At 43.3% G+C, this 72,089-nt stretch overlaps 1 protein-coding gene across 2 annotated transcripts; it reads left to right on the top strand.

The window, feature by feature from the left end:
• The first annotated feature begins 16,099 nt into the window (after window positions 1-16,099).
• TSEN2 (tRNA splicing endonuclease subunit 2) lies at window positions 16,100-63,931 on the top strand. Of its 2 annotated transcripts, none has more exons than XM_077452114.1 (12): window positions 16,100-16,207; window positions 32,526-32,721; window positions 35,697-35,787; window positions 38,773-38,809; window positions 42,974-43,439; window positions 46,138-46,209; window positions 48,436-48,486; window positions 50,892-51,030; window positions 51,171-51,207; window positions 56,952-57,063; window positions 58,413-58,502; window positions 63,816-63,931. In XM_077452114.1, the coding sequence occupies exons 2-12, from the start codon at window positions 32,536-32,538 to the stop codon at window positions 63,873-63,875; spliced, it is 1,341 nt and encodes a 446-aa protein (XP_077308240.1). In that variant the 5' UTR covers window positions 16,100-16,207; window positions 32,526-32,535; the 3' UTR covers window positions 63,876-63,931. The 2 variants fall into 2 exon arrangements, with proteins under 2 accessions (XP_077308240.1, XP_077308241.1); XM_077452115.1 differs by having other exon boundaries at window positions 58,413-58,506; window positions 63,820-63,931.
• Window positions 63,932-72,089: the final 8,158 nt, after the last annotated feature.

The following is a 72,089-nucleotide window of genomic DNA, read 5'->3' as shown; positions in this document are numbered from 1 at the left end:
TACACTATAATTCATTCATGTGGCTCCGTGTGGTAAACAATTTCCTCCCTAGACAAGCAACTTTGGTCTTCTGGTTCCCTCTAGTGGAGAAGATGGAGCTGTAAAAGAGAAAAAGGTCCATAACGCTGTTTTGAGCGCTGTGTGCTGCAGTCCTAGGCAGCTGAATGTGCGGTAAGTGTATGCTTTCACATTCAGAAGGAGACTCATGTTTAATATACAGAAGCTAAGTGGTAGAGGATTCAAAACACACATACTTGGATGCACTGTTGGAAATTTTTATTTATGTATGGATTTATTGCACTTTTAGATACAAGATTGGAACACGTGGATGCATTTCATCACCTATAAGATATGTTTGTGATTACTCCTATGAATATATATATTTACCTCTTTCTATTTATTTTTTGGGTGACAGATTTATGATTTTGCATTTATTTCCCGCCTTGACTACTGCAACTCTCTCCTTAATGTCCTACCCTTACGCAGGCTACCCCCCCTTCAGTCTATTATGAATGCTGCTGCTAGACTAATACACCTCACTAACCGATCTGTGACTGCTGCCCCTCTCTGCCAATCCCTTCACTGGCTTCCCCTACCCCACCATATAAAATTCATAATACTAACCACAACATACAAGGCCATTCACAACATCGCCCCCAGCTACATCACTAACCTCATCTGCAGATATCGCCCATATCGTTGCCTTCACTCCTCCCAGGACTCCCAGACCTCTTGCTCTCTAGCTCCCTTGTTACCTCCTCCCATGCTAGCCTTCAGGACTTCACCAGAGAATCTCCCATCCTCTGGAACTCCCTGCCCCGGTATGTGCTGTCAGTGCTCAGACCAAACGTTGCACACTGCATCAAATTGATCTGCATGGCTGTTGTCCCAGAAGGAAGCCTCTTCTAAAGATGATGCGCAAGAAAGCCCATAAGGTTTGTTGAAGACAAGCAGACTAAGGACATGGCTTACTGGAACCATGTCCTGTGGTCTAATGAGACCAAGATAAACTTATTTGGTTAAGATTGTGTCAAGCATGTGTGGTGGCAACCAGGTGAGGAGTACAAAGACAAGTGTGTCTTGCCTAAATCAAGCATTGTGATGGGAGTGTCATGATCTGGGGCTGCATGAGTGCTGCCGGTCTTCTGGCATATAACGTCCATCCATCGGATAGTGTCCGCCCCGTACTGCGCAGGCGCATCGCTTGCGCAGTACGGAGCAGAAGGAGATTCGGAAAATCTCCGAAGATGAACGGCGCCTGCGCCGTGAGTGGAGGTGTTAGCCCCACCATCCAAGTGGACATAGGGCTGCAAATATTAGAGAGCCCCTCACGGGCTTGCTTTGCTCGCCACGCTTCGGGGCTCGGCCTCGCTGCACTCGGCTCTTTTTATTCCAGCTCTATGTCCACTTGGATGGTCAGGCTAGAACCTGGACTCACAGCGCAGGCGCTGTTCATCTTCAGCTATTTTCGGAATCTGTGTGTCCTGTGTACTGCGCATGCATCCGATGGGGGACAGAATGTGACAGTTCACCGGCACTGGGGAGCTAAATTTCATTGAGGGAACCATGAATGCTATGTATTGTGATATACTGAAGCAGAGCATAATCCCCTCCCTTCGGAGACTGGGCCGCAGGGCAGTATTTCAACATGATAACGTCCCCAAACACCCCCAAGATGACAATTGCCTTGCTAAAGAAGCTGAGGGTAAATGTGATGGACTGACCAAACATGTCTGTAGACCTAAACCCTATTGAGCATCTGTGGGACATCCTCAAATGGAAGGTGTAGGAGCGCAAGGTCTCTAATGCCACGTACACACGTAGCCGACTATCCGACGGACTTAGTCTGGCTGACTTCCCGCCAGACTGTCCGTTGGACTTTCCAAACGGGCTACTTGCCCACACATCAGACCCTTGTCCAAGCACGCTACCCGACCGGCCAGGAAAGGGGGGGGGAAGAGCGAGCGCCCCCCCTCCTGAGCCGTACCAGGCCGCGTGCCCTCAACATGGGGGGTGCCTTGGGGAAGGGCACCCCCCATCCTCTGGGACTGTGACACCATAATGGGCGGGGACATCATCCGGGATGTCCCTATATAAGTCGCCGCGTGCCCGGTCCCCGTCATTGTGAGCTGAGGACTCGATAAGGAAGAGGAAGAAGAAGAGGAAGATGAAGAAGAAGAAGAGGAAGAAGAGGAAGAAGAGGAAGAAGAGGAAGAAGAGGAAGAAGAGGAAGAAGAGGAAGAAGAGGAAGAAGAGGAAGAAGAGGAAGAAGAGGAAGAAGACCGGGCCACTGCCTGTAAAAGAGCTAGAAGAAGGCGCGGTGGCCCGGCAGAAGAACCGAAGAGGGGGACAAGGCCCCCGAAGTCGGAAGAAGAGGGCGGCGGCGAGGAAGAAAGCCGGGCTCCTCCACTAGTAAAAAGAGCTACAAGAAGATAGCGGAGGAGTCCGGCGAGAAGACCCCCGAAGACGGAAGACCCCCGGAGCTGTGCAATAAACTATTTTATCTTGTGTGTTGTTTTTTTTGTACTTTATTTTACAGGTGAATGGGTAGGGGTACATTGTACCCCATAATCATTCACATAGGGTGGGGGGCCGGTATCCGGGGGCCCCCTTATTAAAGGGGGCTCCCGGATTCCGATAAGCCCCTCGCCCGCAGACCCCGACAACCAGCGGCCAGGGTTTTCGGGAAGAGGCCCTTGTCCTCATCAACATGGGGACAAGGTGCTTAGGGGTGGGGGGCCGCGCGGCCCCCCCCTTCCCAAGACACCCCTCATGTTGAGGGCACACAGCCTGGTACGGCTCAGGAGGGGGGGCGCTCACTCGTCCCCCCCTTTCCTGGCCGGCCGAGTAGCGTGCTCGGACAAGGGTCTGATGTGGACCTGGGGAGACCCCCACGACGATTTTTTTCGGCGTTGGGGTTACCCTTTAAATCCATACCAGGTGGCGGGGCCAGCGACGTCTCCTTCGCGGGCCCCGCCTACCTGGAGACCCGCTCGAAGTGAGCGGACTTTTCACCGGGAGGGAAAAGTCCGCTCATTTCAAAAGTACGGCGGACTGGCACACACACGGCCGGATTGTCTGCCGAAATGCGAGTCCGGCGGGACGATTGGAGTGCAAAACTACTTTCTAAGTCCGCCGTACTTTCGGGTCAAAAAAGTATGCCGGAGGCTACACACGGGGGGGATTGCCCGGTGGACTTCAGTTTGCCGGACTTTTCCACCCGCTTGTTTGATCGTGTGTACGCGGCATTACATCCACCAGCTCCGTGATGTCGATAGGGAGCAGTGGAAGATGACTCCAGTAACAACCTGTGAAGCTCTGGTGGGCCCAATTTGGAAATCGTCACTTAGGGGTGTACTCACTTTTGTTACCAGCAGTTTAGACATTAATGGCTGTGTGTTGAGTTATTTTGAGGGTACAGTAAATTTACACTGTTATACAAGCTGTACACTCACTACTTTACATTGTAGCAAAGTGTAATTTCTTCAGTGTCACATGAAAAGATATAATACAATACTTACAAAAATGTGAGGGGTGTACTCACTTTTGTGAGACACTGTATTTCTTGTCCTCATGCCATCCTGGGCTTACAGTACTACAGTAGTAAGTTAAACCCAAGTCAAAAAAAAAAATGTAACATTTCCCCTTACCAATCATTGGAAGTAGTAGCTGCATCAGTTTTGTTTTTTTTCAGTCTTTTTCCCCTCTGTTTTTACTTGGTGATCTGGATAGTAACACACCTCCTGTATAGAGTCCCCACTTTGGAGGAGTGCAAAGGGGGCACAGTGGACAGCAGAATGGTGGAAGGGGAGTGTTAGAATGACTGGCATGTAAAAAATACACTAACACGTTGAAGCTGAACTCTAGCTCACACTTTAAAGGAGGTACAACAGTTTTTTTTCTTTTAGGATAAAGGTTTTACATGACTAAATAAAATCTGATCATTGTAAGCACCCCTACAATGTTTGTCTCAAACTTGTAAACAAATGCATCTGCAGGCATCATCCCGGTACCATTGTTTAGAGCCGGCGATCGGCTTTCTGAGGATAACAGCCGATACGGCTAAAATTCCGATCAGTTGTTATCCCGGAGGAGCGGGAAGGGACATCCCACCCTCCCGCCGCTCTTCTCGGGCCTCCTGGTGGCACCAGAGAGCCAATCAACGATCCGGCTCTTCCGTCGCCTAATGACAGACTTGAACAAAGCCAGGAAGAGCTTTGTTCCAGTCTCCTTGATGTAAACACGGAAGCGACGTCATGACGTCACTTCCTGTTTACTCGGCTGCCAATGGTGTCTACAGTATTCAGATACACCGCTTTCGGTGATCTGAATACTTTGAATTGCAAAGGAGGGATGGGGGGGTCTTTTAGAACCCCGATCCCTCCATAAAGATTACCTGTCACCACCTATTACTGTCACAAGGGATGTTTACATTCCTTGTGACAGCAATAAAAGTGATGACCTTTTTTTTTTTAAATACAATTTAATCATATAAAAATAAATAAGAGAAAAAAAATTCAAACCGCCCCCGTCACCGCGAGCTCATGCAGCAAAGAAAACGCATATGAAAGTTGTGCCTGCATATGTAAACGGTGTTCAAATCACACGTGAGGTATCACAGCGATCATCAGAGCGAGAGCAATAATTCTAGCAGTAGACCTTCTCTGTAACTCTAACCTGGTAACCGTTAAAAAAATATTTAAGCGTCAGCTATGGAGATTTTTAAGTACCAAAGTTTGTCGCCATTCCACAATTGCGTGCAATTAATAAGCGTGACATGTTTGGTATCTATTTACTCTGCGTAACATCATCTTTCACATTATACAAAAAAATTGGGATAACTGTACTGTTTTTTTTTTTAAATTCATGAAAGTGTCTTTTTCCCCAAAAATTGCGTTTAAAACACCGCTGCACAAATACTGTGTGACATAAAATATTGCAACGATCGCCATTTTTTTTTCTAGATTCTCTGCTAAAAATATATATGTAATGTTTGGGGATTCTAAGTAATTTTCTAGCAAAAAATAGGGATTTTAACTTTTAAACACCAAGTGTCAGTAATAGGCTTAGTCATGAAAGGGTTAACACTACTTTAACAGAACAGCATTGGCTTATACACCATTATGTGAAGGCCTTTTTGTTCAGAAGCAAAGACTGCTAATGCTGGACATGAACAGGAAGGACCTGTGACCTCTTGTTAACTCTCAGAACATTATATTTACAAATATACAGTGCCTTGAAAAAGTATTCATACCCCTTGAAATTTTCCACATTTTGTCATGTTACAACCAAAAACGTAAATGTGTTTTATTGGGATTTTATGTGATAGATAAACACAAAGTGGCACATAATTGTGACGTGGAAAGGAAAATGATAAATGGTTTTAAAAAATGTTTACAAATAAATATCTGAAAAGTGTGGTGTACATTTGTATGAAGCCCCCCTGAGTCAATACTTTGTAGTACCACGTTTCGCTGCAAGTCTTTTTGGTGATGCCTCTACCAGCTTTGCACATCTAGAGAGTGACATTTTTGTCCATTCTTCTTTGCATAATAGCTCAAGCTCTGTCAGATTGGATGGAGGGCGTCTGTGAACAGCAATTTTTAAGCCTTTCCACAGATTCTCAATTGGATTTAGGTCTGGACTTTGTCTGGGCCATTCTAACACATGAATATGCTTTGAGCTAAACCATTCCATTGTAGCTCTGGCTGTATGTTTTGGGTTGTTGTCGTGCTGGAAGGTAAACCTCGGCCCCAGTCTCAAGTCTTTTTGCAGACTCTAATACCCCATACACACTGTCGGAAATTCAGACGGAAAAAGTCAGATCGGATTATGTTGTCGGATAATCCGATCATGTGTGGGCTCTATCAGACTTTTTCTGTCGGATTTTCAAACGCACAAAGTTTGAGAGCAGGATCTAAAATTTTCCGACAACAAAATCCGATCGTTTAAATTCTGATCGTGTGTAGACAATTCCGACGGACAAAGTGCCACACATGCTCAGAATAAACTAAGAGACGAAAGCTATGGGCTACTTGCCTGTTTATACTCCCGACGTACGTGTTTGACGTCACCTCATTCCGAACAATCAGATTTTCCGACAACTTTGTGCGACCGTGTGTATGCAAGACAAGTTTGGCCCAAAATCCATCAGAAAAAATCAGACGGATTTTGTGGTCGGACTGTCCAACCATGTGTATGGGGCATAACAGGTTTTCTAGCTCTGTATTTGGCTATATCCATCTTCCCATTAACTCTGACCAGCTTCCCTGTGCCTGCTGAAGAAAAGTAGTCAAAAAAGTTCAATTTTTGTCTCATCTGACCACAGAACCTTCTTCCACATGTTTGCTGTGTCCCCCACATGGTTTTTTACAAACTGCAAACGGGGCTTCTTATGGCTTTCTTTCAACAATTACTTTTGTAGCGCCGGCTCCTGAAGAGTACGCGATATGTTTTTGAAATTTAAGGTTACACCTGAACTGCAGTTTGGTTTGGGTATAATTATTCTAAATTTTGACCTCAGCATCAGTCTGACTGGACTATAGTGTGTTCAGCCTGGCCATTGAGGGCACTGTCTCTTCTGGCAGGCATACAACCACAGTCTGGTTGGGTGCTTTAAGGTTACTTTCTCTCAGAGCCCGCCCAGTGGGAGTGTCACTCTTGCTGTGCTTTCTGGGAGACAGTACTTAAAGCGGGAGTCCGCCGGGACTCCGCATTTTTTTTTTTTTTTAAAGTCAGCAGCTACAAATACTGCAGCTGCTGACTTTTAAAATAGTGACACTTACCTGTCCAGCGCGCCCGCGATGTCGGCACCCGAAGCCGATCTCTAGATCGACACTCGAGTGCTGCCGCCGCCATCTTGGGTATGGGAATCAGGAAATGGAGCCTTTCGGTTTCATTTCCCGGTTCCCTACTGTGCATGCGCGAGCCGCGCTGCGCAATGAGGACGGTCCCCGCTGCCTCTGGGATCTGTGTGTTTCCCAGCAGGCAGCGGGGCACTTGCGGAAGGGGGCGGGCACTTGCAGAAAGGGGCGTAATGTATGCCCCTTTCCGCAGAGAGCTAGCCCGGAAGTGGGTGCAGTTACCTGGATTATCCAGGTAACTGCACCCCCCTCCCCCCTGAAAGGTGCCAATCGTGGCGCCGGAGGGGGGGAGGAATCCGATGAGCGGAAGGTCCATTTTAGGGTGGACCTCCGCTTTAAGATGCGGATGTCACGTGGTTCGGGGTTCCAGTCCAGAAGTATGTTCTGACTCCATGGTCCTGGTCCTCCTGACCAGCCCCCAGGAAGGCTATGGCCTCCACCCGACTTTATGTCTCGGGGCTGGCTAGCCCGAGGCAAGGAAACTAAAGAAAGGATTCTGAGGTGGTCCGGTGCCATCTCCGGTCGTGGAGAGGCCCAGCAACTTTGTAGCTATCCAGTAGAGGACTCTTCAGAAGAAGGCCAGGTACGGGTTGGCTTCTTAGCAAGAGCGTGGTGAGGCTGAAGTACCTAAGTGAATCCAATCTTGTGGGTATCGCCAAACCGGCTGAAAGATCCAGGTACCACATGAGTGTTTTACAAGTTCTAGTTTCCTACATGTTCTACAACAACGTCTGTGGCAGAGACTTGTTCCTGATTTAAGCACCTTCTTGGTTGCTAGGCCTTGTGAGAGAGGGACTATCCAACTTGAGTGAACATCCAGCAATGAATGGCTATTCTCTGGATTTAGTCAAAGTAAGCAAGTTCTTTATTATTGACCTTTGACACTAATGCCGTGTACACACGACTGGACTTTTCGAGGGACTAGATCCAACGGTCTTTCCGATGGACTTTCCGAATGAACGGACTTGGCCACACACAATCACACCAAAGTCTGACGGATTCGAACGTGAGGACGTACGACCGGACTAGAATGAGGACGTTTATAGCCAGTAGCCAATAGCTGCCCTAGCGTCGTTTTTTGTCCGTCGGACCAGCATACAGACGAACGGATTTCTTGTTCCGGTGGAAACATTTAAAACATGTTCTATTTCTAAAGTCCGGCGGATTTTTGGCAAGCAAAGGTCCGAAGGAGCCCACACACGATCGAATTGTCCGACGGACTCATTCCGTCAGACCTTTGCTGTCAAAAAGTCAGATCGTGTGTACCTAAGGGTACCTAAACTTTCCTCCTAACCCTCTCATCCTACACTGAGAGACTGTTTATTAACTAAATTTTTTGCAAATAAAAATCCCTTTAAGCAGATCTGTCGTCTACCATGGGAACCCCTAGACGCAAATCGAGGTGAAGAAGGTAACGGTAAGCCCAATCAAACCAGCAGCTCCTTCAGGGGTTAATGCTACACTTTCTTATTGACACTCTTCCATAAAGGCCAGATTCGTGGAGAGGACAACTAATAGTTGTCCTGTGGACAGATTTTCCCAGCCGCTCCCCACCCCTCCACAGCTCAACGCTCCAGTGAGCGTGAAGGAACAGAGCAGGAGATATGCTGATTGACAGTCAGCAGCTCTCCTCTCGAGGGGGATCTGTGAGAATCGAGCCATCAGAGATGTTCGATGGCTCGGTTCTCAGTGTAGAGATGCCGGGGGACAGATGCAGCATCGGTCCCATGCTGCATCCACCTGGGTAAGTATAAAAGGGGGAAAAAAACAAACCCATACTTCTCTTTTAACTACTTCCTGTGGTTGTACTGGGATGATGCCTGCAACTGCAGGAATCACCCCGCTATCATTTTTTAGAGCCGGCGGTCGGCTCTCTTGTAATAGCAATCTAGCCACTCGATTGCTATTAGAAGCAGTGAGTGCAGACAGCCCCCTCCCACCTCTTTCTGTGGCTCTCCCGTCCCACCAGGAGGCCCGAGGGACCAGTCGGCGCATCCACTGGCTGGCCGGACAGCCAAGCAAAGGCAGGATCCAGGAACTTTGATCGGCTGTTCGTAACAGTAAACTGGAAGCAATGACATGACATCACTTCTGGTTTACTCTGAAATCATTGGTACCAGTTTTTAATAATTCTAAAGCATTCAAAAACACAGATCTTAAAGTTTTGAATGCTTTTAAGTGCAGAAGAGGGATTTGGACCCCAGATCTCTCTATAAGGAGTACCTGTCATAAGGAGGTTTACATTCCTTGTGACAGCAATAAACTTGGTATAAAAAATAAAAAATTAAAGCAACACTGTAAAAATAAATATATATTTTAAAGTGCCCCTGTCCCCCCCCCCCCCCCCCCCACACACACACACAAAGGTGAGCACATGTTGGTCCCGCATACATGCAAATAGCCATCATCCCACACATGTGAGATATCACCGCGAATGTCAGATCATGGCCAGTAATTCTATATTTGGCACTGGGATGAATCATGTCTCAGGGTCTAATGAGGAAGCCACAACTGTTCACTGTGACTGGCTGCAGCTTCCCCATCAGAACCCAAGACAAGAACGGTATACCGCCGCTGGGGTGGGACACGTTTAGATGGGGGGGGGGCGCCCGATTTTAGTCTTGCCTAGGGAACCAAAATACGCCGCTGTATTTAACCCTGCCCCCCACCTACCCACCCTTACTCCCCACTGACTCCCTTTCCCTCCCAGACTAACTGTAAATATGACAACTGTACAATAATCAGGTGGCTTTAGGCGATTGAAGGGTTAATTCCCCATCAGCTGTAGGTAGGGTTGCCATCTGTCCAGTTTTGACCTGGACAGTCCGGGCTTTGAATGATGTGCCTGGTTTTCCCTCTGCCTGAGACCTGGACACCAGTGCTGCTGACAGGCCTACTGTTGGGGCCCCAGCAATCAGGGGGACCTGGACAGCAGGGGGATCTGAGCGGCGGGCAGGGGTGCAATTACAGAGGAGGCAAAAAAGAAGGGAGAGAGAGGCACTAGGTAGCTGCTGGTGCTTGTTCTTCCTCCCCGTGAGGGGATTGCAGGTATCACCGCGGCGATCGAGTCCACGGGACCAGTGACCTGACTCAGGGAGCTTGCCAAGGGCGTGCGCTCCTGCTGGCCGCCTCTTAAAGGGCCACATACAGATACGTTAGTTTGCCTGTACGAGCCCTTCTGCCGACATATATCGGCGTGAGGCGGTCGGCAAGCGGTTAACCGCGCCTCCATCATCAGAGGCTGACAGTTCACTGGAGTTTGCTCACGGTGCTCTGTATCCTTATACTGGCTTCCTCCAGGGATGCAGTGATAGCAGCAGAGTAGCATGTATAGGGGGAATGCTGGCAGCGGACTTCACAGACTGACATGCCTACCGCTCTGACATGTGTGGATTTATTTTTAAACATTTAATTTATTAAAAACTACCACACCAGCGCTACCTAGTGCCTCTCTCCCTTCTCTTTTGTCTCCTCTGTAATTGCCCCCCCCCAGCTCCGACCCCTGCTGTCCGGGTCCCCCTTTGTGCTGGGGTCCTACAGGAGGCCCCATGGTACCCTCTGTCGGCGGTCATGGGGGTATTGGGGGGAGGAGGATTTGTGCTGGTAGGGGAAGATGATTTGTAATAGGAGGGGGTAGGGATAAGTGCTGGGATGGGGAAGAAGGGGGGATTGTGTTAGGACTGGGGATAGTGGAGGGGTACTTGGGCTGTGGAAAGGGGAAGATTTGTTTAGGTGGGGGTTGCTCGGGGGGGTGGGTTGATTTTAGCTGGTGGGGGGGAGAGAGTGAGAATAAAGACTAGTGCTGGATGTTTTTTTGCAGGAGAGGGAGTGGGGTTTTTGATGAAAGGGTAATATGGGGGAGAGTATTGCTTGGGGGTGGGGGGGAATTTTGCACTCTTAGCCCTTGTACACACAGTCGGACATTCCGACGGAAAACACATGGTCGGATAATCCGATCGTGTGTGGGCTCCATCGGACTTTTTCCATCGAAATGACCGACCAACAAAGTTTGAGAGCTGGATATAAAATTTTCTGACAACATGATCCAATCTGACTTTCCCCGATCGTTTGTAGAGAATTCTGATCGGACAAAGTGCCACGCATGCTCAGATCATATTACGAGACCAAAGTTATTGGCTACTAGCCGCAATGAAGTCCCGTTGCAACAAACGAACGCCATCATGTTCCGAACGATCGGATTTTCCGACAACTTTGTCCGACCGTGTGTATGCAACACCAGTTTCGGACAAAATCCGTCGGAAAAAATCCGATGGATTTTGTTGTCGGAATGTCCGACCGTGTGTACAAGGGCTTAGCCCCCACACTGTGCGTTACACACCACTGACTCTTGTGCTTTTTTTATTTTGTACTCATGACTCCCAATATGCATTACACTCCTGTCCCCTGCATTCAGGCTCTATTCACACCTACGCATTCCGGAAACGGAATTGACGCGATTCTGCCCATGATTCCCGAATTGCAGGACGTGCGCATGATCCCTTTATTTTCAATGGCACCCCCACTTCTTTTGGGTGAAAGGCGTGCCCCACAATACTGTTTGCGTGATTTGTCGGCCAACAATGTTGTGCCGCGGTTGGGGCGCCATGCCATGCGTCGCTAAAGTGTTTGGGTTTGGCTTGAAGAAAAGGTGGCAACCCTAGCTGTGGGGTTAAGACTGCGGCTGTTTGGTTGGCTCGTATGAGGGTGAGATCCTGTCGGATTCCGCCCAGAACACCCCCCCCCCCCGTGCTTTGCATGCTGCCTGCTACTTATAGCATACCTCCCAACATTTTGAGATGGGAATGAGGGACAGCTACTAGCAAACGTATTTATGCATAGGACACACCCCCTGCCACACCCCCTAAAAAGACAATTAACCCCCAAAAAAAGGTTAAATAAAACCACAAGGACTTTTTTTTACCACTACGTTTCATTTATATTGACTTTTAAAATTTATAAATGCAGCAATTTAGAATTTGGATGAAAGGTTTAGCATTGGGAAACACTTTTTGGAAGATAAAAAGAGCATTTTATATACAACTATATGGATCAGACCAAAATGAGGGCGAAAGAGGGACAGAGGGTCTTTGTTCCGAATGAGGACAAGTCCCTCGAAATCAGGGACAGTTGGGAGCTATGCTTATAGGGTTAACTGGTTTCCTGTGTCCTCATCCTGGAGCTTGGCGCTCGGCTATGTGCCCTTGTTTCATCAGATTTGGCGACCTGTCAGAATGTGTAATGGAAGTGATGTTCGTTGCCGCCATCTTGCTACACCCCGCACTCGCCCACAGTAAGGATAGAGTGGGAAGGGGGTGTTTCCTCACATATGGCGACCCATCACATTTGGCTACCAGCTGGACTGTGCATGCGCAACACCGCCATATGCGTTCCACCCCTGAGTCCAGGTTCAAGCCCCGCCATCCAAGTGGACATAGAGTTAGATTACAATTATGCCGAGTGAAGTGAGGCCGTGCCTGAAGCGTGTGAGTGAAGCGAGGGGCCCTGTGTTGGAACGCATATGGCGGTGTCACGCTTGCGCACTCCAGCGGGTAGCAAAATGTGATCGGTAGCCAAATGTGACATGATAGGGGAAAGCGGACATCTTGTTAAACCCACCGGAGATTTGCATTTTACACTTATTTTTAACTGTAAACTGAGGCTATATAGTGAGATATTGCACTTAGAACTCCGTCTGATTGTTTACATCAGTGATTCTCAATCAGGGTTCCTCCAGAGGTTGCTAGTAAACCCTGATGGGTTTACTTCCTCTTTCATTCCCTGCAAAGGCAAAGCATAATGGACTACTATGCATCGCATAGTAGTCCATTATGTGTCACTTACCTGACACAGGAGCCTCTGTCCCCTGTAGTCCGGCACCTCCATCTTCTCGGTGGGGTCTTGCAGCTCCGCCGCTGTCATTCGGCGAAGCCGCGATGACGTCACTCCCGCGCATGCGCAGGGAGCCGAGACGCGCGGCATTGCGCGGCATCTTCGTCATCGAGGATGCCACGCTCAGTGCGCCTGCGCACCGCTGACTACGGCGCATGCGCCGTAGACAGCGGTGCTCGTCTTCGGGCAAATATCTCCTAAACCGTATAAATTTAGGAGATATTTCTTGGACCTACAGGTAATCCTTAATCTAGGCTTACCTGTAGGTCAAAGTGGTTTGTAAGGGTTTACAACCACTTTAACCACTTGAGACCCGCGCTATAGCCGAATGACGGCTACAGCGCGGATCTCCTTTGCCGGGACTACGTCTATTGACGTTGTCCCGTGCACGAGCGGCCTGCGCACCCCCTGAGGGGCGCGCGCGGCGCGCTCTGTGATCGGCGAGTCTATGAGACTCGCCTGATCACCGATCCGAGCAAGGGGTCGATCCCAACCCCTTATCACGTGATCAGCTGTCAGCCAATGACAGCTGATCATGTGATATAACGGAGCCGGCAATCGGCTATTATTCCTCGTCGCGCTGACAGCGAGCCGATCACCGACGGCCAGCCCTGCCAGTGCCCACCTGCCCCCTGCCAGTGCCCACCTGCCCCCTCATCACTAAACATCATTAAAAAATAAGTGCCCCCCGTCAGTGCCACCCAGCAGTGCCCATAGTGCCACCCAGCAGTGCCCACAGTGCCACCCAGCAGTGCCCACAGTGCCATCCAGCAGTGCCCACAATCTGCCTCAACAAAGGTGCTGCACCCCAGTGCCACATATCCGTGCCCATCAGTGTCATCTACCAGTGACCATCAGTGCCCAGCAGTGCCGCCCATCAGTGCCCAGCAGTACCACCTATCAGTGCCCATCAGTCCCATCTATCAGTGGTACCTATCAGTGCCCCTTAGTGCCACCCATCCGTGCCACCCATCCGTGCCATCTTATCTGTGCCCATCAGTGCCGCCTTATCTGTGCCCATCGGTGCCGCCTTAACTATGCCTATCAGTGCCCACCAGTACAGCCTATCAGTGCCCACCAGTGCAGCCTATCAGTGCCGCCTCATCAGCGCACTTCAATGAAGGAGAAAAATGACCTGTTTGCAAAATTTTATAACAAACTATTAACCACCTCGCACCCGCCCTATAGCCGAATGACGGCCGTAGAGCAGGCGCGTTCGTTCGAGAGGCCGTCCCTGGACGTCCTAATGTTTACTTCCGCAATGCGCGCCGCGGCGGGCGCGCATCGCGGAAGTTCTGTGTTCGCTGTGTCCCCCGGGGACAGGCAAACACAGAACGCTGTAAACGGCCAATCACAGCGGCCGTTTACAGCGTGATCGGCGTGTCCAATGGGAGATGATCTCATATGTAAACATATGAGATCATCTCTCAGCGCCGCTCTCCCTCCTCACACAGACAGTGTGAGAGGGGAGAGATGAACGGCTGCAGCGGCAGCCGTTCTGCCTTGAGTTGAAAAAAAAAAAAATGCCATCCTCCCCCAGCAGTACCATCCGCCCCAGTGCCATCCACCCCAGTGCTACCTGCCCCCAGTGCCATCCACCCCAGTGCTACCTGCCCCCAGTGCTACCTACCCCCAGTGCCACCTGTTGTCAGTGCCATTTGTCCCCAGTGCCTTCTGTCATCAGTGCCATCTGTCATCAGTGCCACGTGTCATCAGTGCCACATAGTGCCATCTGTCATCAGTGCCACGTATTAGTGCCATCTGTCATCAGTGCCACGTATCAGTGCCATTTGTCATCAGTGCCCCCTGTCAGTGTCACGTGCCATCTGTTGTCAGTGTCACGTGTCATCAATTACATATTAGTGCCATCTGTCATCAGTGCCACATATTAGTGCCATCTGTCATCAGTGCCACGTGTCATCAGTGCCATGTATAAGTGTCATCATTGCCACGTATCAGTGCCATCTGTCATCAGTGTCACGTGTCATTGTCCTGGTGCTTCAAAAGTGTAATAAATAGTCAACAAGTTAGATGTGTAATTTATGTTCCTAGAACACATGATGGCGCTACCTGCATGTTGGGCCTCTCTATGTGGCCAGGCTGTGAAAAAGTCCCACACATGTGGTATTGTAATACGCAGGAGGAGTAGCAGAATTTTTTGGGGGGTGTCATTTGTGGTATACACATGCCACGTGAGAGAAATAACCTATTACAATGACAATTTTGTGGAGAAAAAAAAAAAGAAAAATCTTAATTTTTGCAAAGAATTGTGGGAAAAAAATGACAACATCAAAAACTCACTATGCCTCTTACTAAATACCTTGGAATGTCTACTTTCCAAAAAGGGGTCATTTGGGGGGTATTTGTACTTTCCTGACTTGTTCGGGTCACAAGAATAGAGATAGTCCACCGGTACATCAGATGTGATCAATTTTGTGCGATTCGCACCACAGCTTGTAGACTCTCTAACTTTCACAAAGACCAAATGATATCCACTAATTTGGGTTATTTTTACCAAAGATATGTAGCAGTATATATTGTGGCCAAAATTTATGAAGAAAAATTTATAATTTGCATAATTCTGTCACAGAAACAAAGAAATATGCGTTTTTTTTCAAAATTTTCGGTCTTTTTTCATTTATAGCGCAAACAAAAACCCCAGAAGTGATCAAATACCACCAAAAGAAAGCTCTATTTGTGGGGAAAAAAGGACAAAAAATTCATTTGGGTACAGTGTTGCATGACTGAGTAATTGTCATTCAAAGTGTGAGAGCACCGAAAGCTGAAAATTGGTCTGGGCAGGAATGGTGTTTAAGTGCCCAGTAAGCAAGTGGTTAAACATGATTTTTTTTTTTGCATCTTTTTTTGTTTGTTTCGCAAAAAATAAAACTCCGAACTGTAATTAAATACCACCAAAAGAAAGCTCTATTTGTGGGAAAAAAATGATAAAAATTTCATTTGGGTACAGTGTTGTATGCAATTGTCAAAGTGCATCAGCGCTGAAAGCTGAAAATTGGTCTGGGACTGAGGGGGGTTTAAGTGCCCAGTAAGTAAGTGGTTAAAAAGCAGCTGCAAGCCTGCTGACCTCACAGGTTTGCTAATCTGACAGAAATTCGCTGCTTTTAAAATTCGACACCTAAACCGTCAGACGGAGTTCTAAGTACTGTATTTCACTATATAACCTCAGTTTACATTTAAAAATAAGTGTAAAATGCAAAACTCCGGTGGGTGTAACAAGATGTGCGCTTTCCCCCTTCTCAGTGTCTTTACTGTGGGTGAGTGCGAGGTGTAGCAAGATGAAGATGACGAAACGTCACTTCCGTTACACACTCCGACGGGTCTCCAAATCTAACGAAACATCCTGATCACTTCCTGGTAAGAGGAGAAGTCAGCGCATGCTCAGGAGGAACAGGATTTCATGGGAAGCACGATCTGCTGATACACCGGCTGGTTGGGTGAGTGGTGTGTGGTTTAACCCGCGCTGTGCTGGGGAAGGGGAGTTCTCATGGCGGAGATAGGATGGATGGAGGAGTGTTATACCGAGCATTGTGTAGGATGTCACTGTGTACAATCTTATATTGTGTCTGCAACACAAAGAACAGGACTGTGGGGCTTGAGACACTACACGTCAGTATGTATTGTATGCAGGATGATAATGATTTGTGTCCCTCATGTATACAGAGCTCAGTGCCCTGTAGTCTTTACATCACACATATAAGGCTAGGAACACATATATGCACATTTAGTCGCTGTACCTGCAAGAAACGCAGGAATGGAACTTTTTTTGTTAATTTTATTTCTTTTTCTTTTTTCTGCATCACACCGCGCCGCATGCTGCAGCTCTGTGCAGTTTTGCGTATGTGAAAATACATAAGTGCGCCATGACGTCAGAGTGCGTGTGGATTCTGTACGGGTCAGGAATGCGACAATACACATGTGTGAACCCAGCATAACAAATCTACAGCTCTCTGCTATCCCTGATGTGGAGTCCCTCTAGTTCAGGGGTCTCATTTTTTTTGAACAAAAGGCCATTCAATGCCCATCACAGTGTTTGGGGGAGGGGGCAGTAGGACATCAGAGGAAGCTTTGTGTAAGTGGTCAGCGGGAGTACAAAATGACTCGATGTCAATCGGAGTAATATAAATTCCCACTTCATGGGTGCTCAGTACGCAGATCTTTGAACATTGAGCTTCGCATGATTTTTTTTTTTAAATGTGCGTATTGGCGCACAACATTCACAGCAAAATCCCACCATTTCTGTAATACCATTCAGAGTGACTAGCGCCCAAACTCACCTTGCACGTTTTGCAGAGGGGAATCGCAAGCAGAATTGCACCGATTCCAAATCGCCAAGTTTGAACAGGGCGTATTGGTGATGAGCCTGTGTGTTTGGATCCGTGCACCCACGCCAGACCACATGTTGAATTTTTACATGCAGCTGTACGTGTGCATCCGCTTCTATGGACTGCTTGTATGCAGCTCCAAGGCAGATTCACACTCAACAAAAAACAGCTCTACACAGAGGACAGGACTCTGTGCTCATCTGAATGAACCCTTGGGGTCCTTTCATAAGCATGTGCAGGGGGTGTGCCTGGGTACACCCTAATCACTGCATGTGGTGCTCCTCCCCTATGTTCTACCCCTTTGTAGTGCTGCTGGATTCCTTTCTCTCACCTCCCCCTGGCTCCTGTGGCGGATGTTTCAGAATGGACAGTGGGGGAAGTGGCTTGTAAATATGTCATTTACCGTCCCCTTCCCTTTGTAAAGTAACACAGTGAACACACTCGCTCTGCGTTCCTTCATACCTGAACTATGTTTACTATGCTTCAAGAGGGATTCCACCAAAAAAAAAAAAAAAAAAAAAAAAAAAAAAAAAATATATATATATATATATATATATATATATATATATATATATATATATATATATATATATATATATATATATATTAAAAGCCAGCAGCTATAAATACTACAGCTGCTGACTTTTTTAATAAATGGACACTCACCTGTCCCGGGTTCCAGCGAGGCCGATCGATCGCTCGGCTGCTGCAGTTACCATTCTAGGTGAGGGAATCAGGAAGTGAAGCGAATCGGCTTCACTTCCCGGTTCCCTACTGCGCATGCGCGAGTCGCGCAGCACAATAGGAATTCTCCGCGCTGTCACTGGGACCCGTGTGTGTCCCAGCAGACAGCGCGGCAGGGCAGGAAATGGCGTAGACTCCCACGGGAGTCTATGCCCGGAAGTGGGTGTAAATACCTGTCTTTGACGGGTATCTCCACCCCCCTCCCCCCTGTAAGGTGCCAATTGTGACACCGGAGGGGGGGAGGGTTCCGATCAGCGGAAGTTCCACTTTAGGGTGGAACCCCGCTTTCAGTTTGTAAATGAACATAAAGCAGAAGTACCAAAGTGTATAAAGATTTTTTTTTTTTATATATATATAGGATATGTTTTATAGCAGAAAATCAAAAATTTTTTTTTTATTTTTTTTTTCTTTTTTTCCTTCAAAATTCTTGTGTATATGTGTGTGTATATATACATACATACATTTTTTTTTTTTTTTTTTTTCAAACATACTCCCATCCAGATCGCTTCTGTTTCAGGAAAGGCCTTTCAGATCTCAGCAGGACAATACTAAACCACATACTGCATCTTTGACAACAGCATCTTTTTGTTGTAGAAGGGTCCAGGTGCTTAACTGGCCTGCCTGCAGTCCAGGCTTTTCACCAATTGCCACATCATGAAACTCAAAATATGTCAAAGAGCCAGGACTATTGAGCAGTTAGAATCCTATATTGGGCAAGAATGGGACAACATTCTTATCCCAAAAATCCAGCAACTGGTCTTCTTAGTCCCCAGATGTTTACATAGTAGTGGTAAAAGAGGGGATGCTACACTGTGCTAAACATGGCTCTGTCCCAACTATTTGTTGCCCCATCTGTGTTAATGGGTTGGGGGAATACTGCCCCATCGTTGGGAGGAACAGGGCTCCAAGGGCCAGAGAAAGGAGGACTCAAGTATGCTAGAATTCAATGGGAAATTATAGGGGGAAGGTGACCAGCTATTTCCCAATTGCCTACTAGCTGAATGGCTGCTATTAAAGCAGTAGTAAAGACCACTTATAATAAAGCTTACTGGTAGGTACAAGGAATATTAGTTCTCCACTGCTCTAGAGTCCAGTGGTGACATGCTTTTCACCACTGCATCCGATGCATTGCACTTGGTGATGTTGGGGTTGGCTGCAGCTGCTCGGCCTTGGAAACCCATTCCATGAAGCTCTCTACGCACTGTTGTGCTAATCTGAAGGCCACACAAAGTTTGGAGGTCTGTAGCTATTGACTCTGCAGACAGTTGGCGACTTCTGCACACTGTGAGCTTCAGCATGCTCCAACCCCGCTCTGTCATTTTACGTGGCCTACCACTTCGTGGCTTAGTAGTTGTTGCTTCCACTTTGTTATAATACCACTAACCGTTGACTGTGGAATATTTAGTAGCAAGGAAATTTCATGGATGAATTTAGTGCACAGGTGGCAACCTATTGGGGTACTACACTTGAATTCACTGAGCTTCTGAGAGCGACCCATTCTTTCATAAATGTTTGTAGAAGCAGTCTGCATGCCTAGGTGCTTGATTATATCCACCTGTGGCCATGGAGGTGATTGGAACACCTGAATCCAATGATTTGGAAGGGTGACCAAATATTTTTGGTAATATAGCGTATATAGCTTCATTAACCACTTCCCTACCCGCTCATTGTCATGACATCTGCAGATGGGATCTCCCATCATAGGCGGGCATCATGACGGCCTCCCGGTGGTATAGGCGTGGGCTGCCGCGTCATCTAGGAGCCAATGCGCGTGTCGGCGGCTGCGATGTCTGCCGAGCACTCGCAAACTATTGTTACAGAGCAGGACCGTGGATCTGTGTGTGCAAACGCACAGATCCACGTCCTGTCAGGGGAGAGGAGACAGATTGTGTGTTCCTAGTATATAGTAACACCGATCGGTCTCCTCCCCAAGTCGGAGCCCCCCCCCCCCCCCAGTTAGAAACACTCCCTAGGTAATACATTTAACCCCTTGATTGCCCCCTAGTGTTGTCTCCATCCCTGCCATTTATATAGTAATCAGTAAATTTTTATAGCACTGATCGCTGTTTAAATGTGGTCCCAAATTGATGTCAAAAGTGTCCGACATGTCCGCCTCAATGTCAGTCACGATAAAAATCGCAGATCACCACCATTACTAGTTAAAAAAAAAAAAAAGTAAAGCCATAAATCTATCCTCTATTTTGTAGGCGCTATAACTTTTGCGCAAACCAATCAATATACGCTTATTGCGATTTTAATTTTTTCCCAAAAATATGTAGAAGAATACATATCGGCCTATATGGAGGAAAACATGTATGGTGTGTGCGTTTTTTTTTTTTTTGTTTTTTTTTTATCAGGATATTTATTATAGCAAAAAGTATTGTATTTTTTTCAAACTTGTCGCTCTTTTGTTTTGTACTACAAAAAAATTAAAACCACAGAGGTGATCAAACACCACCAAAAGAAAGCTCTACTTGTGGGGTAAAAAATGATAAATCATTTTGGGTACAGTGTTGCATGACAGCGCAATTGTCACTCAAAATGTTACAGCACTAAAAATTGGCCTGGGGGGAAGGGAGTGAAAATGCCCTGTATTGAAGTGGTTAACCTGTAAAAACGACATCACTAAAGAGGTATTGATATATGAAATATAAACCTAAATTATATAGACTAACACCAAACCATATAACTATTGAGTCATAGTCACAGAAATAAAGCATATAATTAAAAGGCATTTAAAATTTTATCTTTTTGTTAATGATTTGTATTAAAATGGTTGTAAACCTCAGACATGAAATCTGAACAAAGCATGTCTCTCTATAGTGTGTATTTGTCTCAATTAAGAGCACTAAGGGGTTGATTTACTAAAAACAAATAGACATGTTTAAGAGAAATTATTTATTTATTTTATTTCCTTGCACATGATTGGGCATTCTTTGCAAAGTGAAGCTTTACCTCATTCACTAAGCTCTGGAGCAACTGCAGTTTGCAAAGTGCACAGTGTATTTGCCTTTAGTAAATAAACCCCAAAGGGCCGGTTCACACTTGTGCGATGCCAGACATCGCATGTAATTCGCAGCGCACTGCTGTTCACATTACATGCGGTGTCTGTGCGGTGCGATATCAGCCATACAGATAGTATGGCTGATATCGCACCGCATTTGGTCCAAACACGCAGAATCGGATCACATTTGTGTTCATGCATATGTGATCTGATTCATGTCCGAACTGTCAGTTCGCAGTGCGCTATGTGAGCTGAAATGGGGGTGTTGTTAACATATAATGACACTCCCCAGCAGTTCGCATATGGCAGTGTGATCTGCTGTACATGTTGGTTGCGATGCGGGAACCCGCAGTGGATTTGCAGGGTTCTCGCATCGTACAAGTGTGAACCGGGCCTATGTGACATTCTGTCTGCTGCTTCTCTCCTCTATCGGCATCAATCACTTCTGACAAGTTTTCCTGACACCAAGAGGAAAAAAAAGGTGATGGGGAGGGACCTTCAGCTGATTGACAGTCTCAGCTCTGTACTGTGTGAAGGGGGTGTGTCCCTTCCCTCCAATCAGCTGTCAGAGCTCTCCTCACTGATGTAACGTCGGCTGTCGGCCGCCTGTTTTCTGACGGCTTATACAAGCTATATAAAGAGAAGACTGCAAATAAACAGGTACAACTTGTATAAGAGAATTTGTCTTTTCTCTGTGTATCCTGAGGCCAGTCAATTCACTGGGTATATGTAAGGGTTTGCAACCACTCCAATAAATTGTCATTTTATTTTATTTTAGTAAACAACATAAAAACGAGGAAGAAATCCTTAAGGGACTGTTTTATGAAAGGCTTTAACTGCCATTGGTATTCAGCCAAGCGGTTCTGGGGCAAAGAAAGTCAAGACACGCAAATATTTTGAGGAAATACAGTTCCTGAAGACAATTATGAAACGCAAGAGGTGAGTGTTTTCACATACCATTTTAGCATGCTTTGGGCTTCATCAATGTCTGAGTTGCTGTTAAGGAGATTTGCTTTTTAAGTTCTGTTAAGACAGAAAGATTGAAATGCTCTTTAATAGGCATATAACACGAGATTTTAATGAGGATTTTTTGATCTTTAGAACTTCAGACGTCGTGGAGGAGAGTACACAAGGCTCCAAGCCAGAAGATTTGGGAGAAGTGGATGGGGAAGCTGTGTTGAATACTTCAAGTCGGTCATCACTTTTGCTGCCAACATCAAGCACAGAAGATGGATCCAAAGGGACAGAGAAACATCAGGTGCTGCAATCCAAGAAGCAAAAAAAGAAACCGGCAGATATTGACTTGGTGTCATCAGTAATAATGAAAATGTTGGGAGAGCTGAGGGAGCAACTGCGTGAGAGCCGTCGCAGAGAAGAAAGAGAAGACAACATCACTAGTTTCCTCTGCTCCTTGGAATATGACATCAGGCAAATCCCACCACATAGACTGTCAGCCCTCAAATGGGAGATCATGCAAGTAGTTCGTCGTTATGTGCACATGCAGCCTTCACCACCCGATCATCCAACATATTACAGCACAACCTCGTACACTACACAACCACAACTGCAGCATCTCGTAAACGCGCACATACCGCCACAACCCTCACAAACATACGCCATACAGGAACCTCCCTCTACACATTCTCCAGCCTCGGGGTCTGGTAGAGGGTATTTAATGTAGAGAGATGTTGGGACACCTGCCACTTTGTCCATGTCACCCGCAGAATCATTGTACTGTGATTCAAGATAAGGTACCTAACTGGCTTGGGGACATAAGAGATTTGTATCTTTGCATTTAACCCCCCCCCCCCCCCACACACACACACACACACTCTTTACTACCTTACTATTATGACAGCCTCCAATGTTCAGCAAAACTTTGAGGGGGGGGGATCTGGCCAAACAGCATTTGTGAAGTCTGGCACTGGTGTTGGAGGCGAAGACCTGACTCCCCATAAGTGTTCAAAGCTATTGAGTAGGATTTTGATCAGTGCACGTCTAAGGGTAAAGCACATATTAATGCCTAAGCACAATTTTGCAACTTTGACATGTGTTAGCAAAACCGTACATATCATCACAATTACTTTGTGCATTCAGGTGTATTATACCTTGATTTTTTTCAGGACAAATTGGGCTTTCATTTGGTGGTAGTGGTATATCTCCTGGAGTTTTTTTTTTTTTTTTTTTTATCAAAGTAAAACCTGGCCTGAATAATGTTTGATTTATTTTTATTTTTTTAAATTTAGCTGTATTTCTTTTTACTACTACCAAATAACAACCCAAGATGAATTCTGCTGCTCCTGATGATCACAGCAATACCACATATGTGTGTTTTTTGTTGATTGTATCCGTAGTACAGCCCAGAAACGATGCTTATTTTACTTTATTTTACTTTATTTTACTTTATTTTTCTTTTGTTCTACCTAAAACACACTGATGCTGAAAATTAAATTACATTTTTTTTTTTTTTTTGCTCTCTCTGCAAGGAGAGAGAGATGCAATGTATCTTTCCTGTCAATTCACAGAGAGAGAAACACAGGTGTGGGCTTCACAGTGACTAATCGATGTGGTAGTCAATTGGAGGCTGCTACAGCGATCAGGTGATCTGGGAGTCTAAGGTCCTGCTCCCTGTGCTTGGGGCAGCTTCCAGCACAAAGGGAGAAAAGTTTATTTGCAGCCCCATATCAAAAAGCTCAGTCCAGTAAGGCTGCATATGTGTTAGGTGGGCATGAAGGGGTTAGGTTACTATATTTTACTCCCATCAAGCCATGGGGTTGATTTACTAAAACTGGAGAGTGCAAAATCTGGTGCAGTTCTGCATAGAAACCAATCAGCTTCCAGGTGTTTTGTCAAAGCTTAACAGAGTTGTATAGGCAGAAGTGTGTGTGTGTGTGTTTTAATGCATTAAGATAAAGAAACCTTTTTAGTGTATAGCGGCCTCCCAGCATCCCCTAATTACTTACCTGAGCCCCATCTCTCTCCAGAGATGTCCGTAAGTGGAAAATGATCGTATTGTGGGTAACCTCTTCACTTTTGACATGAGATTAGCATGGCACAAAAAAAGACGTTCGGTCGCCCGAAAATCGAAGCGTTTTTTTTTTTTTTTTTTTTAACGAGGCTTTAGCCATCCGGGACACTCCTGAGTGAGACACAGCAGCGGTGCCATTTGCGCCCGCGGCTGTCAAAGTCAGTCAGCCAATCAGGGGAGAGAGGGGTCAGGGTTCCTTGTCTGGAAGACAAAGGGAGCTGTGACTCAGCTCCAGTGCCTCCATAGAAAGCTGCTGACTGTGGGAGCACTCGATGGGGAGGGGCATGGAGCAGCAAAGAGGGACCCGAGAAGAGGATCAGGGCCCCTCTGTGCAGCTGGTTTTGGTTAGTATAACGTTTATTTTTTTTAACAAACCTTTACAATCACTTTAATTGAACAAGCTGAAGTTAGAAGCTGATTGGTTACCATGCACAACTGCACCAGATTTTACACTCTCCAGTTTTAATAAATCTCCCCCCATGTCTTTATGCAGATGGGTTTTGTACACGGGGACATTCATGCAGGAACAGAAGGTGGCCTTCCCCACGAGCTTGGGAGTGGACAATTTCCTAATGTCTTTGTATGCTGTAGTATTAAAACAGTATCTGATACTGGAAACTCAACAGTATGGAGGCTTATGAACGTAGAATACTCGTGGTGGTTAGGTATCCACAAACTTTTTTTTGTACATTTTGCACTGATTTGTTGCTGTGTGTTGGCACGACTTCCTTCCCTTTTTTTTTTTTTAATTTATTTATTTTTTTATTGTTGACTGTACTTGAAAGGTCTCTTAGTGCGTTGGAATCCTGGATTCCTGCAGTCTTAGCATTATCCGCTTTGTAAACTGCCCTGGACTGGTGTCATTAAAAAAAGAGAAACACGGTATTACAATTAGAGTTTGTAAAGCACTATACCAATAAAGGCGTTTTGTGTTATGCTTCCTGCATATGTTTGTAAGTGTCTGTGATGCAGTGTTTTTATATTGTTTTTATATTGTATGGTGCCTATAGCAATATTCATGGACAAATTTGTTGGTACTTAACCAAGCAGAGAGAAAACAATTTCTTCTGAAATTGCATAGGATTTATTGGGTAATATGGAACACATTGCTGTAAAAAAAAAAAAAAAAAAAAAAATGCTATAGCTGTCTGATTTGAAGGGTACCATCTCCAGGATCCATGTTTCAGATCTTTGCAGAGAGGGGTGATAGGATTCAGATCAGGTCTCATAAAATGCCACTTCAGAATAATCCAACTTATTGCTCTTAACCATTCTGGGGTGCATACCTCTGTTCATTATCCTGTTTAAATACCCCATGACGTACTAAATTTAAACATAGCATATGCTTTGCTCCATAATTCCGCAATATTTTTTTTTTTTTTAATTTCGTTGTTCCCTGATTGGATTAAAGGCAACCTAGTTCCAGACAAGACAAAATCGGCAACAACTCGAAAAAAACTGAAACGCACCACCTATGAAAAAAAATATTTTACCAGCAGCCACTCTACTGCTGACTCACCAAATGGTAAATAGGTGTGATCCAAGTAACTCCAAACTTTCTACACAAAGGGCCAGATTATTGTCATCCAGACTTTAGAAGGGCTGGATTCTGGCCATTTGGAGAAGAAAATGTCTTGGTGTCAGTAAGAGTAAACGAGGCCCCCACCTTGGGTATTAGGGGGAGGAACAGTGCCCCAATGTTGGTGTCCGTGGGAGGAATTGTGCTCCATTATTGGTGTCGGTGCAATAAATATTGCCCCCCCCCCCCCCCCCAAATCATTGGTATCAGTGGGAGCAGTAATGGTCTATTTTTGGTGTCAGTGGCAGCAATGATGCCCCATTATGGATTTCAGTGGGGGGGATGGTGCCCCAAGGGCTGGATAAACATTAACAAAGGGCCACATCTGCCCCCCAGGCTGCAGTTTCTAGACCACTGAAGTAACTCAACATAAACTTAAAGAACCAAAGCTAACAGAAACCCAGAAGTATGGTACAGTATTGCTTGGACCAGGCATCATATGTAGTACAAGGCTCAAATCTGATCAAGCTCTCCTCCCATGTTTCACATTTAACAAGGTAGCATTTCACCTTAAGAGGTTTTTCACCTTAATGCATAGATCCATTATGCGGCAGCCCCCAGACCCCCCCCCCGTTTTTACTTACCTGAGCCCCGTCATTCTCACCCCGGGTACAGGCACACCAGCTATGGTTGGTGTCTCTAGTCCTGAATGGATAGATTGATAGCAGCACGGCTATTGGCTCCCGCTGTTGTCAATCAAGTCTAATGATGCGGGTCCGAGTCCTGCTTTCTGTGTCAATAGACGCAGAAGCAGGACACGGCAGCGCGCCTGTACACTGTACCGAAGGAAATCTCTTCTCGAGTGCCCCATCTGAGAAGCGGAGGGACCCCAGATGAGGAGGTTAGGGGCCACTCTGTCCAAAACCAACTGCACAGTGGAGGTATGACCTGTTTATTTAACCACTTGAGACCCGCGCTATAGCCGAATGATGGCTACAGCGCGGATCTCCTTTTCCGGGACTACGTCTATTGACGTAGTCCCATGCACGCACGGCGCGCTCTCTGATCGGCGAGTCTACGAGACTCTCCTGATCACCGATCCGTGCAAGGGGTCGATCCCGACCCCTTATCACGTGATCAGCTGTCAGCCAATGACAGCTGATCATGTGATATAACGGAGCCGGTAATCGGCTATTATTCCTCCTCGCGCTGACAGCGCGTGGAAAAAAAAAAGGCGATCACCGGCGGCCGTGATCGGGACATCAGTCCCGATCACGGCCAGCTCTGCCAGTGCCCACCTGCCCCCTGCTTTGCCTGCCTGAATAAAAAATGTGTCCCCCCTGTCAGTGCCACCCAGCAGTGCCCACAGTCTGCCTCAACAAAGGTGCTGCACCCCAGTGCCACATATCCGTGCCCAGCAGTGCCGCCCATCAGTGCCCAGCAGTGCCACCTATCAGTGCCCATCAGTCCCATCTATCAGTGGTACCTATTAGTGCCATCTTATCTGTGCCCGTCTTTGCCCATCAGTGCCGCCTTATCTGTGCCCATCGGTGCTGCCTTATCTGTGCCTATTAGTGCCGCCTTAACTATGCCTATCAGTGCCCACCAGTGCAGCCTATCAGTGCCCACCAATGCAGCCTATCAGTGCCGCCTCATCAGCGCACTTCAATGAAGGAGAAAAATGACCTGTTTGCAAAATTTTATAACAAACTATTAAACATGATTTTTTTTTTTTTGCATCTTTTTTTGTTTGTTTAGCAAAAAATAAAACTCCCAGCTGTGATTAAATACCACCAAAAGAAAGCTCTATTTGTGGGAAAAAAAAGATAAAAATTGAATTTGGGTACAGTGTTGTATGCCCGCGCAATTGTCATTCAAAGTGCATCAGTGCTGAAAGCTGAAAATTGGTCTGGGACTGAGGGGGGTCTAAGTGCCCAGTAAGCAAGTGGTTAAAAAAAAAAAAAAAACACACAAGGTTTTAGTAACTCTTTAAGCCACAAGTTTCCATTTGTGAATACAGAGATGGTTTTACTTGTCAGAAATCTTGAGCTTTGTCTCATCGATCCAACAGATATTCTCCCAGAAGCATAGTGGCTTTTCAATGTGCACTTTATAAATCGTCAATTTTATTCCTTTGAACACACTGTTTACCAAGCTTTGTAGCAAAGCTGAAAGAGGGCTGAGGTAAGCCATTTAATACTGACAGTTGTGCTTACAATGGTCAACCTTTAATCTATTTGAAATCTTTATCCCAAAAGAAAATAAACTGTTTACTGCTTGGTGTAGCTGAACGCAAGAACAAAAATGTCATACATTGCAGCTTACCAGTCCTTGGATGTGCTGGCAGCATTTTTTTTTTACTTAAGGCCAAGTACATTTTCTACAAGTATAGAAACCTAGCTGTTTATTTTATCAGAAATCTAGTGTTCTTGTAACTTCCTGTGCACAGAACTAAAATCTCTACAAAACCTCTCCTCCCTATTTGATGGGAATGAGGGGAGGTATTTGTAGTCCAAATCAGAATGGCAGCCAAGGGTGTGAACCCTGCTACTTTATAGATGCAGTAAGTGAAGTGTTGTCACCCAAGAGTAGTAAGTGTGCTTCTGGCAGGTTCTCCAAGTACAAATAAAGGGGGAACAAATGCTGAAAAAGCAAACAAATGAAGCCATCACATTGAATGGCTGCTAAGCTGCACTTTATTACATTTTTGGTGGGTTTACATCTAATTTAAGCTGTGCTAGTTAGTGGTAGGCTTTAATTTTGTTCACTTTCAGAAAATCCTACTAAATTTAATAGTCCATCATCACGATGCTTGGAGATGGTCTTATAGCCTTCACCTTTTGACATGCTGGTCTATAATTTTCTATCTGATCTCGTCAGACAGCTCTGTCACTTTTTCGTTCTTTTGTTCATGTTCAGTGTGATGCCTGATGATGAGGCCAAGAAGCAAAGACATTATTTGATGCATTCATATAGTTAACTGATCATAAGATGTGTCATATGATGATCAAACAAGATTGATGACAATGCAATAAGCAATTGGACATATACAAATGATTTTATATATAGTATGTATATAGTATGTATGGATTACCGACAAATTTGTCCATTAAAAAAAATTCTTTAGCCACAAATTTAGTTCACACAATGTTCATTGTATTTCATATTGTATACAAAGGCATGCAGACCTACTGCAGTCAATACATGTTTTATTACTCCATGATTTTGTTAAATGTAATGTAAAATAATTTGTTGTGTTAAGCCATCTACCTATACTCCTTAAATAAATTCCCTTTTTTGGCAATTTTCTCTATTTGTTTTTAATAAAATTTGACAGGTTTGGTAAAGACTTGTACAAATATGTAGCGTGTTTGAATGTTGCATATACTGTAATAACACAATTTATTATCTTAAAGCGGTAGTAAACTGCCAGAAAAGAAATAAATACATTGAGCCCCCCTGCAGGCTTGTCATAACGTGCTAGTATGCACTGCATACTAGCACATTATGACAGACTTACCTGGACAAAGAGCTCTCTAGTACAGCGCTGTCACGGCTCCCCGGCGCTTCCAGCTTCACCCGGTCTGCCTTTCAGGTTCGTGGACTCCGGCTCTGTGAATATGACGTCCCTTCACAGCACATTCGACGGTGAGGTCACTGGCTGTATGAATATCTCCTAAACAGTGCAAGTTTAGGAGATAACATTTACCTGTAGGTACAATGAATATTATATGCTTACCTGTGAGTACAAGTTAAAAAGTAGGCTTTGCTTTCACTTTAACAAAAGTTATTGTGTCTACATGACATTTTTGGAAAGCTAATACAATTATTTTGTGGCCTGATAATATCGCAAGTAAAACGCTTAATTTTCAACATGAACCACGCTCACTCATTGTTCTGTATCAGTGGCATTACAGCATCGTCGGTGAATCAAAAAGTGTGTTTTGACCACCATATTCCCCCTTTGTGCATCCCCCCCCCCTTTTTTTTTATTTATTTTTTGAGACTTTCGCTGAAAAAAGTATGTTAACATCCAATCTTGTGCTTTTTAAAAAAAAAAATTATTTTTTTTGCACGCGACTGAGTATTTAAAGTGAGCACAGGTGCTTCCATTACAGTAACACCATAAAAGTACAAACACATATCGGCACTATTGAGATTCACAAGCTTTACATTTTAATACTTAATAAAGTGCTGGCTGCTTTCTTGTAATGTTTGACATGGGTGAGAATAGTGTACGGGAAATAATAATACTTTACTTTTTTACATTTTGGAATAATGCGATAGGAAGAAATTGGCATACTTCTCCCTAATAGTCCACGCCTCATCTGTATTTATGCAGAGAGCCAGGAAACATTCTCCAGGTCACGGACAAGAGAGTCCTCAAAAATTGTATCCCTCACTTTGGTGCACAAAATTGTAGAGAGCAGAAGTACTCTTGACAATAGTGTCTGAGTTGCTTTGATCCATTTATAAAGTGCTCTAAAATTCTCCACTTGGTTGCTAGTATCCATGTGAAATGCTAATTGAAAATCTTTTTCATATCCAGGCATTTTTGGGGAAAATATTTCATTAGGGATGTTGACAGGGCAAATACCTCACCAGTTAGTGAATATTTTTACACATATATATATATATTAACATATTTACATATTTCACATTGAAAAAGCACTAAATTAAAAAAAAAAAAGATTTCATTTGTAAATAACTTTTCAATGCTTTGTACCATTGCTGACAGCTGAAGTTAACACAAAACAGTTGCTGTAGATATCGGTAATTGGTATTGGCAAGTACTAAAAAAAAAAAGTATCGGTACTTGTACTTGGTGTAAAAAAAATTGGTATCGGTGCATCCTTACTTGTATTTATATAAGAATATTGTTTTTATTTTAAATTTGTAAAATTACATCAATAAAAGCAGCAATAACAAAAGGGGAACATGTGGAAAAGGAGGAACGACAGGAGCTCTGGTCCATATATTCAACAAGAGTCAGTTTAAACAGATAAAGTGACATGTGCCTTCATGCATCAGTGCTCTCCTCCCCCATCAGATGTACCCTCACCTTAAGGGCTTCAGATTTAAGCCTGAAATGTTAACAGTGGCTGATATGGATCTCTCCTTATCCCCGGCTGCTGCACATGGATCCTTCTCACTGTTACTCTTTCAACCATAGACTCCACAGCTGTCTCTTAATTATATCCACTAAGCCTCCTCAGGTTTATATATAAAAAGCAATGAGGCATACCATAGTGTAATACTGCTTTAAAACTTTAGGTTTTCATCTAAACCAGGATATTGTTCTACCTTCATTTTTTTCCAGAACCCTGTTCTACGGAAGAAGTCTCTACGTTCTCTTGATGTAGTGAGAGCAGTCAGGTCTACTTGAAGGCGACTGCTCAGATTAGAAAAACAGATGTTTTGTTTGTGTTGCCTGAAGGTCTTAAAGGACAGGCAGCATTGAAATCTACTATTTCTAAGTGGATTCGGCAAGTAATTGTTCAAGCTTATGGTTTGAGGAGGAAGATTCCACCTTTTCAAATCAAAGCGCACTCCACCAGGGCTGTTAGTGCTTCATGGGCAGTGCATCACCAGGCCTCCATGGCTCAAATCTGCACGGCCACAACTTGGTCTTCAGTCCATACATTTAACAGATTCTATCAGGTGGATGTAAAAAAGCATGAGGATATCGTCTTTGGGTGCAGTGTGCTGCAGGCAGCAGTATAGGTCTGATGGTGCCCTACTTTTGTTTGTGTCTCCTTCCCCTCAGATAGCATTGCTCTGGGAAATCCCACATAGTAACTACTATGGCTCTGTGCCCTGTGATGTACGATAAAGAAAATAGGATTTTTATAACTGCTTACCTGTAAAATCCTTTTCTTGGAGTACATCACGGGACACAGAGGTCCCTCTCTTCTTTGGATACACGTATATTGCTTTGCTACAAAAATGGAGGTATTCCCAGTAATGAGAGGGGTTATATAGGGGTGTGCCAGTGTCCATCACCTAACCCACATGGTAACTACTATGACTCTGTGTCCCCTGATTTACTCCAAGAAAAGGATTTTACAGGTAAGCTGTATAAAAATCCTATTTTTTGCCTTGTCTCCCTGTTGGAGAAGTATTTGCTTCTTGTCCTGACAGGAAGTGAGAGGAAATCTTGCAATAGCAACTCAGTTATTAATAGAACAGATGCTCTTCTTTTCTCTATCCCAAATGAAGGAATGTTGGCTAATGCTAATTTATAAAAATAAATACATGGGTACATGGATAATAACTTATTGCACTGCTGCCTGGGGATGTTCTTCTGGATGCATAGGCCAGAGTATTGGGCTCTTCAGCAAGGCGTCAAAGATTGACCCTCTCATGTGGACATAATCAAAAAAACTTTAGTGAGTATGTGCACAACTCGTGGTACAGGGTGTGCATTCTGGAAAATCCCAGAACAATTGGATGTATCCAGGACCAACACAATACCCTCTCCTTTTGCTGGGATGTTTGATATAAAATCTTCTTCAGCTGGACCAAGCCAAGCATTCTAGTGCTGATCATGTACAAATCCATGATCTTGTTTTTAAAAAAAAAACTGTTGGGTTTATAAGCAACAAAATATAGCAAAAGTATAAAAAAAAACCAAAAAAAAAAAAACCCTGCAAGCATTACCAAAAATCGCATATAAATTAACACCTCAAATCGGGTCACTTCGTCTACATTACTTTAAGCCTTTGAACATTTTTTTTTTTTTTTTGACATGTCTTAAACAAGTCAGAAATGTGTGTTAACGAGTAATCCGAATTTACTTTTAAAATTTAATATACATTATATAAAGTTTACGGCAACTTTGGCCATGGCTGTAACTCCCATCCAAGGTCATAAAGCATTTCTTTATAAATACATGTGTTGTGGGTGTTTTTCCTTTTTGTTAGATTCACATCTTCTGAATCTGGAATATGCTCTGCATATATGCATTATATGCAAATCAGATTTCAGTAACTGAAGTCAGATCTGTGAATGTTGGTTGCTCCTCTCTGTTCGTCACCCTTTGCATGATACTATTGCTGTTTTTATTATAACTATTGCTCTGATATATACTTCATGTGATATAAAAATCTTTGTGGTCTTCTCTCCTTATTAACAGCAAGAAGACGATGTCCCAGGCAATATTTCATGCTCCAAGGCGAAAGAGAAAAGTCTATGAATCCTATGAGTCTCCTTTCCCCCTCCCTTTATCTCATGATAGTTATGCAAAGGATTTCAGGATCTGCCAGGCTGAGATTATTAATAATTTCATCATTGTGAGAAACCTGGAGGATATACTGCTGCTATATGGAAAGGTGATTATACTTGTCCACTTTACTTACTATCATTACAGTACTTGGATAAATTGGAGAATGTTTCCCTGATCCAGCCTTTCATGGCCTTTCATGGTTGGATCTTGAAAAGCTGAGACGTTTTATAGGCTCTTTCAAATCTACACAAGAGACTGATAAATTCAATAATTCTATCCATATAGCATATAATGTAACCACTATGAATAGCTCTCACAGCGGTCACATAAGGAGTTGGTAGGGTAGGGCAGCCAGAAGCCATTACCAAGAGTTGTTAGAGACATCTCAGTCAGTATGTTGGGAATGTTGTGTTTACAAATGTGCGGTGGCTGGGTGTATAAGGCCCACTCTATCCACCACCGCATATATGTGTTATGCAGTCAGTAAGAGGTTAAAGTGCAAGAGGGCACCAACAAGTTAATGCAGAGTTCCAGTAAAAAAATAAATAAATCAGCAACTACAAATACTGCAGCTGCTGACTTTTTTATTAATTGAACACTTACCTGTCCCACGGTCCAGCAATGCGGGGGAACGAAGCCCCGCTCATCTCGCCCTCCTCTCTACGGTGCCGGCATTGTAACTGGGCACCCAGCTGCGGCTTCACAGCCGGGCACCCACGGCTCATTAGTGAGCCATGACTGGCTGGGCAATCATCTGGGACCTGTGACATGTCTCCCCCTTCCTGTGAGGGAGGGGGGAGAGGTGATCTCCCTTTCGGTGCCGCGGTGTACCAGAAGGAAGTGAGAGCTGAAACCCTCTAATAAGAGGGTATGCGCCCCGCCCCCCCCAAAAAAAAATTACATGCCAATGTGGCATGTCAAGGGGGTCACCTTCCCTTAAAGCTGAAGCTCCATTTTTGGGTGGAACTCCGCTTTAAAGCATAATGTTTGCCAAATCAAAAAGTGACATTATGAGCCATCAAGCAGGATCTTTTTCTAGCAAGGGCACATAGAACTCTTCTTTTTATAAAGAAGCATGGAGAATGAGTGGTGAGCTTTATGAAATTGATGTTTTGATACCCCAATTTACTAAAAGGAGTAAAGCGTGTTCACTTTCAAAATGAATTGTAACTTATCTAAGTAAAACAAAAATTTACTTTGCAAAGGATACCCTAATATGTGGAAGGAAAATAGAAAACATGTCTAACAAATCCTGTTTTTAATTTTCCTTGCACATAATTGGGTATCCTTTGCAATGTGAATGTTCACCCTAATCTCTAGGATACGTGAAAATCTACTTTAAAAATAAATTATTTACCAGATGGTACTATACCCCAGTAAAATTACATTCAATATACCCCATAACACCTAACACATGTTTCAGAGGCTGTAATTCCCTGGGCTCATTCTCACATATCTTCTGGGATTGTTCCAAAATTACATACATATGGAAACATTTAGAAAATTTCGCCTCAGTGATCTCAAATAAAAACATAAAACTAACCCTACAGAATTGCCTCCTATATGCCCCTATCCCCTCTCTTTCCACTAACAATATGAGATTGATTCATACAATCTGTGTCGCAATTCATTGGCTAATTGCTTTTCATTGGAAATCGCATTCCGTCCCCTTGGATCACCTCAAAATTAGAATTAATAACATTAATCTGATGGAAAAGATATTCCATATCACACAGAATTCCACACATTTATATAGAAAGAAATGGGATCCCTGGTTTAACCACTCTACCTCCTTTTTTAATACTCCCTGAAATTGGGTTTCTTGTACATGATTGTCTACGTTTTACTGCACTATTATGGCTCTAGTCCATCACCTTACCAAATGAAAACACTAACTTTTGCAATATATATGCACTGTATCTTGTAGAAAATTTTTTGTATCTATGGTGATTTTCTATGTTTGTCTTGATATACATTGCACTTATTATATTATATCTATGCTTACTCTTTATACTTTCTCTATGTACCAAATAAAAATCGTTTGTAAACAAAAAAAAAATTACCATGTATTACTTTAGTAAATCGGCTCAACAAAATAAATTCAGCTCTGTGTTTAAGCCACATAATACATGCTGCAGAGTATTCCGAAGTCAGAGGCAAGGAACAGTCCATTACATAGGGGAATTCTGGTTGCTACAGGAGTAGAGAAGCAGGTAAGTAAAACTGCATTTCCCCAACCCCCCCAGACCTAAACAAGCATTTAAAGAGGAACTACAGTCTGCTCACTTAATTTGTAATAAAAACATCTTTTCCATTCTGAGGCTTCCCTAAAACCACTTTGTATATTATTTTATATATACTGTGACTCTGTACTTGCCAAATATACTGCAGAAATCTCCCTCCACTGAGTCTAGCTTTAGCCATTTTAACTGTGGGCAGCTGAATATGCTGCCTGTTCACTTCCTGGATTTCCACAGATGCACACCTCCAGCTCTGCAGCTCTGATTGGTCCTCTTATGACTCCCCCCCCCCTTCTGGAAAACTCTCAGAAGAGTGAGAGAGCTGTGCATGATGTCATAAGCCTAGGCTTTTTACCAGTCAAGAAATGGGAGGTGGGCTGTATAAGGTATTTACTGGCAGAAAAAAAGTTTTACTATCCAAAGTTAAAACAGCAAGGTCAGAAGATTTAATAAAGGGAAAGTTGAAAAAATTACCGAAGGTCCGCTTTAAAGTGGAAGTAAACTCCCCTATCGTTTTCAGCCAAGGAAGCTGCCATCTTTGCCTCTGTTTAATCTTCAACTGCTATGGTGCTGCACATGTGATTCGTTATGACACCAGCCATTGGATGGTTTGATTGGCTGTGCTCTCAGCCAAACTATGTGCAGTTAGCATTCCCGGCATGCCTTTTTTTTTTTTTTAACTGTTTAAATCGATGGGTTTACTTCCACTTTAACCCTTGTAGGCAGAGGACAGCCCACTGCAAGGGAGGATTGTTTTTTTTACTTTCCCCAGAGAGTAAATATGTTGTCACAGACAAATCTAAAATTGTGCCTATATTTTATGTACCTTTTTTCTTTACAGGGATATTTTGGGAAGGGGATTTTGTCGAGAAGTAGACCCGAATATAACATTGAGCAGGGTGAGCTGAGGGTCCGGTGGAAAGGACATAATCGTAAGTATAATCATTAATGTATATAACGGATTCTACTTTGCGGGTAGGTTTCTCTAATTAAATGTACTGTAATATATTGTGCTATCTTTTTAAAAACCAATTAGAAATTGTAGTGGCATATTATAATCTTTATTAAAGATTAACGCTTATGTTTTTACATAGATATAGGTATACTAGCTGCTGACAGGGTTAGACAAACAAAGAATGCATTCATATTCCTGCTAGCACTAATGCCTGGTACACACAATGTGATTATTGGACATATGATTGTTTTTTGTTTTTTTTTGCATGCAAATCTCAAATCGAACCTGAAGAGTTTACTAAAGTCACGAAAATCTTTGTACGAAGGAATAAAAATTCTGAAGTGATGTAAAGTAGTGTAGTTTAATAATACTACATTTTTGAACTACAGATGTTCTGATTAAACAAAAATCGTACGATCTGGTATAGTACGTAACAAAAAAAAAATTTGTGCATGTCCGATCGGATGATATTGGATGAACTGCCATGATCGGCTCTCGAAAGCTGTGTACTAATGATTGTTGTACGATCGCTCAGAAAGCAGTATTTTTTGTATGATTTTTTGATTGTGTGTACGGGGCTTAAGACTCCAGCCAGTATGTAAACCACAGCAAGAGCTATAAAAACTCAGCAAAAAGCAATTTAACGATCCATACAGTGTGCATCTTGGTCTCCTAAACCATTGGAAAAACTAAAAGATTAAATTTACTATACCAAGCTAGAAATCTTATTAATTGATTTAGAAACCTTGTTAAAGCCGAACTCCCAGGTCAGATTTTTATTGCATACTTATTTTGGTCTAGCTTGGGCCAATATAAATATGCATATCTCATGCTTGAAGGGCCACTGGGGAAACTGACAATCAAGGTAGTAGTTGTTGATACTACAATGATAGCCCTTTTCTTCTGCACACCTGATCACATGAGGTCACTCGCTGGCACTGCTGCAATTCACAGAACACTTTTTTTTTTTTTTCTCAGTCTGCATGGCATATTCTGAATGAGGTAGAGATTGTGACATTACTGCCCCTCTCCACCTTGTCCAATTAGAGAGAACACCTTGTAGACCCCTTTCACACTGGGGCAGTGCGGGCGTCGGCGGTAAAGCAGTTTAGCGGCGCTTTACCGTAGTTTTAGCAGCGGTATTTAGCCGCTAGCGGGGCTGTTTTACCCCCACTAGCAGCTGAAAAAGGGTAAAAACCGCCCACAAAGCACCGCTGCAACGGCGCTTTGCCGGCGGTATAGCCGCGCTGCCCCATTGATTTTAATGGGTAGGAGTGGTGAATACAGCGCTCCTTCACCGTTCCAAAGATGCAGCTAGCAGGACTTTTTTTACCGTCCTGCCAGCGCACCACTCCAGTGTGAAAGCCCTCCGGCTTTTACACTGGAGTGAAAGGAGCCACTTTTTACAGGCGCTATTTTTAGCGCTGTAGCGCCTGAAAAACACCTCAGTGTGAAAGGGGCCATAGTCATTGGAAAAAATACCAGGCGTGCTGTGAATGGCGACAGTGTCGAGTGAGCGAATCCATGTGGTCAGTGTGCAGCGTAGCAGCTGCTGGGCACAGGACCCAGGAGATCACACTTCCCTGTCTAAGACTTTGTCTACCAGTGTCCATTCGCCTAGAGATGGCGTATAACCCAGTAGGTAATGAATATTAGCCTATCTCTGTGTCCCATGATGTACTCAAAGACAAGGGTTTTACAGGCAAGTATGATGAAAAAATCCTATTTTTGGCAGCACTATTTGATCACCACTGGGTTATTTATTATATAAACGAAAAAAAAAAGCAATATTTCTTAGTTTCTGCTATAAAACGATATCCAATAGAAAAAAATGTAGAAAGTTGAATTGCTTCATTTAGGCCAAAATGTATTCTGCCTCATCTCTTTGGTAAAAACACATATATTAACAAGTGTATATTGACTGGTTTGTGTGAAAGTTATAGCGTCTACAAACTGGTATATACAATATATTGTAATTTTTCGTTATTTTTTTTTATACTAGTAATGGCAGTGATCAGCTACTTAGGGTTGGTTCACACTGGGGCGACTTCTCAGGCGACTTAGCCGCCTGACAAGTAGCGTCCCGTTCTGTACAATGGAACTGTTCTAATCGGAGCGACACTCTCCGACTTAAAGGGCACTCTGACTTAGAAAAAGGTTCCTGTACGACTTTGGGGGCAACTTGAGGCGACTTGCATTGACTTCTATACAGAAGTCGTTTTGCAAGTCGCCGTAGCGGTCGCATCCAGGTCGCCTGAGGCAGACGCGATGGAAGTCGTGCTGCCTGAGTGTGAACCGGACTTTATTGTGGGATTGTGGGACTGTGATAGTGTGGCGGAAAATGTGACACTAGCTGACACTGGGTGGGAACTGAATAACTGACACTGACCTCATCAGTGACACTAATATAGTGATCAGTTCTAATATTATACACTGTCACTGTACTAATGACACTGGTTGAGAGGGGGTTAACAACTAGGAGTCAAAAAAGGGTTAACTGTGTGTCTAACTATTGTAATGTGTGTAATATGTGCTGATTTTTCTCCCTGCAATGCAGGGAGAAAAAAACAGCCACATCGCCACTCCCTGTAGAGAACCCTGTTTTGTTAGTAAACACAGGGCTCTGTGCTGTGATTCGTTAAGCCAATTGTCAAGTCCCCTCAATAAAGCATTGGCTGGGACCTACTGACCGGCTTGTGCTGTACCGAATAACAGCACAGATGGGGTGTCGCATGTACATGACCCGGTGCAGAGTGGCCGCCCCACCGCAGTGTATGCACATGGGGCTGTCCTCTAGTGGATATTCTGTTTTCTGCATCCGTTAAAAAAAAAACTGTATGTCATTATAGATGAGCATGCTCTAATATTGTGCTGTTTTATTGTATTCAAGTTTTATGCAATGTATTATATTACTAAATCTAGGACTAATTCTAAAATACTAAATAACTTTATTATTTTACAGCTTCTAAAATGAAACTACCAATTATTTCATCCAAAAAGTAAGTATTAATTATCTTGTAACTGCGAGGCTTGCATCATCTCTTCAATGTAAAAAAAATTACATTTTTGTATAAAGGTTTATTTTGAAAGCAATAACTACATAATATCACACTTGCCCAAATAAAATGCATTCGAAAATACTGCTGCCTGGTGATGTCATAGTACGATTCAACCCTACTCTAAAGCTCTTTTATGTGCAGCCCCAAAACTATTAAGACACTACTGAACGATTTATAATAAATTGCTGTGAGACCATCACTGTCCTCTGAGATCCATAATTATGAGCAGTTGCTTTATTGTATTTGGAACTATCTTAAATCAGAATTGCCTCAACTTCACTTGATATCAGCCTCTCGGATTCTCTATTTATGGTATTTTTAAGGTGCATAAATTAGTAAGTAGATCCAAAGAGATACATTTAAAAGAAAAACTCTTTATTTTAACAATGGTTAAAAAATGTTTAAAAACTGTTTTACAGCAAGTACATGTAGTACAGTCCTTGTAGATACAGCAAGATTGATTTGATTCCCAACGTGTTTCACCCTCAAACTGGGCTTCCTCAGGGGATGCTGTCCACTTAGAAACAAAAGCCAGTATCAATATAAAGCATTTTAGCAAAGCAATAAACAATAAAATCAATAAAGTATACAGATAATTAGACAAATAAACATACATGTGCATATTCAGCTCAGAGATATCCCTACTCACCCCAGGATCTAAGATGGATATATCGAACTGCAATCAATGGAGATTTGGGGACTCTACAAATGCCACAGCAAGCCAAGGACTACAGGTGACCATAGGAGGCATTTAAGGACCAACTAAATGAATGGTAAAAAATATTGGAAACCAGAATATCTAACAAAAAGAAAATTTGAACAAGCATCTCCAAGAAAGGAGACTTACAAAATATAGTTTGCAGAAACGTGAAACACCCAGGGACAGAATTTCCATAGCAGGCTATATGGAGCTAAACAGAATAGAAAAACACTTAATTTGTATATCCTGGTAAAATAAACCGACATCCCAAACATTTAAAGCAGATGCTTCATACTGAAACAAACAAATCCCTAAACAACATGTGATAGCAGTGAAAGAGTACTGTATCATTAATGTGCAATATATGAAGAATCGTTGTTTAAAAAGGTAGTACCCAAAGTCCTGCAGTGTGTGAGCGTGTCCCTGTGGTTCTGGCAGTTGTAATGGCTGAAACAGGCAGCCTTAAATACCCCCCCCCCCCCCCCCCCCCGCCCAATCCGACCAGCAACCAGCGTGTCCGGTTCATATGTAAAAGACACTATTGACCTCTTGAAGCTTATTGAGGGTATTCACATCCTTAAATATACTTAAACCAATAGCCATTGATGTCAAGAGTCTGTATAATACAATCCAACATGAGTTGGGACTTCGTGATATAGCAGAACATCTACATGAACGGGGCATTTCTGCTTACAAATACAATGAATTACGAGGAGTGTGTTTGGTCTCTCCGACTACCCCGGGTGCAGGGAGTTGCCATGGGGACACATTGTGTCCACACAATGAATTTATTCACCTGGGAAGATATCAGAAAATACCTGGAATATATCACCTTCCATCGATATATTGAAGGTATGGTCGGTTACTTATCAGGAGTTGATTGAATTCATGAACATCATAGGTTCAAACAACTATAATCTAAAATTTACAATGTCTTGTGACCAACAATCTATCACATTCTTGACGTTACAATTTTTATAGACTCAAACATTTCCCTGTTCAGAAAGCTGCTGGCAACACTCTTTTGCACACCTCCATCTATCTTCCCCAGCCTCTTGTTAAGAGCCTTCCCTACAGTCAGTACACAAAACAGAAACAAGAGACAAGTTATTAATAAATATTGGCCATTGTTATTGGCTGACCCCATAGTAAATAAATACGTTGAAAAACCACCACAAATCACCTATAGATGACCAAAATCCTCTACGGATCACCTTGTCCTAAGCCATTATACAGTCTCTAAACCATCTATCGTGACCCCTGGCTCATTTTCGTGCATAAAGTGTGACCATTGCAAATTTATAGCTAATAGTGAACAGTTGTGAATACCTAACAATCAATTTACAGAATTAGGCATAGAGTAACACGTCAGACCCTGGCATTATATAAATTGAATAAAATGTAATTGTAACAGTTCCTATGTTGAGAAAACCAAACGGCCATTCTAAACTGATTGCCGGCGGCACAGTGGCACTCCTGCACGAATCACCACAGCTGTACGGTGGGAGCTTTAAGGAGTATAGGGCACGCGAGATGTAGGAGCTTGTTTTCGTGGCCGGTGGCCACGATCGCTACTCGCAATTGCTCCTGAGAAGGAGAGAACGGAGATCTGACAATGTAAACAGACAGATCTCCATTCTGTCAGGGGTGAGGAGAGCGATCTGTTGTTCCTAATGCTTAGGAACAACGTTCGCTCTCCCCACCCAGGCAGTCCCATCCCGCTAGAGTTAGAATCACTCCCTAGGTAACACATTTAACCCCTTGATCGCCCCCTAGTGTTAACACTTTCCCTGCCAATGACATTTATACAGCAATTTATAGCACTGATCGCTGTATAAATGTCAATGGTCCCAAAATAGTGTTAAAAGTGTCCGATCTGCCCTGTTTCCTATACGCTCAGCCGCTGTTATGTCTGGGGTGAAATTTTACCCTCCAGCCACTAGAGGGAGTCCATCCTGCCCTCCCGCAGCTTGAGCTTTAGGACCCAGCACCGGCTTAGAGGACAAGGGAAATAATGCGAGGTGTTTTTGTCCGTATCCGGCTGCGCTGGTTGGTTGGGGGGTATTTAAGGCCGCTTGTTTCGGCCATTACAACTGCCGGAACCACAGGGAAAAAAAAACACACCACAGGACTTCAGGTACTAGCCTTTTAAACAAAGATTCTTCATATATTGTACGTTAATGATACAGTACTCTTTCACTGATATCTCTTGTTGTTTGGGAATTACTTTGTTTCAGTATGAAGCATCTACTTTAAATGCTTGGATGTTGGTTTATTTTACCAGCATGTACAAATTAAGTGTTTTTCTATTCTGACTGTTTAGCCCCATATATGAGTATCCTGCTTTGGAAATTCTGCGTCCCTGGGTGTTTCAAGTTTCTGCAAAACTATATTTTGTAAGTCTTTTTTTGGAGATGTTTGTTCGCATTTCTAATTTTTGTTCTGGTTTCCAATATTTTTTACTATTCATTTAGTTGCTCCTTAAATGCCTCCTATGGTCACCTGCAGTCCTTGGCTTGCTGTAGCATTTGTAGAGTCCCCTAATCTCCACTGATTAGTTTGATATATCTATCTTAGATCCTGGGTTGAGTAGGGATAGCTCTAAGCTGAATATGCACATGTATGTTTATTTGTCTAATTATCTGTATACTTTATTGATTTTGTTTTGCTAAAATGCTTTATATTGATACTAATGTATATATCTTTTTCTATTAGAAGTCTTTTGTTTCTAAGTAAACAGCATCCCTTGAGGAAGCCCAGTTTGAGGGGGAAACATGTTGGGAACCACATCAATCTTGCTATAGCCATAAGGACTGTACAACATGTACTTGCTGTACAACATTTTTTAAACATTTTTTAACCAGTGTTAAAATAAAGTGTTTTTCTTTTAAATGTATGTCGTTGGATATACTTACTAGTATATGCTCCTTAAAAAATACCATAAATATTTCATTACTTCTTTATCTCAGAGATGTAGAGCAAATTTTGGTGTTTTGGCCATGGTTAAGAGATTATCCTCATATGACTTAGTACTTGGTGGCAAAACCCTTGTTGGCAATCAGAGGTCAGACGTTTCTTGTAGTTGGCCACCAGGTTTGCCTTCTTCAATACTTTAAGTACTAAGTCATGTTTTGCAAAGGGGTCAAATACTTATTTCACTCATTAAAATGCAAATCATTTTATAACTTTTTTGAAATGCGCTTTTCTGGATTTTTTTGTTATTCTGTCTCTCACTGTTAAACTAAACCTACCATTAAAATGATAGACTTATCATTTGTCAGTGAGTAAATGTACAAAATCAGCAGGGGATCAAATACTTTTTTCCCCTCACTGCATATGCATTTTATCTGTACATTTAGTGATTTGCCTGGAATTCATCTTTACCAATCATAAACTAATTATAGATACCAGCGTCACGTGGAGTGGGCTAGAAGTCTCTTGGAAGAGCAAGGAATGGACAGGAGTTCTGCTGACAGGCTACTTGGAGATTATTGCTCTCCGCTTGATTTGCCAGAGGATAAAGATGAAACAGTGGATTCTGTGGACCTTAAAGCTCAGGAAGAACTTAATACTGCAGATGAGGTTTTGGAAGGTAACCCCCTTTTTGATCCTTTATCAAAGTATAGCTCACAGGAGCTAGAAGCTCAGGAACCATATATTGTACCAGATATAGAAGTTCTGGAGAAGATGCATTGTCATAGGCATGATGACTTGATCGTACATTGTGGCTGTAGGCCAGCAAAACAGACTGTTCAAGATAATGCTCCTAAGAAAAGTGTAATCGATGGGCAAGAGCATGAATATGTATTGGTGGAAGAGGAACAAGACACTGCTGGTCTAAAGGATGAAGATGTGCAGGAGTCCAAAAATGTAAGTTTTCCTGGCACTAAACCTGGCTACAAACCCTGAGCAAGTATTACATAGTATGTGTTATATAATTAGAGCAATGGTTGTAATAGTCATTATATTCAATAATCTAGTGATAAAAATTTCCCTTATGCTGAAAACCAAAAAACTTTGTGTCTAGGAAATTGGCCAGAGGTTTTGTGACTGGCCATAAAAGATCGCAGATAAAAAGGTATTTACAGGCATCGGTTTACATGAACCCTTACACAGCGTAGGATGCACCCATGAAATGGGAACTTTTTTAACTTTGGAGTACGTTGGCAGGGCTGTCCCAGGAGACTGGGGAACTCCTTGGAGTGCAGGGGGGGGCTGTAGAATGTTAACAGCTGTGTAATATAAAAGGGGAGCGTGGATTGTGTAATGTAAAGGGGGATTGCGTAATTGTAAATGGGGTCTGAGAAATATAAAGGGTGGCTGTGTAATGTTAAGGGGGCTGTGCCATTTAGTATTAACTGTTCTAAATAAATAATGTTGTCTGCTGTGTTCCGACTTTGTTACATGCAGGGAGTGTCCTTTATTTTATTTTTTAAGAGCAGATAAAATAAAAAATGGAGTTCTTCTGACTGCTTGAACTTCATCATGAAAATCATGAGCATTGATCGTGAGGCATCACAGAATCAAATCAAATTGTTCACAGGATAATCGTAATCGAATCGTGAGACCAATGAAGATGTGCACATCTACCGGACATCTATGTTGCATTTTTTCAATATCACTGTACATTATGTTTGCAAAGAAAATGCATCTAAAAGTTATTTGAATTTATCTACACTATTCACTGACACCACAAATGGTGCCAGGGAGTTACTTCCTTACCAGGGAGTTCCACATCCTTACTGCTCTAAAAGTGAAGAACCATTTATGCTGAAAAAAGCCAGACAGGCTGTTGTAATTACGGGCTGTATGTCGGCCGGTTTCTGTTGAACTGGCCAATATTTGGCCCGTGTGTACCAGGCTTAAAGTGTTAAGGTTAAAAAAAAATTCTATAGTTACCCCTGTTATATAACAGTAAGCTCCGCAGTGCACGTCATTTCTAAAAATATGCTCAATAATAACTTCAGAGTGCCGGTCAGCTGACTGTCCGCTGGTCTCCTGTCCCAATGTGATAGCTGCAGGGGGAGGTGCTGGGAAACCCCTGATGACATCAGCCGAGGAGAGGAGGGAAGGAGACCGGTGGGAAGTCACATGAGTGCTAGCACTCTGAAGTAAGCCATTATCCTGCTTTTTTTTTTTTTTTTTTTAGAAATGACACGTACTGGGGAGCTTACTATTCTATATCCGAGAGGAAATAAAAACTGTTTTTTTAGAGCAGGAGTTGAGGATCAGGGAGCTGACACTCAGAGAGGGGAGGGGAGAGAGGAGGGGGGAGAGCACACAGGAGACACAGAGCAGGCTGTGGGTGACGGAGACACGTAGGCTGACTCCGGTGTCAGAGCTCTGCAGCCCTGATGGATTGGAGCCAGCGCAGGGAGGGGAGGGCAGAAACTGGCAGGGTCAGTCAGGTATTTCAGGTGTTACAGAGGGCCAAATGACACAGCACAAGTTTTGTGCTCTATAACATGCGTTAAGGGAACAGGATTTAATTTTTTTGGGGGTGGGGGGTTAACAAACACTTTCAAGGGCCTTCTTCAACAGACCTCTCTCCCCAAACAAGTCAATGGAAATAAAAAAGCAGCTTGGAGCAGGTTGATATAGTGTAGAAGGAGGACAAAATGTCCTGTGAGTGAACTGTTAACAAGTTCTTAATTCTCTCAGAATGATTCTTGAAAGTGGAATTTAAAGTGGAACTAATCCCATTAATTTAAAATGGTTTCAAAAAACATTACCTTCCAGACATGCCGTGAATGCTAACTGTCACATTTGCTTTTGCTGTCAACCAACCTGTCAAACCATCAAATAACTGGAGTCAAAACTGATCACATGTGCAGCACTATGGCAGTTGCAGATCCAACTGAAGCTAAGGCCCCTTTCACACTAAGGTGCTTTACAGGCACTACAGTGCAAACAATAGCGCATGTAAAGAGCTGCTCTTGTCTCGGGCTTTCACACTGGAGTGGTGCGCTTGCAAGACATTAAAAAAATCCTGCAAGCAGCATCTTTGGAGCGGTGTATACACCGCTCCTGCCCATTGAAATCAATGGTGCAGCACGGCTATACTGCCGGCATAGCGCTTCTGCAGCAGAGTTTTGTGGTGGTATTAACCCCTTTTCGGCCACTAGCGGGGGTAAAAGCTCCCTGCTAGCGGCAGAATAGCGCCGCAAAATTTGACGGTAAAGCACCGCTAAAAATAGCGGCACTTTACCGCCGATGCACCCACCGCCGCAGTGTGAAAGGGACCTTAGATGGCAGCTTCCATGGCTGACAAGGAGAGGAGGGTTTAGTTTCACTTTAACTGAATGCATGCTGAATTTTCCATCATCACAAGCCAAAAGCCTGTTGGCGCAGGCCCTAAATTTGTGGTAAGGTGGGGAAGTGCTTTAGTTTTCAAACTTCACCGGAATCTGGTTGCTGTGGACAAACCCCCGCAACTTTTAGCCCTGATGTGGTTGAGTATTATTATATTACCTTCCAGTTCAAGTTGCTTGCATTCCAGGCTAAATAAAACATTGAAGAGCTGTTTTTATTTTCTTGTATTAATCTTACCATATTCTTATCATTCTAGGAGACACACAAGCTTGTTTGCCGGAGAAATCCATTCCAAATGTTTGAATATTTACAGCTCAGCCGTGAAGAGGTAATGGTCCAAGGAGTAAAATTATAGTAAGAGAATTTTGAAAGAACTTTTCTGTGGAAGAGGCGTCTATCAAGAACCTTTCCTTGTGTGGCCTTCATCTCCCATATTCTTTTGTATAGAATCCTGTGATCCTAACATCCTTCTCTTAGCTACCTGGAAGAGTAAAGTACAGTCACAACAATACAGTGATCCCTATTGAGAATAGTAGGGCCTTATACATCTATTCACTCTCCTTATGGGATAGCACCTTTATGTATTCCTTTTTTTATTTTTTTTCGTTTTGGATAGAATGAGGAAGAGTTGGAAACTGTGCCAGCTTTTTCTTGTGTCCCCACTAGGGAGGCCTAAGCTCTCTTTGTCACAGAAAAGAAAGCAATAGGAATTCCAACATTATATATTCTGATTGGGACACTTGTTCTGACAAAAAGTTGGAATTTCCCTTTATTTTGGAGAGATTTTCACCTGTTTTCTGTTGTGTTTCAGGAAACGGGAACAGTGTGAACAGGAAAATGCAGGGAAATCTTCCTATTGGGGTGCAGACAGTGCTAATAAAAAGATACCTAATCTGGTATATGATGTAATATTAACATAATTTCATTTGTTAGGTTTGAGGTTTGAAGCCAAACTGCAGGTTTTCTTTCACTTTAAATAGTTAGGGCCAAGCTGGCCCAGACTCACTATTTCTTTTACTAAGTTATGCGGCTGCTGTGAGCTCTATATCATATCAGGTTGACCCAAACAATGTACTTAAAAGTAATGTCACAGGATGCTCTGACGAGTCACCACATACTTCTGTGTGCTCAAAAATTCCTAGGATGCGATTTCGCCACTTCTCAAAAGAGCTTAAGGGCCTGTGTTGGCGGGCTTTCCATTAGACCTGCAGCTAACCTTCTGAACTGCAGTTACATAGTTAGTAAGGTTGAATAAAGACACCAGTCCATCCAGTTCAACCTGAGTGAGTGTCTGCAATTGTCCCTATCCCTGTACATTGCACACTCACATCGGTCCCTACCCTCAAGGAGCCCACAATCCAAGGTCCCCATTCATACACTAGGGCCAATTTTGGACAGAAGCCAATTAGCCTACCTGCATGTCTTTGGAGTGTGGGAAGAAACCAGAGTACCCGGAGGAAACCCACACAGGCACAGGGAGAACATGCAAACTCCAGGCAGGTAGTGTCGTGGTTGGGATTTGAACCAGCGACCCTTTTTACTGCTAGGTGAGAGTACTACACCACTGTGCCGCCCCTACTACACCACGTGTTGACCACCTTCAAGCAAATTTTACATTCCCATAGACTTGTATGGAAATGCAACCCCCGTCTGATGCAGTCATAATAGGAAATCATTGTACTGCACAGAACGCTGATCTCTCCAAATGTATGCCAAGCCTGCGACCCTTTGGCACTTTTTGTACAGCACTCCAGGCCCCTGCGGACACTAATCTGTTTCCCTATTTTCTTGTCGCCCATTGATTTCTAGCAGATTAATGCAATAGGTCTTCAGTCTCAGGCAGTCTCCTGAAGCATGCCCCCAGTCTCCGAAAACTCCTATTCATAGTCTTTTCAGAGTCTCTGACATTCTTCTGCGTGTCTGCAGTCTCTGACCATTTCATGTATCTTGTTACAATCCCTGATCATCTCCTATACCATGTCCGCAGTCTCTGACTATTTCTTGTCAGGTCTGGATTCTCTGACCAACTCTTATATCATCGCTGCAGTCTCTGACCATTTCATGTATCTTGTATACAGTCTCTGATCATCTCTTATACCATGTACGCAGTCTTAATATTTCTTGTGTCATGTTTGCATTCTCTGGCCAACTCTTATATCCTCTCTGCAGTCTCTAACCATTTCTTGTGTCCCTCTGTTTTTCGCAGGTAGGATCGGATGTCGACACATGTCTGTTGACATCTGCCACTCCATAGAGCAAAGGATGGTCTGATTAGGTCCGCCTGAAAAACTGACAGACGGACCCAATTGGTCCATCCGTGTGAAAAGGGGCCTAATTCACCTTTCTGTGTTTTGAGTGTGTATATTTATATTTGTACCTGGTGCTGCTATAGCACTGTTTAATTAATATTAATATTGTTAGGGCAACCTTTTTTCTTCTTGGGTTTCTGGTCAGAATTCAGCTTAAGCCTTGTTTCAACAGCAGAGAATACTATGTCATAAAAGGTTGCTCATTAAACAAAATACCTCATATGTTTTATTTCTTCTTTCCTCAGGCTTTCTTTTTGGTGTATGCCCTGGGCTGTCTGTCAATATCTTATAAAAAGGTAATCACTATTGTTTTATTATTCTGTTTCTCTTATTAACATGATGGTTAAAGTGATTGTAAAGGATTTTTTTCTAAATAACATGTTATATTTTCCTGCTCTGTGCATTGGAATTGAGCAGTGCTTCTGGCTTCTTCCCTTTCTCGGTGTGCCACAATAGGAAGCTGCTTCCCATGGTGGCACATCTGCCAGATCAATCCTGAGCCACACGGCCTACATTCAGAGACACAGACAGCGTGGCATTGTGTGCGTTTATGAAGATCGGTTCCATAGACACACACAGCTTATGAGTGTGCATGCAGGTGGCTTCCTATGGGGGCACTTAGAGAAGAGGAGGAGCCAAGATAACCAGCAGGGGACCCCAGAAGAGGAGGATCGTGGCTGCTCTGTGCAAAACCATTGCACAGAGCAGGTGATTATAACATGTTTATTTTAATTAAATGTTTTTGCCTTTAGTAACACTTTAATTAGCAGGATGAGGGGCCTTATCTATTAAGGACATACCAGACACACCCTTTCCTACTTTAAGGTAAAAAAAAGTTTAGGCTTTATGAATTAAGGTTGTGATAAAGAATTAAAATTTGTTAGACTGTAAAACGCATTTCTGTATGTAAGGAATCCTGCTTAGTCACACCGCTGCCTGACCTGCATTTATGAAAGATGGTCATTCTCACCTTTCCCAATATTCAGTTTCAAGAGAGGGAGAGAGGCTTTTTGTCAGGATATTTATCATTCACTGCAGTTAGTCAACAGAAGGTCCACCTCCCTGTTTTTCCGCTGTGCACTGGGGACAGGACTGACAACTTCAGCTGTTAAGGACAGGACCCCAATGTTAAGGCTGCTGTCTTTAAAAATATGGTTCTCTTTGTTTATGATTTTATAGTACTTAAGATCATGCTTACTAAAGTGTTTAGATATCCTAAGCAAATAAAACACTTTCAAACAAACCCTTAGCCATGTCTGTGTCTTCAAGCATTGTAGAGCAATTCCATTTTCAGAGTTCCAACATAAGTATTAAAATCTTACGAAGTGCAGATTTTGACAGTCACTGAAACATGACTGTGAGCAATCATTCTCAACCTTTAACCACTTCAGCTCCAGAAGGTTTTACCCACTTCCTGGCCAGGCCATTTTTTGCGATACGGCACTGCGTTGCTTTAACTGACAATTGAGCGGTTGTGTGATGCTGTACCCAAATAAAATTTGTCATTTTTTTCCCCACAAATAGAGCTTTATTTTGGTGGTATTTGATCACCTCTGCATTTCTTATTTTGAAAAACAAAATGTTTACTTTCTGCTATAAAACATGTTTTTCCTAGTAATGGCAGTGATTTTTTTTTTTTTTTCAATTTAGTTTTTATTAGAAATTTTTTTCACATACATAGAGAAAAAAAACAAAAATACAGGTATGGACAGTTCGTATATGATAGGAATTACAACCTTGCTATACCATACACAAATTACTAATGGCAGTGATTTTTAGTGGGACTGCGACATTGAGCCGGACAAATCTGAAACTTGGTGACACTTTTTGGGGACCAGTGACACCAATACAGCGATCAGTGCTAAAATAATGCACTGACACTGTATAAATGACACTGGCAGGCAAGGGATTAACATCAGAGGCAATCAAAAGGTTAACTGCGTTCCCTCTTAGTGTTTTCTTACTGTGTAAGTACAGGTACGGGATTTTGCGCTTAAGGTCTGCCCTGCCGCAGTAAATGTACGTGGGACAGTCCTTAAGTGGTTAAAGGTTGCTTGGGTTCTGTGAGCTGTGTCAATTGACCTTCAGTTTGTTGATGCCTTCATAGTTTGTGTCAACAGCACATGGCAAACCATCAGCATAACACCAGTGATGGCTGTCTGTATGGGGGGGGAGTTCTTTCCACAATTTTTAAGGTCAGCATTCTTCCCACTGAACACCAATGTAAGGCACACTCCGCATCGCTAATCGCAGGCGGCCACGGATCGGGAAATGTCTCACTGCCTGTGATTAGCGCTGCGGAGTGTCAGCTTCCTGGCCGCCGCGGACAGGTGCAACACATGTAAGGGGCTTTTTTCTCATGTACTGCCAATACATTGATTTTAGTAAGGATTCCCTGAGACCTGAAAAATGTAGTTTGGGTTCCTCCAGGGTAAAAAGGTTGATAGAGGCTGCTGTAGAGTCTTTGTTGTGATCTTTGAAAATGAATAACTTCACATTACAAACACCTAGAGGGCCAATAATATGTTTTAAAGCTCTATTATTGCTTTTTAAGAACATGTAAATAGTTTGATATCCATAGCCTGTCCATGTTTAAGGTACAATGTGTGTATGGCAGGTATTTTGATTGCTGACCTGGTAAGGTAATTGGTAATAAAGTGCATGACTGGGTTAATTATTGCGGACTATCAATCCCTTTTAGGAACCTTTAACCATACAGAAACTCTGGGAAATTTTCTGTGCAGCACAGCAGAACTTCCAGACAGGTTATATGGCATACCACCACTTCCGAAGCAAAGGCTGGGTGCCCAAAGTGGGACTGAAATACGGGACAGACCTATGTAAGTAATCACTGAGATTAATTGCGAAGTCTACTCAAAACGAATATGTGAGTTTTGGCAGTTGCTGACAATTGTTATACATGTATCACAAACAAAAACCTTATTTATTGATATTTTTTATTTTTATTTATGTTTTCTAGTGCTATATCGAAAAGGTCCACCCTTCTACCACGCAAGGTTGGTAACTGAAAAATATATGCGGCTATTGCCTCAGCTTAGAACCCGCTATATTTTAGAGCTTGTAAAGGATTTTTTGGATTTACTAAAGGCAAATAGACCCAGTGCAGTTGTACTCCTTTTCACCAGAGCTTAGTAAATGTGTCAAAACGCTGTTGATTTCCATCATCCAACCATGTGCAAGCAAAAATGCATTTTTTTTTCCTTGCACCTGACTGGGTATTCTTTACATAGTGGAATTTTACCACTTTTACTCTGGGGAAAATAAGTGCAACTGCACTTGCAAAGTGCACAGTCTATTTGCCTTTAGTAAATCAACCTCACAGTTTTTTTTATCAAATAATACCAATTATTTATACTTGAAAGGACATAGTCCTCTAGATTTTCATTCCAACAAAATCTAATTTAAAATTCACATCATATTTCTAAAAAGTTTAGAAATTTAAAGGGAAACCTCTGCTGTTGCAGGCAGAAGCCTGACACACCCCCTTCTGGATTACCACTGGACAAGAGCCTGCCTGGCTGCAATAATCTGTTACAAAATAGCCCGGGGATTTCGTAGCGATCCGGGTTGGATGAAATTCCTTAGTCCTGGGTCCAGGTTTTGAGATCCACAAGCATACTGACTGGTCAGGCGTGTGCTGGGCTATTTGTAGACATCTGACCATGGTTCTGGGCTCCACCCTCCCGAGGAGTCCAGGCAGGCAAGGGAGAAGTGTGCATGTCTGCACAGGTCTGTCTGTCAGCAGACAGAGGGTCCAAGCCTGTGGGCTGGAAAAGGAAGCTGGAAAAGAGTGCTGAGGTACTGGGTGTACAGAAACTCTGTTAGAGAGCTGAGAGGGCTGAAGCATAAGTCTGAGCAGCAGTGCTGCTAAAGAGAGCCAAGTGGCTTGGTATTTTTGCTTTTACTTACATTGTTGCTGTGGAAAGCTGAAACCCCTGTGTGGGCAACTCTTCTGTTATCGTACATTTTCTTTCTTTAATAAAAGTGGGCCTACAAGCCCTTAAAACTGCATATCTGGCGTGGACTAAGCTCACTTTAAGCTCTACCCTTAAGCTAAAAAAAAACCCTGATATTACAATACATATAGAAAAAGTTTGGGACTTTAGATGAGGCCCACATAGACATGTACCTCCATTCCTGTTCATTTGCAAAAAAGGGGAAGGTTTGGGACTTTAAATGAGGCGTGTACACCATTGGTTGGTGCAGTGAACACATTCTTGGTATGAATACATAAATAAGATAAATGCACATAAAAGCAATCTTTATTGGATTGTCTGACAGTATTTAAAGCCATGTTGTATCCTGATGTAACAATTACTCCATGAAATACCGTAGCAATGATTCAGCAAAAATACACAATAAAATAGAGACATACAGTATGTACATGATAAAACACTAGAGGGATTGAAGCACAATATGCTCTACGTGTTTCGTGAAAAACATCACTTCCTCAGGAGCTGGCGCAATCCAACTATAAAGAACACATGTGTAAGCATCAGTATCACTATATCTCAACAGTGTTGAAATTATTAGACGTGCACACTGAAAATTTTATTAGTTACACCCCCGAAAGTCATTTTTATTTATTTAGTTTCGTTAAATGCATTCGTCCGAAAATCTGACATAATTAAGGTTGAATCTGTCATTGAAGGCTTATGGTGTCTTCATGTATATACTTGCCAATCATCAATTGTTAGAATTTCTTTGTAAGTCCATTAGGTTGAATTACTCATTTATATATTGACAATCCACAATTCTATGGTACAATCATACATGCTATACATATATATTTATTATTATTTCTAAAGAATCCCTACTGGACGATCAATATCAATTTATTGTTAATGATGTAATATGGATATTCTACAATCATCCTATGGTCCTCATACTGCAATTTTCAATGTGCGGAGATGGCCCCCTCAGCTCCCGTGGTGGACAGTTACGGAGCTAGCATTTGTGGTCGGCACCTGGCACTGACAATGGGAGCCGTTTTTCGCGAGTTACTACACAGCTGATTGCTCATCTTTGAGCAAATAATTTCAAAACTGTTGCGATATAGTGATACTCATGCTTACACGTGTGTTCTTTATAGATAGTTGGAGTGTGCCTGCTCCTGAAGAAGTGATATTTTTCACGAAACATGTAGATCATTTTGTTCATCAGTCCCTCTAGTGTTTTATCATGTACATAATGTATGTCTCTATTTTACTGTGTATTTTTGCTGCATCACTGCTATGGTATTTCATTGAGTAATTGTTACATCATGATACAACATGGCTTTAAATACTGTAAGACAATCCAATAAAGATTGCTTTTATGTGCATTTCTCTTGTTTATGTATTCATACCAAGATTGTGTTCACTGCATCGACCAATGGTGTACACGTCTCATTTAAAGCCCCAAACCCTCTCCTTTTTGTAATTAGTAAATAGAGTCCCCCTGTGTGTAAATTAATCTCAGTATAAATACAGCTAATCGGTGAAGCCCTCAGAGGTTTGTTAGAGAACCTTAGGGAGCAAACCGCATCATGAAGGCCAAGGAACACACCAGACAAGTCAGGGATAAAGTTTTGGAGAAGGTTAAATTAGGGTTAGGTTATAATAACCCCTTGCCGCCGAGTGTACGCAGATGTGCGTACTCGGCTTCCGGGGGTTATACCGGGATGATGCCCGCACCTGCAGGCATCATCCCGGTACCGTTTTGCAGAGCGGGTGATTGGCTTTCCAGTCATAACAACCGATGCGGCTAAAAGCCGCTCAGCTGTTATGCCGGAGGAGCGGGAGGGGACAACCCCCGCCTCCCACCGTTCTTACCGGTGCTCCCGCTCAATCGGGAGCACCGATGCATGATCTGATGCCTCTGGTTGCTGGGCAGGGACTGGAATGAAGCCGTAAGCGGGGCACACAGTGGGGCCCAGACAGCAGATAGAAGGGGCGCACGTGCTGCAACCAATCGCCTTGCAGTGCAGCCGGAGTGAGGGAGAGGAGGAGAAGCTGGCAAGACTGCAGTGGGAGACAAGAGGATCAGTGTCTGCTCTGCAGGTGCCTGCCCCCCCCCCCTTTTGAACTGAGGGGGCCGGGCGCAGTACAGGAGGGCTGGCTGTACTGCCTTATTAGCGGTCCTACTTAAAAGTATCCTCCATTATTTGTTATAATGCGTTGCTACCAGTGCTAAACATGGAACTAGGAGCTTGACACGTTTCATACAGGGGTTCATCAGGAGCTAAGAGGGCTGTTGAACAGAATCATTTGAACAAAATCAATCCATATAAACTTAAAATAACATAGTCCCCTCTCTCTCTCTCTCTCTCTCTATCTCTATCTCTCTCTATATATAATGTTACCATTATTGGCTGTAGCTAATGTGATTGTATTCATACAACACAATTGCAATATTTTTTAAATGGTGTTTTACACTTATTGAATCTTTTTTTTTTTTTTTTTTTTTTTTATTGCTGTCTGTTTAAATGGCAGTATCTTCAAAGTTCTTCTTTTCATTATGGGTTTTGTTAGAACAGCTCTGTGGGATGTTAAACTGCCCAACCACCCAGGGGTTCCATAAATTATAAATGAATTCATAGATTTTTAAAATGGTTGGGAAGTGAGCAATGGTCAGAATTTCTTTCACAGAACAAACACTTATAAAAGCTCCAGTAATCTTTTGTTCATACTGTACGAATAAGGTTTTCAGTATCTTTATTTTACGATGATGTTTATCACATTGTTCCTTTTCCACTTGCAGAGAACATCTGTTAGTGATATACAGTATCTTACAAAAGTGAGTACACCGGTCGCATTTTTGTAAATATTTTATTATTTATTTTCATGTGACAACACTGACCAATAACACTTTGCTACAATATAAAGTAGTGAGTGTACAGCTTGTATAACAGTGCAAATTTGCTGTCGCCTCAAAATAACTCAATGCATCCATAAATGTCTAAACCGCTGGCAACAAAAATGAGTGCACCCCTAAGTAAAATGTCCAAATTGGGCCCAAAGTGTCAATATTTTGTGTGGCCACCATTATTTTTCAGCACTGCCTTAACCGTCTTAGGCACTGAGTTCACCAGAGCATCACAGGTTGCCACTGGAGATCTCTTCCACTTCTCCATGATGACATCACAGAGCTGGTGGATGTTAGAGATCTTGTGCTCCTCCACCTTCCGTTTGAGGATGCTCCACAGATGCTCAATAGGGTTTAGGTGTGGAGACATGCTTGGTCAGTCCATCACCTTTACCCTCAGCTTCTTTAGTAAGGCAGTGGTCACCTTGGAGGTGTGTGGGGCTTCATTATCATGTTTGAATACTGTCTGCATCCCATTTTCCGAAGGGATCATGCTCTGCGTTGGGATGTCAAAGTACATGTTGGCATTCATGGTTCCCTCAATGAACTGTATCTCCCCAGTGCCAGGAGCACTCATGCGGCTCCAGACCATGACACTCCCGTCACCATGCTTGACTGTAGGCCAAACACACTTGTCTTTGTACTTCTCACCTGGTTGCCGCCACACACGATTGACATCATCTGAACCAAATAAATTTATCTTGGTCTCATCAGACCACAGGACGTGGTTCCAGTAATCAATGTCCTTAGTCTGCTTGTCTTCAGCAAACTGTTTACAGGCTTTCTTGTGCATCATCTTTAGAAGAAGCTTCTTTCTGGGATGACAGCCACGCAGACCAATTTAATCTGTGTGAGGCATATGGTCATAGCACTGACAGGCTGACACCCCCACCACCCCTTTAACGTCTGCAACAATGCTGGCAGCACTCATACGTCTATTTCCCAAAGACAACCTCTGGATATGATGCTGAGCACATGCACTTAACTTCTTAGGTCGACCATGGCGAGGCCTGTTATGAGTAGAACCTGTCCTGTTAAACCGCTGTATGGTCTTGGCCACCGTATTGCAGCTCAGTTTCAGGGTCTTGGCAATCTTCTTATAGCCTAGGCCATCTTTATACAGAGCAACAATTCTTTTTTCAGATCCTCAGAGAGTTCTTTGCCATGAGGTGCCATGTTGAACTTCCAGTGACCAGTATGAGAGAGTGAGAGTGATAACACCAAATTTAACACACCTTCTCTCCATTAACACCTGAGACCTTGAAACACTAACAAGTTACTTGACATCGGGGAGGAAAAATGGCTAATTGGGCCCAATTTGGACATTTTCATTTAGTGGTGTACTCACTTTTGTTGCCAGCGGTTTAGACATTAATGGCTGTATGTTGAGTTATTTTGAGGGAACAGCAAATTTACACTGTTATACAAGCGGTACACTCACTACTTTACATTGTAGCAAAGTGTCACTTCCTCAGTGTTGTCATATGAAAAGATGTAATAAAATATTTACAAAAATGTGAGGGGAGTACTCACTTTTGTCAGATACTGTATAGTCATCTAATTAGCTTTCACTGGAGATGTAAGGGCTGTTTGAGGACTAAGCCCCAGGGCCGCTTGAAAAGGGGGTATCACCAGTCAGGCCCTGTCAGGTAGGCCATAGGTACACATGGTGTCTTAGAATTTTGGGCAACTATGGCAGCATATGTTGTTTGCTTAGCTGATTTCATATAAGGGATCTGATTATTGGCTTCTATGGAACTGAACATGTTGAAAGCTGTGAATCACTAAACAGCCCCCATATTATGAATAACTGAAAAGCATTTGATTCTTTCCCTTTGAAAGTCTCTTTAAGCTGTATAAAGCTGGATATGTTTATAGTTTTTTTTTTTCTTAGTTATTCTGTGATTGTGGAACTTGTTGATGCCAATTATGAAGGATCCCCGCTGCGACCATTGACCTGGAGGTCTTTATCTGGTCTTAACAGGACAACAATGAATGTGTCTAAGGTAAAAAAAGACAGGAAGGAAGCTTTGGACTTTTATGGCTGCAGCTGACACTGCAGATAGTAAGAAACTGGCAAGAAGCACATTAGTGTAGCCAGCCAAAGGATCTTGTGCAATTCACTACAATTGTACAAAACGAATTCCCCAGAACACAGTTAGAGCCGGTTGACACAGGGGCAACTCAGGATCTGACTTCAGGTCGACCCTAGTCGCCTCAAGTTGCGCTACATGTAAAAAACAATGTAAGTGAATGAGGGCCGTCTTAATGCACACTACTGAAGTCACTCCGACTTCAGAAAAAGTTCCTGTACTACTTCTATCCGACTAGTACCCATTGATTTCAATGGAAGTCGCCTCCAAGTCGGATCTCCATCTATATTTAGGCGACAATGACACCTCTCACAGAATAATCAGCTCTCGAGAGGGAACTCCACTCCAAATTTTAAATAAAAAACCGGCATGGGTTCCCCCTCCGGGAGCATACAAGGCCCTTAGGTCTGGTATGATTTTTAAGGGGAAGCCCCCCTACGCCGAAAAAACGGCGTGGGAGTCCCCCCAAAATCCATATCAGACCCTTATCCGAGCACGCAGCCTGGCCAGTCAGGAAAGGGGGTGGTGACGAGCGAGCGCCCCCCTCCTGAACCGTACCAGGCTGCATGCCCTCAACATGGGAGGGTTGGTGCTTTGGGGAAGGGGGGCGCCCTGCGGCCCCCCCACCCCAAACCACCTTGTCCCAGTGTTGATGAGGACAAGGGCCTCTTCCCGACAACCCTGGCCGTTGGTTGTCGGGGTCTGCGGGCGGGGGGCTTATCGGAATTCGATTACCGGCCCCCCACCCTATGTGAATGAGTAAGGGGTAAATCGTACCCCTACCCATTCACCTGGGAAAAAAATGTCAATAAAAACACAACACAGGTTTTTATAGTAATTTATTAATCAGCTCCAAGGGTCTTTTTCCGAAGTTGATGTTGCGCTGTTATTCATACTCAAGTCGTGTCCAAGTTGCCTCCAAAAGTCGCGCTAGAAGTCGTGTTGCCCCTTTGTGAACTGGCTCTTATGGTAGCACACAATAGAACTTATTAAAATCCTGCTTATGAAATCATAATACATGCATATATTTCATTTACATTTTCACGTGTATTTGTGAGCAAAATAAAAATGAGCTATTTAGCACAGCTATCCAATAGATGTACATTCCCCAGTGTTATGGGATTGGAGCAAGTGTTGAAAGTTGTGTAAGAGGAGAAGATGCTAATGTAGGTGAAAGCTTCATGGCTGACAGCACTGCACAGAATTTACTTGATATAAAAAAAAAAAAAGGAAGGTATTCACCCACATTTGCTTGTTAACAGGAGTTGCTGATCTGCTATTTAATCCAGCCTCAGGATTTTACAGAAAAGGAAATGACGTCTCCAGAATGCATAAAAACATTTAAAGTGCAGGCAAGTTTTTGCACTTATTTTTATGTTTTTTTACCAATCAATTACTTGGTAATGCTCTCGCTGTATAAGGTAACCAAATGATTATAAAAAGTTTTCTGTGTATATGTGAAGTTGATGTTAGGTTTCTGAGCTCTGTAGCTGTATGTGGAAAAAGAGAGGCCGGTGCTAGAATCTGGGACACACCAACCTGCATTTCCACATGCTCATTCAGAGACGAGTGGAAGCCACCAGATTATAGAAACATTATAAGCTAGCTCTCGTCTCTCCGCTGCCCCCGCCGCCATCCTCTGTCAGGGAATCGGGAAGTGAAGCATTGCGGCTTCACTGCCCGGTTCCCTACTGCGCATGCGCGAATCGCGCTGCGCATCTCCACTGGTCCCCGCTGTGTCCTGGGAACTGTGTGTTTCCCAGAACACAACGGGGGGAGCGGTGCATCTGCGGCTAGCTTGCCCTGGAAGTGGGTGTAGAGACCTGGATTATCCAGGTCTCTGCGAATAAGCTGATAACATGTTTACGATCCTTCACCCAAAACCCATGAATATTCGGGTCCTGCCTAATGCCTGCAGCCAAAGGTTCAACAAGCATGTTGAAGATCAAGGGCGATAATGCACAACCCTGTCGGGTGCCACTCGTGATTCTAAAGGGTTTTGACAACATTCCCAAGGAGTACACCCTAGCTGACGGAGAAGTGTAAAGAGCAAGTATGGCCGATAATATATGACCTCTAAAGTCAAATGTCTCCAACACACCAAAGTATACCCAATGGATGCGGTCAAATGCCTTCTCTGCGTCCAAGGACAGGAGCAGAGAAGGCGTTCGCTGACTTCTCGCCAGACCAACAATTTATAACTCGTCTTGTGGCATCCGAGGTCTGTCTGCCCTTAGTAAATCCCGATTGGTCAGAATCTATTATTGTAGGCAACATCAGCATCAAACATAGTGCTAACATTTTAGCATATACTTTCAAATCATTGTTCAATAATGATATAGGCATAAAGTTTTGAGGCACCTCTGGAGCTTTACCCAATTTAGGCAGGGTTACTATAATTGCTTCCAACATTTCGGGCGGGAAGAGAGCAGAAGCAGTGGCAGTTTCGTGGACTCTAAGAAGATGGGGTCCCAATATTGACTTAAAGGTCTTATAATAATCCCCAGTCAGCCCATCGGGCCTGGAGATTTATTTTTCGGCAAAATATCTATGGCTTTAAACACTTCAGCAATCGTGAAAGGTAAGTTTAGTTCTTCCAGTTGGTCGGGGGTTAATTTGGGAAGCTTCAATTTCGTTGAAAAAAATTCTGCATCAGCCTTAGAAGGCTGTGGGATGGAGCTGTCCTTACCTAGGTTGTAGATTCATAATAATCGCTAAAGGAATCCGCAATCTTTTGTGGGCCACATTCTTTGACATTGGACTTAAGATACATCAAATAAGGAATTTTGGATTTAAAACGCTGTCCCCATAGTCTACGCGCCAAGGCTTTCCCTGCCTTATTGCCCATAGAATAAAGGGACAATTTCAGCTTCCTCTCTAACCACTCAAATTTGTGTAATAATATGAGCCTGAGTTCATGCCTCAAGTGCCCTAGAGTGGTATGGAGGGATGGATTTGGGGTTTGTTTTGTTTAAGCCTTCTAAGGTTTTAATTTTATTCAGAAGCTCCTCTATCTGCCTCTGCCTCTTCAGTCTGGCTCCTTGCTGGATAAAGATACCATGGATGAATGCCTTGTGGGCATTCCATACCGTAGATGGAGTAACCTCAGGGGTAGAGTTGATCTGAAAGAACTCAGAGAGGTGGCCCTCCAGTAGGCTTTTGGTAGATGGATCCTGAATTAATTGAGAATTGGATCGCCACAAATAGGCGGTGTTGGTGGAATTATCATCTGCAATCGTTACCAGCACTGATGCATGGTCCGACCATGTAATTGAGTTAATTTTGGTATGAATTATTTTTTGAAGGAGCCACCTATCTGACAGGAACAGATCGATCCTACTATAAGAGCGATGCCTATGAGAATAAAAGGAATAATCTCTCTCATCGGCATGTCTGCAACGCCATACATCATATAGATCATTAGCTCTTAAAAAGTTACATAGAGAGGGTATTTTCCTAACAGGGGTGTTTGTTGAGTCCATATCTGGGTCTGGAGCAATATTATAAAGTCTCCACACAATAATAAAGCCCCTTGTCGAATTTTGCTTATCTTTTTCATTAATCCATTTAGGAAGCAAATCTGGCTTACATTGGGAACATAAACATTTACCAATGTATAGCGGGTGTTGTTAATATCGCATACTAAAATTATGAAGCAACCATTAGGGTCCGAAAGCTCCTGATGCAATAGAAAAGAGACGGTGTCCCTAATTGCAATAATAGTTCCTCACTTCTTTCCTTGTGCACTAAATGTAAAGTAGTGTTGAAATCCTCTTGACGTGCATTTAGGAGGGGAATCTTTGTGGAAATGCGTCTCTTGAACGCACAGTATGTCGCAATGCAATGATTGGGCTTCTTTCCATAAAGAAAATCTCTTAGCCGGGTGGTTTAGCCCGTGGGCATTGACTGACAGTATATTAAATGGCATAGTATCTATGTGGTGAGGCGCTTCTTGTTAAGAGTCGCTCATACTCACTTTTGGTCCCTTTCTGGAGTAGCTTTAGTAAGTAGTTTTGCAGACATGACGAGGAGAAGGTCTCCGCTAATTCTCTTTCTCGTAGTGAATATTCAGATACGGTGAATCTGGCTGTTCCTGAGTATAGAGATGGTGCTGACAGCTCCTGAGGGAAAAACAAAAAGGGAAAAAAGCATCCAAAACAATAACCAGTTAAAAGGAGGGTCGTCATAACCCGTGTGCAGATCTTATCTGCTCAAGTAAGTGGGGGCTTTTTGACCAAGGAATGGCTCCATAAGGCAGGGCCTATATGAGGCTGCTTAACGCGGCATATTAACCTCAAAAAGAAAAGAAAATATCAGGCAAGAAACCGAGTTAGCCAACTGGTGCTCGTCCCCTAGGGCTGTGGACAGCAGGTGACGGAGGTGAATCATTAGGGAGGATCTTCCATATTTTGAGAAGTTGAAGTCCTTTATCAGGTGATGAGATCACGTGATTGGTCCCTTCCCTATTCACGATCAATTTAGTGGGGAACCCCCATTTATAACTGATGCTGTGGTTCCGTAGCACCTTGGTAATGTTGTTCAAATTTTTGTGCAGTTGTAATGTATGCTGCGAAAGATCCGCATAAAACTGAATGCCAGAAAATTCAGTAGCACGGTGGTCCCCTTTCCTTGTAATTTGCATTAAACGATCCTTGGTTTGATGAACGTGCATACGAAATAAAACATCCCTGGGTACATTTTCTGGAATAAAGGTAGGCTTAGGGATGCGGTGTATTCTATCAATAGAGACCTCTATTGGCGAGAGATCTGGCATGAGAGTGGATAACATATTTGTAACATAGGGACGCAAGTCTGCTGGGGTAAACGATTCAGGGATACCCCATAGCTTCACGTTGTTCCTCCTGGCCCTGTCTTCCAAATCAGCCTGCTTGGCTTTAATCCAACTCTGCTCTTCCTCAACCGTTTCGTGGGCATCAATTAAAACATTTATTGTGGTGGCATATTCCCCCATTTTCACTTCTACGTGATTCACTCTTTCACCCACCTCCTTAAGTTCAGTACTGAAGCTCCTCATACATGCCATCATGTCTGCATGTATGGTGCTGCGCAATGAAATGAGCATGTCTTTAAGAGTAGTGTCTAGGACAGGCTGGTTTGTTGTGCGGAAAGTTGTAATGGAGTCAGGGAGTTCCCTAGTAACCTCCTGGGAATCAGTGGGGGATCTCACCTCATGCTGCTGCAGTGTCCCCGAGCTGTCCATTCTGCTCCTGGCCTTGGCCGGGCTCCTGCTCAAAGGGGTGGATGCCTGTGAGTTCCCCAGGGAATGTTCACCGCTAGTGTGGGCACTATCGCCATTCCGTTCTGGCGACCTGGATGTGAGGAGCGGAGTGGAGGACGCGCCGGCGCCATCTTGTCCATGCTGTCTCGGCGGCTGCATAAAGTACGCCGTCGGTTTCCTGGGTCTCCTCTCAGCTCTTTTTCTTCTAGACACGTTGGCAGGCTGTGCCCGGGTCAGAACGCCGCTAAAGGGGTGTAAGATGTGGCCGATATGCTCCGTGAGCCGCTCCGTTGTCCCACTGTTTACCGGAGCTCTGGATCTAAGCCTCCATCTTGGCTGAGGTCAAGCCATGCTCCCTTTGGAATATATTTCTGATGGATGCCAGCTTGTGGAGCTGGGGGAATATATCAGAAAAATCATCATCTGATCAACAGCTTGGATTTTTGGGTAGTTTGTCTCTGCAGCACTATACCATCTGGCTGGAAAGACTAGAACTCCCTTTCTACTTATGATTGTTTCGGCCTTACACCTCAACCAGTACATTGTCCTTCCTTCTCTGCCCAGAGATTTATCTTTATTACCTCAGCTTTATTCAAGCTTATGGTCTCAAGGATTGGTTTCCTCCTTTACCCATCAAGGCGGACCTTATTAGATCTGCAAGTGCCTCTAGGGCTTTTCAGTATCAGTCTACTTTACTCTAGATTTGCAAGGCTGCCACCTTGACTTCCATTCACACATTCTGTAATTCCTATCTGGTGGATGTTAAGGCCTATTCTGATGCCAGATTAGGCCTAAGATTCTACTGGTTTGAACCAGTCCCCAGTTCTGCTGCTGTTTTCTTGGGCCTGTTAGCTTTCTCTTACCCACCCCTCAGTTAGACTGATTTTGGACATTCTGACTTCCTGTGTTCCCGTGATACAGGTCCCACCCCTCTGTAGTAGGAGTGATTATTCAGGATAAGAAGGAAGGGGCACGGAATAAATGCAAAGCAATATGGCTACATGGAGTCGTTCTGTACACAGAACATCATTTCCTGCTTGTATGATTGGCTCACCAATTTTCCCAGAAGCCTGCACTAAGATACAAGTCACATTTCAGGCATCCCCTGCAACAAAAATGTCATTTTTGGTGAGATATTTCAAATAGGAGCATGTCTAAAGGGATGCAGGAGAGATGTCCCTTTGCTCAACTTTGATAGACTCAAGATTTTCTTATAACTTCCTTGCCTATCTCATTGCATTCACTGATGATTTTGAAAAGCAGTTTTTACAGAAGGCAACCTCTTCTTGATCTGTGACTTGCACACATTTGAGACAGATTGACTTTTTGACGAACTTACACTTTCGGCCATGTATGAAAAATTATTTTGTAAAGGAAAATAGCAACTTTTTTTTTTATCATTATGTAATTTATTTTCTTTTTATAGGAAGTGATTGTCAATCGATGGATTTCATCTCAGGAACGAGTGGAGCATGAAGAGTTGTAGAATCATGTAAAAAAAATAAAAATCATAATAAAATATTTTCATTTTTTTTCTTAGAACTGTTTTTCTTACATTTTAAAATGTGCTATAGTTAAAAACGTTTGAACACAAATATTTGAAAATGTTTGCCAAAAATGACGAGCTATTGTATGGTATAATCATTTCAAAGCATGTGACATTCCTATGACGAAATCACAATGTCATAGGATGAGATCTACTGCGTTGGAAGGTTTCAGCCAATTAAATACTTTTGTGGGGATGGCAGGAGAAGAAAGGAAGGCTACTAAATGTCTGGTTGTTTCATCACCTTTTCTCATTTGTTTTAACTTGCTAAACCTGTGAATGACACACTCCCTGTAGCTTTTGTGGCTGTGTTTTCTCCTTTAGTATTTATGGAGAGAGGGGTTGTCACCCATGCCTGACTTCTCCATTATCTTTCTGTTTATCTCACAGAAGATAAGGACACTGCATTTTTCAAAAGAACAGGTATTTTCTACACTTGCTGAAAATGTGCTTAGCCTGAAAAAGAAAACTAACCACATCTAAGGATTGGGAAGCTGCTAATACATAGTACATACACATACATTTTGTTCTTGGATTCAAATGTACTTTTAGGTCAGAATTTGGCCTGAGTTGATCAGATCTGTAGTAGATTCCCATCCAGTGTGCTATGCTTTGTTTAGCCTGAAATATTTAAAGTTTAGGATATGTATTTTTGATACAGCACCCAACTCATTAGGTATGTGTAATGGTGCATATCCCATTATATGGAGGCGGTTACTTATGGTAAAAACTTTCCCTGCAGTGCCTCATTCATAGCCAACGTGTCCTGAGCTTCTATTTTCTGGTGGTGAGAAGGTTAACAGCAATGGGCGCTACTGAGAAAGGTTGTGCTGCTTGCATGCTGAATCTTTTGCTCAGACCAAATTTAGCACCGTTAATATATCAGTTAATTTGAATATAATAGCTCAGTGGTTTTGTCTGTAGCACTTCTACCTTGCAGCACAAGAGTCATCAGTTCAAATCTTAGTCAGGTCACTGACTGCATGTTCTCCATGTGATTGCATGGGTTTTCACTGAGTTACATGGTTTTCCTCCAGGCATTCCTCCCACACTCCAGGCACTTGCTGGTAGGGATAATGTGCTCTTAACTAAATTAGCCCTGGTATGTGTTTGCATGTAAGACAGGGGCCATTCGATTGGAAACTTCTTAAGGGCAGGGACTGGTGTGAATGTACAGTATGTCAAGCGCTGCATAAATTGTCAGAGCTTAATAAATACCTATAATAATAAATTAACTCCATGACTAATTTGGAAGTTTAAAAGCGACATCTAAATAACTAGAAACACCCAGGTGTGTATTCCTAGTTCTTTTTGCAAGGTGAACGTTCTCGTTGCATGGAGCACTGGGTGTGAAAACTTAGAGTATTGCAGTCACTAATGGGTCAATGGAAACAGTAATATGGCATTATATCAATTAATACCAGGTGTTCTGCAGTTGCAATCACTTTTTGTGGACTTTATAAAGAATGACACTGAGTTCTCACCTAACCCAATCAAAAGGATTATAGGATGGGAAGTAGGAGTGATGAAATATTTTATAATACCCTCCCACGATGTACATTTTTATTTTTCATGTGGTCATATTTCGATTTTACCATATGCCACAATCTAGTGACTCATATTTTATCGTGTCTTATGTCTTGGTGTTATGCTGATGTGTATTTTCCATAGGGGATGTAATGGGTCTAACTGGCCATCTGTATCATATAACTTACTCAGGTCTGATCTTAGGTTGTTTGAGATTTTACGATAAAGTTGAATATATAAGGGATTGTAAAGTAAAATGTTTTCTTTTTTTAAAATAACAAACATACTTACCTCCACTGTGCAGTTGGTTTTGCACAAAGTGGCCCCGAACACCATCTTCTGGGGTCCCTCAGCGGCTGTCTCTGCTTCCTCCCGCAGGTACTTCTCACATTCATGCAAGCTCCCTCGCATGGTGAAAAGCACCTGCAGGCACACTCCCATGATACAGCCGGCGGCTATAGCCACTCGCTGTATCAAACGGCCCTGCCCCCGGCGCGCTGCATCATTGGATGTGATTGACAGCAGTGCGAGCCAATGGCTGTGCTGCTTTCAATCCATCCACTTCAGCCAATCAGCGGCCAGGCTGAGCAGCAAAGAGGACGGCGGGGGCGAGTGCGGGATTTTCGAGGGGTCAGGTAAGTAAAACGGGGGGACTGGGGGCGCCGGCAGTGTAAGATTTTTTTCACCTTAATGCATAGAATGCATTAAGGTGAAAAAACATTTACCTTTACAACCCCTTTAATTATGGATGTAGCTTATCAGATCGGGATTTTAAAAATCTGTGTAAATTTGTTCTGCAATATCCATTCAAGATTGTAGATTCCCTTTATAGTCTGCTAAACTATTTACGACGGAAATCAGACCTGACATGGTATCTTATAGGATGCAGTTAGAGATCTCTGAGGCTTTACAGACTCTGGCCTGTAAGTGTTTATTCAACTTGAGCTGGTTAAGGAATATCTGGCTTAATAGGTTTTTATAACTGAAGCCTGTGTAAACCTGCTGTGATAGGGTGTATGATAGGCCTCATTAGAAGATCTCTGGTTATCCATAGTCTGCTAAGTAATGTTGTTACAAATTGTGTTAATGTAAATTTCTGTGGATGAATTGAATACTTTTGAAGTTTTCAGAAATGTTTACTCAACAGCTTATCAACTGAGACTGAGCTCCTACACAATTTTTAAAGTGGGAGTTAACTCCATGATGTTTACCTATAGGTAAGCCTATATAAGGATAACATATAGGCACAGTAAATCTCTCCTAAACATGCAATAATAATAATAATAAGGAGATGTTTACTTTAGATGCAATCTGTGACATCACCCTCGCCGTTGCTCCAGAGCCCTGCGCCATAAACAGTATGCGCGGGAGTAACACGCAGCAAACCCAGAAGGAAGACCGCGTGAAGATGGAAGCACCTTCAGCGGTAACAGCACGCCACTGAAAGGCTTCATTCTAAGCTGAGTTTCACATAATGTGCTAGTATGCAATGCATACCAGCACATAAGGGCATTGCCTTGCAGTTAAAAAAAACAAAACAAAAAAATAGTGGTTTACGACCTCTTTAGGATCGGGCACCTAGAAATGCTTTAGGAGGAACAGAAACCTGAAAATTGTGTAAGTAGGGTGCAGGGTACTAGTATTGCCTGTGGTCTTCCTGCAGCTGATTTTTCTCCTACTACTGACTTATTATGCCTTGTTCTATACTGTATCTGTGTGGATGCAGCTATTTTGGTAGAGGCAAAGCTTTGTTTCCTTAGAGCCTTCAGCAATGAGAACAGTGAGCAGTGCAATAGTAATATTACCAAATTGCATAAGATTACCAGCAGAGGCGCGGAGGTGCCTTAGATTTCACACAAATGGTATACAGTTATGAGGCTAGTCAAAGGACTTCCAAGAAATGCTCACATTCCAGGAAGTGCACTGACATTTTTCAGAAGGAATTCTGCACAGAAGGTACTTTTTTTTTTTTTTTTTTAGGGTACTGCCTCGGCACAATTCACATATCTTTTTTTTATTCCCTACAAAAAAAAACATCTTCAGTTTTTAATTGGAACAAATCGTACATCATGACTATTTGGGCTATACTGCCACCTTCAGTTGAATGGACCACTGGCCAAAAAAGGCAGGAATTCTCCACCCCTTTCTGCTCAGCAAAGACTTACCTAGTCTCTTTTTGAGCCACTCTGAGAGATTCCCTTGTCGCTCCTTACACACAAGGTTGTCTTTTTATGTTGCCATTACTTTGGCCCACAAGGTATTGAAGTTGGCTGCACTTTCTTGCAAGGAACATTTCATGGTTTCTTTAGCATGATTAAGTGGTCTTCTTTTATTTGTTCTCTCCGAATCAGGGCATTGTGTTGCCATCTTTTTACCTTAATCCTAAGGAGAAGGTGCTTCGCTCTTGGGATTTTGTTTGAGCTGGTCCAATTTCTCTGAAGTTTACAGGTTTGCTCTGATAGTTTGAGTCTCTGTTCTGCCTGAGGGTCCTTACAAAGTTCAGAGTACCTCACGATCCACTCTTTCTAGGTGGATGTGTCAACTTATAACTTTATAGTACTAAAGACAAGGTGCCTCCTTTCCCGGCCAAGGCCAAGTTCATCATGAGTGCCTGTGCTTTCTGGACAATTTTTTTATCAACCTCAATAGAAAGTACCATGTGTCCTGTGATGTACTCTAAGTAAATTATTTTACATATAAACCAAAAGTCCAATTTAAAAAAAGAGAAAGAAACAGCTGTAACCATACCAGATTAACTTCAAATAATTGTAAAGGCTTTTTTTAAATTAAAATAAAACGTTGTTCTACTTAACTGCTTTGTGTAATTGGTATTGCACATAGTGGTTCTTTACCTCTTAAGTTCCACTTTGGTGCTTTCCACTGATTCTTCCGAGTGCCCCCTTAGCAGGCTAGCTGCTGGGCCATGTGCTGACATACACAGCGTGGCTTGCCCATGCCTATGGCTACCACTGCTGCCTGTGTCTCCTGTAAGACCAGGAAGTGGAGGAGTGGATCGGTGGAATAGTCAGGTAAGTTTTTAGGTTGGAGGGGGGGTGGGGGGTCAGGAAGGGGAGCATTTTTTAGGGGAATGCATTAAAGTAAAGAATGTTTAGAGTTTAAAAGCACTTTAATTTCACCTTTCTTATCTGCAGTGCAACAAAGCCAAAAAAGTTTTCAGTTCCACTCATTCCTACTCTTAAAGCGGGAGTCCGCCGGGAGTTCCGCCGTTTTTGTTTTTTTTTTAAAAGCCAGCAGCTACAAATACTGCAGCTGCTGACTTTTAAAATAAGGACACTTACCCGCCCAGCGCGCCCGCGATGTCGGCACCCGAAGCCGATCTCTCGATCATCTCTCGGGTGCTGCCGCCGCCATCTTGGGTATGGGAATCAGGAAGTGGAGCCTTTCGGCTTCATTTCCCAGTTCCCTACTGCGCATGCGCGAGTCGCACTGCGCAATAAGGATGGTCCCGCTGCCTCTGGGATCCGTGTGTTTCCCAGCAGGCAGCGGGGGTCTTTCGGAAAGGGGTGTAATCTATGCCCCTTTCCGCAGATAGCTATGCCGGAAGTGGGTGCAGATACCTGTACTGTACAGGTATCTGCACCTCCCTCCCCCCTGAAAGGTGCCAATTGTGGCGCCGGAGCGGGGGAGGATTCCAATGAGCGGAAGGTCCACTTTAGGGTGGACCTCCGCTTTAAGGGGTTACTAAACCCCTTTTATTATTTATTTATTTTTAAATAACATATCATATTTACCTCCACTGTGCAGTTCGTTTTGCACAGAGTGGCCCCAAACCTCGTCTTTTGGGGTCCCCCGACAGCGCCGCCATCTGGAAACCCCCTAGGAGAAGCACTCTCCCAGGATGTTACCATGCGGGCACGCTCCCGAGTCCAGCATTTGCGTCCATACACACGGAATGCCGGACTCAGCCCCGACACCCACGTCATTGGATTTTATTTTATTTCAGTCGTTCTATTTGCTAATGCACATATATACTCCGAACTGAAAGTGGTTCTAAAAGCAGACGTTTTTTTTTCACCGTGATGTATTCTATACATTAAGGTAAAAAACCTGCATGCAGCTCTGCCCCGCAGGCCCCCTTCTACTTAACTGAGCCCCATCCCAATGTGCATAAGAGCAGTGGGAGCCATTGGCTGTCATTGCTGCTGTCAATAACAGTGAGCCAACATGGAGAGAGCACAGCCTGGGAGCGAGCCTGTTAGAGTGCCCCCATAGCAATAGGCTACCTAAAATAAAGAGGATCAGAGCTGCTCTGTGCAAAACCCTTGCACAGAGATGCTAGGTATAACATGTTTGTTATTAGAAAATAAAACAATTACAACCTTAGAATCACTTGAAGAGCTTAGGTAATGGAAACACAGCAGCTCTGTTTCATCCTGGTCATCTGGGGGTGTAGAAGGGACAAACTGCTTGGTGACTGGCAAATGTAGGATACTATAATCCGGCCAACATGGAGCCGACAAGTATAGCTAGCCTGAGTGGTGCCATGCATGCACCTTCCCAATTATTGTATACCTTTAGAGAAATAACCCAAGATTTTGTGGCATCTAGATGTACCTCAGAGCTGATTTCTTCTGCTCCAAAGTTTGTCACAGCACATATCAACTCTGTGCACCCTGTGCTGTGTAGGAATAACCCACAATCTGCCTACAGGGCCAAGAAGAGCTCTGGATGGTCACAGAAATAAATGTAGAGTAGGTACATGCTTCAACTTAGTAAGGATCAGTGAATTATGGCCACATAGGTAAGCGTAAAGCAGATTTTCACACTTTTTCTCACCTCATCACTGATTTAGAGATTATTTGATCCCAGAGCTCTTTTATGGTTGGCTGAGGCATGTGGATGATGTCCTGTTCTCCGATTTTCGTGAATGGCTGTGCAGTGCTCAACCCCGGATTGAGACAAAGTATCCATCCCTCTGTGGATTGCTATATTGTATGTAGCTTTGACTACAATAGGGTTTAGCTGGAGACATGCTTGGCCAGTCCATCACCTTTACCCTCAGCTTTAGCAACGAAGTGGTCGTTTTGTAGGTTTGTTTGGGGTTGTTATCACATTAGAATAATGCCCTGCGGTCCAGTCTCCGAAGGGAGGGGATTATGCTCTGCTTCAGTATGTCACAGTACATGTTGGCATTTCTCGGTTCCCTTAATGAACTGCAGCTTCCCAGTGTTGGCAGCACTCATGCAGCCCCAGACCATGACACTCACACCACCATGCTTGACTGTAGGCAAGACACACTTGTCTTTGTACTCCTCACCTGGTTGCCGCCACACACACTTGACACCATTTGAACCAAATAAGTTTATATCTATGTCTCAGACCACAGGACATGGTTCCAGTAATCCATGTGCTTAGTTGGCTTGTTTTCAGAAAACTGCAGGCTTTGTTGTGCATCATCTTTAGAAGAGGTTTCCTTCTGGGATAACAGCCATGCAGACCAGTTTGATACAGTGTACTGCCCCCCTCCCCTTCAGCCTCTGCAGCAATGGTATCACTCATATGTCTATTTCCAAAAAAACAACCTCTGGATATGACGCTGCACGTGCACTCAACTTCTTTGGTCAACCGTGACGAGGCCTGTTCTGAGTGAAATATGTCCTGGTAAAACGTATGGTCTTGCTGCAGCCAGTTTCAGGGTCGCCAAAAATCACACATGCTCAGATTCAACTACGAGACAAAAGCTATTGGCTACTGGCTATTGAACTTCCTTTTTCTAGTCCCGTCGTATATGTGTTGTACATCACCGCATTCTAAACGATCAGAATTTGGTGTGACTGTTTGTAGGCAAGACAGCTTGAGCGGTATTCCGTCGGGAAAACCATCAGAGCTTTTTCCGACGAGAATTCCGATCGTATGTGCGTGGCAAGAGAATTCTTTGCCATGAGGTGCCATGTTGAACATCCCGTGACCAGTATGAGAGAGAGAGAGTGTTAACACCACATTTAACATACCTATTTTAGTGGGATATGGGCATACTAGCATGATATCATCTTCCCCTAATAATAAAACCCCTATCATGCAAATCGAATGCGGGGAAAACCGCATCCAATTCGCACTAGTGTGAACCCAGCCTGAAGGAAAACAGTCCTAGGTATTCAAAAAGCATTTACTGCCATTAAAGTATTTAGGGACTACTGATATTTAGCCCATTGTATGTACTACACCCTAATGACCACAAGATGTCACCCCATGCTCATAGCTTTAGAGATGTTTAGAGCATGTTTCTGGTTCTTGTTAATTCATATACTTCTCCTGTAATTCTCTTTGTACCTGTCTGGTATTGTGGGAATATGGACACAGTTCCATTATAGTATATGTTAAGGACTGTATGCACATAGTATTTTACTAGAAATCCAATGGTAATTGTTTGTCTACAGCACTTTAGCAAATGAAATGCCATTCAGTTTGTGGCTGGTGGTGCAGGAATTTCTTCAGCATCACCACCAGCAGATGCTGCAAGTTTTGCATATTTTTTTCGCTATAAAACACTAGACAAGCATATTTGTTCAGCCCTAGGGGTTGTTTTGTGGGATCTGTAGAAGATGTACTCCATCATTTCCCCCATAAGTGTACACCATTTGATAGAGAGGCTATATTGCAAACAGC

The sequence above is a fragment of the Lithobates pipiens genome, unplaced genomic scaffold, assembly GCF_037356315.1.
Source record: "Lithobates pipiens isolate NorthernLeopardFrog02 unplaced genomic scaffold, aLitPip1_a1.2 Scaffold_23, whole genome shotgun sequence".
NCBI lineage: Eukaryota > Metazoa > Chordata > Amphibia > Anura > Ranidae > Lithobates > Lithobates pipiens.
Note: the sequence above shows the minus strand (reverse complement) of the source record. Positions and strands in the feature narration are given on the sequence as shown.

Bases quoted from the DNA above. Each gene is read 5' to 3' on its own strand.
- TSEN2 (XM_077452114.1), top strand. From the start codon at position 32,536: ATGTCCCAGGCAATATTTCATGCTCCAAGGCGAAAGAGAAAAGTCTAT. The intron at 48,487-50,891 runs GTAATCACTATT...AATCCCTTTTAG, and splicing joins TGTCAATATCTTATAAAAAG to GAACCTTTAACCATACAGAA. The intron at 57,064-58,412 runs GTAAAAAAAGAC...GCTTGTTAACAG, and splicing joins CAACAATGAATGTGTCTAAG to GAGTTGCTGATCTGCTATTT.